Source organism: Panthera tigris, chromosome A1, assembly GCF_018350195.1.
Source record: "Panthera tigris isolate Pti1 chromosome A1, P.tigris_Pti1_mat1.1, whole genome shotgun sequence".
NCBI classification, from domain to species: Eukaryota; Metazoa; Chordata; class Mammalia; order Carnivora; family Felidae; genus Panthera; species Panthera tigris.
In genome coordinates, this window is record NC_056660.1 from 51,487,768 (window position 1) to 51,559,856 (window position 72,089).

Below are 72,089 nucleotides of genomic sequence, written 5' to 3' on the forward strand. Positions count from 1 at the left end.
TTTCATCTCTGTCCTCGTGGGTTTATACCATTTTTTAATATTTTTTTTTGTCATTTTAATGGAGTGTTTGGAAGGATGACGAGAAAAGCATATATGTTTAATACACTATTTTTAACCAAAAGCTTTACCCTTCGCTATTGTTAAGGTAACATGATACATGAGATATATATACAGTATATCTATATCTATATATATATAGATATAGATATACTGTATATATAGTAGACATTACTGAGTGAATAGGAGTTGAGGAAATAGAGATACATCATCATCACACCATCACACATACGTGCAGTAGCTGCTCTGGATGAAGTTTCTGACGCGTCTCGAATTACCAGTTTCAAAGATAGCTTCTCATTCTCCCATTCCTCTTATTCGCATCCCATCCATGTTTTTGCTTGGGCTCCCCTGACTTCCATGGGACGGGTTGCTCTTGCTCCCTGCAGCCTCCTGAATTTCTCTGCCCACTCCTCTTGCCTTGGTGACCCCTGTTGTTTTATTTCTCCATCTCTTCTTTCCTTTTTTTCCCCCTACTTTTTCTGATTCTCCTTGGGCATTTCATTCATCCCCTTTAATTGGCATCTCTAAACCACTCGAAGCACACTTTTGTCTTTAACCCAGATAGACGTAAGTTTCTCCACGGATGCTCCATGGTACCTGAAGCTCATTATATCCCAAACAGAATTCATTCTATCCTCAGAACTCTTTCCTTCTCTGCAGTTCAATTGCTGTCTCTCTTTTCCCTTATTATTTATCTAAGTCAAGGATCAGCACATTTTTTCTATAAAGGCCAGAGAGTAAATATTTTAGCCTTTGTGGGCCGTAGGGTTTCTGCTACAACTACCCAACTGTGCTGTTGTCGTGAAAGGCAACTATAGTCCATATGTAAACAAATGGGTGTGACTGTGTTCCAATAAAACTTTACTTACAAATACAGGCCAGCAGGCTGGATTTGACCCTGAGCCATAGTGTGCTGATCTCTGATCTAAGTTCATGATCATTCCAGCCAGAAACCTCTAAATTGAGCTTTATTTCCACATCAACCTGGTCAGTGTGTCTGGATGACTATCTTTTCGACAGACCAGACCTGTTTCTACCATCCCCACACATTTCCTGTCTCAGACCCTCAGCTTTTTGACCTGTCAGTTGCAGGAGCTGTTTATCCAGTCTCACTACTTTCTGCCTTGTAGTCCTCTGATCCTGCTCCACACTGCTTCCAAAGTAGTCTTACAAACACCGAACTCATTTTGTTATTCCTTGTTTAAAATACTCAGGGCTTTGCAAATATCTACACTCTAGACTTCCCCAAGTTTAGGTCCATAAGAGCTATTTGAAGTCTTTGTTAAATTAAATACTTCTGGGCCTCACCTCAGAGGTTCTGATTGTAGGAATCCAAGTTGGAGGCCAGGAATCTGTATTGTAAACAAGACATCCCAGATGAGCCTGTGGTGTGCAGTCCTCAGACATTTGAGAAACACTGGTCACGGGGGAGGGCAAGCCCCACTACGTAGAACACGGCCGCTCCCCACCGGCTTGCCTATCTCTGCAGCCCTACCTCTCATGGCTCTCCCTCAGCCTGCTAGGACTCAGGCCCTTTCCCTGAACTGGCCATGTTGCTTTACCCCTTTTGGTTCTCCCACTTGACATTTAGCCAGCTGTGCCATGGACTCTTTGACAAACTTCCTTTAAGGTCAAGTAACTGACTCTTCCCGTGAGTTTCCCTATATACCAGTACCTATAACTTGTTAGCTGCCTTGTTTGCTTGTCTCCCTTATTAGACTGTAAATATCTAAAAGGCAGGGATTATGTCTTCTGCATTTGTGTATGCCTATATGTTAGAGGTTACACTGAAATTATATAGTAAGTACACTAGAAATTTGTTGATTTGATAAAAGAATTAGACTGGGGATATTAATATATATTTTTAATAACATTAACCTAAGATAATTAAACTGAGGCTCTGAGATGTTCATTGACTTGAGGTCACATTGTCAAAACAACTAAGGACATATTTTTCCTTCCTTCCTTCCTTCCTTCCTTCCTTCCTTCCTCCCTCCTTTCCTTCCTTTGTCCCTCCCTCCTTTCCTTCCTTCCTTCCTTCCTTCCTTCCTTCCCTTTGGTGATTTTTCCATTACACATGCTGCCTTCTTAACATGATGCATTTATTCCCTGTGCTCACATGAACCTTGAATCCTGGAAGTGTCCAGTGGGATTTACCAATTTGGGTATATTTATTCAGTCTGTTGATTACTTAATGTTGTCATTTCTGAGGATGACAAATGACCAAAAGCAAGTCATTCAGAATCATTGCTCTTATAAAGAGCTTGGCCTCTGCGTTGTTTGGATTTCTAGCCATTTCCATCTTTTGATTTTCTTCCAAGAATCTAAATTATATTTATTCTGCCTACTCTCTATAATAAGTTGTGCATGCATTATTATTATTATTGTAACTTGACAAGTGACTGTTCAAGAGAAGGTAGGATCTTGTTGGTGACGGCTTAAGGAGAGTAACACTTATGTTTGCTCTTCCTGTACTTCTCACATAGCCCCTGGAACTCTGGACACCTATATCTCAAATGCTCAGCTGAGATTAGGCAGCTGAAATCCAGCAAAGGTCAGGGATCACTCAGAAGGGTCTGGAACACTAGGCTGGGTTTAACATCATTGTATGGGAAAAGAGTAAATGCTAATTCTTGGTTATTTTGGTCAGAGAGAGAAAGGGATCATGTGCTAAGAGACACAACACATGAGCCTTGAGGGCAGTGAGTTTGTGGTTACTCAGTACTCATTTCATTTTGCCTTGTATTAAAATTTTTTATTACTTCTGTCTCCTATCAATAGGAAACTTGCATTTTATTAATTTCATCCTACTTCACACATAGCAAACACTGAAAAGAAGCTTGTGAAATGAAGCGAGTAATCCCAAAAGCTCATTTCAACCTTTCCCCTTTGACCTTTGGTCCAATAATTAGTAACCAGTGAAATGCTCCAAAGGCAGGCAACCAGGGATAGGAAGACAGGAGGGGCCATCGCAAACTATCAACCAGATCATCAGCCTTGGAAAATTGAATAACTTGTGTGTATATCTGGTTATTCACAACAATAAAACACAACAATAATGCAGCCTGGAGACCAGAAATTTAACAACTCTTATCCTTCCATGATCATTGTATGCTTAACATAAATAATGTCTACCCATAACATTTGTATAACCTTTAAACACTTAATCAATTGGTATTTAATGAATTATTGCCTGCGCAGTGAAAAATAAGCTGGTCTTTCTTTTTTAAACAATTTAACTTTTTATTGATTTTGTTTACATAATAAGAAATCAGCAACTACAGTAGTTGCCACTTTAAGTGACCACAAGAAGACAAAATACATAATTATTTTACATGTTTATATTACAATTTTATAGAGTTAACTACAGCATACCCATGTTTTGCTACAACCTGAATTCCTTTGGCCATATTGGTTTTAATTATGTCCAGAAATCATATTTGCTTCTTACCAACTTTTATCAGATGTTAACATTTTCAAATCAAACATTTTTAGAAAAGCTACTGAAAGCAATTTCGTTATAAATAGTCCATGTACATACTCTTTGCGTGCGGTTTCAAAATTTGGCAAGATGATTACAGACCACAGTCTGATATGGAAAAGGAAAGGGTATTGGGATGTAAATGAGGAGGAAGAACCAAAACTCAGTACATGGGAATAAAAATGAGCTAAAACTTAAGTGGGAATAAAAAATATATTAGTTATCCAAAGTTAATTTAAAATCCAAAGTTTGAAATGTCTTTTGTGTTGACAAGTGTGTGAGAAAGTGATTGGGAAGAAACTAATAAACAAGACCGTGAGTGATCTGTAAATAGAATCCATGTGGCATGTGAATTAATTATTGTCATTTCTTTTTGGTCACATCTTGGGGTTTTGGTTTGCTGTATTGTCACATTAGATGCTGGCAGAAAACAACATTGCTAGCTCATTTCCAGCACGTGGCCCAGGGTTACTAAAGGAAAAAAAAAAAAAAAGTAGAAACTCTGCTATATTTTAAGACAGAGTTAAAGCTCTTGGGCCCAATTTATTCCTGCAGTCACTCTGAGAACATTGCACTGTGTTTTGCTGGAACAGAATCAGGACCTTTTGCATTGATGTGACGGGGCAATGACGAACGTCAGGCTAAGAATGGGAATCCGTCCCTGTGGGTTTCCTCCCACCCCACCTCATTTCCTCTCTCTTCCGTTCTCTCTTGTACATATTTTCACACACATATCATCCCAAGTTAACCTAAGGCGCTTTGCTGGGGAGATGAAAGAATTAGGCACAAAGAAAGAATGCACAAAGAGGTCCTTACAGTCCCCAAAAGCACTTTTGCCTGTATGTGACAAAAAAGCACCACATCAAAAACGGTTTTTTATTAGTTATTTATAAAAATGATATAAAAATTAGTAATAAGCTTTACAAGTAGTTGTTAAATTGGTTAATTTGTGTGATTTCAAAAAACAGTGTTTTAATTATCACATTACCCCTACGCCAGAGACCATTTTGACTGCAGCAGGTGGGAGAGGACCCTGCTTTCTCCTGCGCCCTGTGGGCCCTGCTCCAGGCAACTCACGTCCTGTCCCTTAGGTGGTTACTGGCATCTCTCCATTGTAAAGGTACTAAACGCTGGGGCTGGCCCTTTGTTGAATCATCTGCATGTCCTATAATTGTAGCTAAGTACTTGCAGATGACAAAATAAACCAATAGTGTTTCAACTATAGTAGTGAAAGGAGAATATTGTAATAATCTTGAAAAAAAATCATAGGTAGCATTTTCTTCGCAGAATACATGAGTAGGAGACTTCAAAGCAGTCTTTTGGGAAAGCATTCCAAACCTTCTCTCTCCTTCCCTTTGTGACATTTGGCCTTATCTGAATGGAGAAAGATGAATGATTTTCAAAAACCTCAATCTCTCTGATGCTACCTCCTGATCCTTTAATTATGTTTCTAATGTGAAAAAAAAAAAAAAAAGATACACCAGCTAAACTTGCTTTCACATTTTATAGTCCAGCCAATGGTTTGACACCATGAATTAAGAAAAGTTTCTTTTAAAGGATTTTTTAAAATTTTAAATTGAGTCATTTAAACTTTATCCAAAGATTCCATTTTACAGTGACACAATTTTCCTTTATATCAGATTCACATGAATTTAAAACATAAACCTCTTGAACAGGAATTCAGAGTGAGTTCAACCTAAACCTAAGCGGTGCAGGAATGTACTGGAAGTTATTAAGAGCTACACTGGAGTGCTGGCTGTGTAAAATTAAGTGCTTTCACGAGGAGGCTTTCTTAATTCTCAAGGCTTTTGTTTTCTCAGGCAATAAATAGCTCATAGAGAGTCATGGGTCACTGTGAGTGTTAAGAAAATAATCACTCTCACACTTTTACATTGTTTTGTGCAAGCACACAGTTGTTTTGTTTTGGCAAACGCCTCCTTGTTTTAGTGACTTCTGTCCACAATAAAGAAAATGAAATTAAGTGACTATTCCTTCTCCTAAGATGAGCTGTATTTATTACTGGAGCGGAAGTTGTCATATCCGTGATCATTAGCTTTGAACTTCAGGCATGACTGCTTTTCCTCCAAGGACTGTTTTTCTTCAAATGACTGGCACCAGCAGCATAGGCATGACTGTACAGAGCAAAGTAACTCGTTAGCCGTTCACATCAGTTACTGTCATGACTCTTCCTACTTTCTAGGGTTCTGACTGTCTGGGCATGATCGGGAGTTCTTGGCCACTTCCTTTCTATGCTGTCTTATTCTTCCCTTTAACAGCATATAATTACACAAGTAGTATATGATAGTTTTTTATACTAGAAAATACAGGGAAAGAAATGTATATCACTAAAACTCACGTTTTCATTAAAATTAAAAGGGAAAAGCACTCATTCTTGATATATACTCTTGCTTACTTGAGAAATTCTCTTAATATTTGATAAATATATAACTCAAGACTTCTTCCTATGCAAGTAGAAATATTACCACACACCATACATATAAACACACGACCGTATATGTGCATGTGTGCATGAGTGTGTTATCTTAATAAAATTGTACTATATGTACTACTCTGTAGCCTGCTTTCTATGTCAGTGAATTTAATGTTGTATTGATGTTTTTGTCAGCCACGTGTTATGCTCGTGGGCCTTTTTAATACCGTCACACAATGAACTTAGAAAGTACATTAATGTCTCGGTTTGATCCATCCAATTTCTTTTCTTGGATTTTTTTTAAATCCCCAAACTTTGTTCATACTGTTTGCTTTCTGAGGATCTGTATGCATAAGGAACTGGGAGGTCCATTGTTTTCTGTTCTCTAAAAAGAGGGAGTCGATCTTGATGAACGTTCTCTTCTAGCTCTACAATTCATGAGCTTATGAGTGGGCAAAGAACTTAAGACTGATTTAGATGTTTTGAGGAAGCTGAGTTCTTTCCAGTAATGAGCTACCAGGGACAAATGGATCATTCCCATGTAAGGGAAGGGAATATGTCATTCATATTAGATTGTCGAAGGAGTGAATGAATGGATGGATGTTACAATGCAAGTGGCCAAACGAAGAATAATACACATATTCCACATCAAGTAGCACAACTCTGCTCTACAAGCAAGGTGGCAAAGAGGAGGTAGAACCTGAATTACATGTCTCCATTAGACTTGCTATTCTCATGTCCCATATGAAAAAGATACTAAGTTAGTTATAATCCAAGCCATGCTGCCTTATTCCAAAACCTACTGAAAATGGGAACAAGGCATTTAACTCATGTTTAGCTCTTATCATATGACACCTGTCAGACATCAATGCATGTCCTTTTTGTTAACTTTCTGAGCATTTCTCCAAGTACAACTGATTGGTTGAGGCAGAAGGGAGTGCTTGATGAGGATTTATAGGCAGAAATCAAGTAGAGTGAGTTTTGAGCAGAAGTCATATTTTAAAAAATTATCTGTGATGTAACGCAAGGGAATACTGTAAAATAATTGACTAAATCTCTTTAGATATAAATCTGAATCGTTTGGAAAGGTTATATTTGATGCCAGGCTAAAAAAGAGCTTTTTTATTTTGAAATACTCTCACCTTAAAGCAGTTTTTGAATCTTTTGCTCACCAAATACAGAGCTATAGGATTAATGCAGGAATTCAGGGAGGCCATGTTGATGCCAATGTAGTCCAACACCAACAAAAAGCTGTAAGAAATATTCCAAAACATGTCTTTGTTGCTTTAAGCCTATATTCCTTGCAAACTCTTGAGTTTTGGGGGAAAAACATTACTCATATACAATAGTTTGACTTTATCACTAGTCTTTGCTCATAATGATCTCTCTCTCTCTCTCTCTGTCTCTCTCTGTCATCATGCCCCTCCCTCCCATGCCCAATTCTCTCTTTGACAATAAAATCTCATTCGGAAGTGATGAGGCTGGCTGAGAAGGCTTTGCAAAGTGCCAAGGAGAATCGGAGCTTATATTTTCAATCGTGCCACCCACTCAACATTTCGATCATTTTACGATCGAATGGAGAGAGCTCTGCTTCTCGATTCTCAGTGTTCTTATTAGTCTGCTTTATTCCTTCCTCTACAACAGGAGTGAAGGGGGAAAAGTGAAAATCGTAACTGCTCCCTAAAGACTAGCAAAATGGTACTCTGTCTCTGCAAGGGACCAGTGGAAAAAACCTTCTGAATGGCGTTTACCTACAAGAATCGGTGTAGTTTACTTTTCTTACCTCAAAAGTTCACATCTATTAGGATCATTCTGATCATAAAGAGTGAGCTTCAAAATCCTGCTGAGGTGAAGGGGAAGCCAGCACAGGGCAAAGACGAGGACCAGGCAAAAGACCGTTTTGGCCACTTCCCGTCTCTGTAATAAAACCATAGTCAGGGACTAAATAGAGGATTCAGATAATCATAGTGTTCCCACTTCCCAAACAGAATATTTAATATTGTTTACAAAAAGCCAGTGGCATTTGTACAAATTCAGAACATCAAGCTTTAAGTCGAATAGTTGATGTGAATTAGAAGTAAAGTGACTAGAGATTCACCTTAAAAAGGTAATGGATCTTTCTAGATCTTTTTAGATTACGTAGAACAGAATTATCTCTCGATAGATAATATAAAAAATATTCTTTGTATTTTCAAAAATACTGGAAGCAAGAGAATGGAAGTATGGTCTAGTGTATAATAATTTTAATTTGTTGTCATTGTAATAATTTTCTTATTCATAATTATAATCGTGAGTCAGCACATATTTCTATTTTCTTACCTGCTTTAAGTGGTCATTTAAAGCAATCTGCATGCCACTCTTCTTTCTCAACATTTCACAGGTCATCAGGGTATAAAAAAATGCAGTGATGGCCAATGGCAAGCAGAAATAGAAACTAAATAGCCACCAATCTTTAGCTGTCTTGTAAAACTATGGAGAAGAGAAAATTCTATGAGTTAACATTCCTCTGTAAAAAACATCTTCTACACCACACGTTAAATTAAAAAAAACAACAACAACATACTCATCTACTTCTAAAGTAGATACATTTCCTAAACACTATATAGAATATTTCAGGCCACATCTACTGAACAAATAACTAAATACTTATACTAAGTATAACAAACATTCCTTAAAGGGCATTTCAATTCTCTAAGGCAGTGTGCTATAATTCTGCTCAAAAATTTAGGCAGTTGGGCAAAATTAAAAATATTTGGTAATTCAAATATTTTTGCCTTCACATAAGCAAATTATCCTTAAGCAAAAACATTCTTAAGGTACTCTTTCTGTGAAATACCATATCTGAATATGTGAAGACATCCTAGTGTTTAAGGGAAGCATTCACTTTTTTTTTTTTTTTTTAATATATGAAATTTACTGTCAAATTGGTTTCCATACAACACCCAGTGCTCATCCCAAAAGGTGCCCTCCTCAATACCCATCACCCACCCTGCCCTCCCTCCCACCCCCCATCAACCCTCAGTTTGTTCTCAGTTTTTAACAGTCTCTTAAAGCATTCACTTTTTAACAAGTGTGTTTCCCAGACAAAAATAGATGTGGAAAGGTCTGCATTAATTATTTAGCTAAGAAATGTATGAATCTCACTTATCAATTAGAAAATCAAAGCTGCTTATGACTTAGGCTTTTTTTTTTTTTTTTTTTTTTTTTACTTTATTTCTGCTCTATCTTTTTTTCCAACTGTGTTGGAGCAGAATTTATGTAATCTATGCAGAAAACTTTTTCCTTTTAACTAATAAGACACAAGAAGATAGCAATCTCATTCTCAATTTCACATTAATGTCCCTCTTTTTTCTTAAAAAAATTTTTTTTTAACATTTATTTATTGTTGAGAGACAGAGACAGACAGAGCATGAGCAGGGGAGGGGCAGAGAGAGAAGGAGACACAGAATCTGAAGCAGGCTCCAGGCTCTGAGCTGTCAGCATGGAGCCTGACCGGGGGGGGGGGGGGGGGGGGCTCGAATCCATGAATCACGAGATCATGACCTGAGCCAAACTCGGACGCTTAACCGACTGAGCCACCCAGGCGCCCCACTTCTTTTTTCTTTTAATTACCGGGATACATATAATCCCTAAAGTTGTATATAGTCTTCTTATATGTGAAATAGAAAATAACCATTGGTGACACCTGCATTAACACCTCTTAATCCATTCTGTTGGGAACAGTCTTTTATACTCAAGATCTGTCTTCAAATACCAGCATTGCCATTTCCCCCCGTTTCCTGATTCAACGTTCTTGAATAAATGGCCAAGACAAAAAATTCTTTGCAATGGCAGCTTTCCCTTTAGACAGAGGGCAGGCTTGCCATTCAGAATCCTTCCATATCCGGGCATCTCCTACTGGATCACTCACTGAACCACCCACTCCCTCTGATGGCTGCTGTGTTGTCTTATGAGGAATATGTAGTAGTTGGCAGTCCTCATGGAGGAGATGAGTAGAAAAGCTATACGTCCAAATCGATCCTCTCATGTGAACTTGCTTTATCTGTATCCCTGAACACCAGGGAATTTTTGTGGAAGTAGTGACCTAGCTTTCCGCAGCATGGGTCATTAGTCACCGTTAGCCCCCCGGTCCAGAGGCTTACACTCTTAATTTATGCCAAGGACAGTCATAAATCAATAGCTTCCCAAGAAGGGAAGATCAGGCAGAAAGTAGCTAAATATTTATAAGGCAAGAACGGAAAGGAAAGGAAAAGGTAAAATTCACCTGCATGAAGGCTGTTTTCTGAGTGGGACGAAGCAAGCAGATTCGCAGGTAACGTCCTTTGTAGTCAATGGTTATCATATCAAAACCCACGGCTTCAGGGACTGCCAGAACCACAGAGACCACCCAAATTAAAACAATTTCGACTGCTGTCCATTTTGGAACCCCGATTCCTTTAATTCGACTCCAAGAAGCAACGGCTCGATATCTGAAGTACAAAATAGAATTATTTGTCAAGCTGCAGAGCCTGCTTTTATTGAATTACATAGTTTAGTTTCTAAGTAACATAGCAATCACTAGTATAGTGTTCAGGATATACCTGGCTTAAATATACGCTCTTACCTGTCAATACTTAGAGCACATAGACTCAACACAGTGATTCCCACGGAGGCCTTCTGGATAAAAGGCACCAGCTTACACATCTCAACTCCAAAGGGCCAGTCCTCAGCAAGCAGCTGCATTGAGAAGACATGAAGCTCTGTGAGCAAGATTTTCACACGGTGCCCTCTGAACTGCATTACTTAGTGGACGGTAATTAACATGCAGAGTTAGATAACCAATTCCAGTTCTTCTTCTTTTCCTCATGGATTACTCCTTTGAAAAGCATCAGTGTTCGATATATGGATCAGGAGAGCGGTTGGGAATAATGAAAATGCGGCCAGTTCAGGAGAATTTGTTATGCATACACAGTAGCTTAGGATCAGAATCTCCACCATGGGGCTAACTGGGGCCGATCCTGTAAGTTCCCCTTGGAAAACTGAATGTGATGCACTGAAAACATCTCTTCTACTGTCATGGAGTCTCACATGCTCAGGTCATGGCCAAACCAAAATATAGATGATAAATGTTAAAAACAGATGGCAAATGTGTATTTGCATATTTCCACTTTACTGTAGTCAACTTGAGTGCCCAGAAACTCAGCGGGAATACGCACACTGCTCCTTGAACACCCTAGACACACTGCTGTGTTAGGGCTTTACTCTAGGTGTTTCCTTATTCTGGAAGGCTCTTTCCCCACAGATCCACTGGGCTAACTCCCTTACCTCCTTCAGATTTTGCTCAAACCTCATCTTTTCAACTACTTTAACCCCATTATTAGTACAGTAACTAGCCGGGTTCCTGTCTCTCTTACCCTACTTGACTTTCCTTTTTATCCATAGCCCCTGTCAACAACTATTGCATGTATTATAACATTTACTTGTTTGTTTTGTTTAGTTTTTGCTCTCTTGAATCCCTAGAGTATAAGGCAGAATATGGCCTCTGCAACTGCCTAATTCAGTTCCTGCCATGTTGTGAATGCCATATTCAAACCCCTAAAACATATAGGCACTGGCTCTACCATGAGTAAAAAGACATAAGTTCTTGCTATTATACATATATTTCTCTCCTTCCGGCTTTCACAATAGATGTACAACCATCTCTTGTGAAAACCAGTTAATTTCTTTCTTAGGACAACTGGGTGTGCCCACACTGGTTAATGAATCACTTTAGGTGAACATCTGGATTGAATGTTCCTGAGGTTTTGAAAATAAAGAAAAGTATTTCAAATCAATGTTTTTTTTTAAACGTTTTAAAAAATAATCTTCCAAAAGTGAAAACTATTTTGAAACACAATTGAGTCTTTCTGTCCTTTCACTTTAGTGGAGTTTTCTTTGTGGAGTCTGTCAAGATGTGTGATTGTTCCAAAATGGCACCAAAGGCTGAAATGTGTGTCTAGTATGAATACAACTTCGAGCTCCAACATGAGACCAATTTCGTTTCCAAGTTAGATACAAAAAGTTACTCTGACATGTAGGACAGATGTTGACAAGCTTACTACAGACATGCTTCATCTAAGGTCCTGAAGATCTACAGGGCCAGGCAGGTAACACAGAGGGGTAGAGAAGCCGGGTGTAAAGAAGTCATTGGTGTCAGGAAGATAATAGAGAGTGGTAGGGTGTGGGGTAAATCCCATCTAAAAGGGGAAGCTGCTTAAAGACCATGATATGATTTTTGCCAAGGAATCCCACATTAAAAACCAACAACAAAACACAACTCTTGATTTTAACTAAAAAAATCGAATTTTTATATAAAACCTCATAATTATAAAAGTTTTTAACTCATTTAAAAAATTTTTTTTAAACGTTTATTTATTTTTGAGACAGAGCATGAACAGGGGAGGGTGAGAGAGAGAGGGAGACACAGAATCTGAAACAGGCTCCAGGCTCTGAGCTGTCAGCACAGAGCCCGACGCGGGGCTCGAACTCACGAACCGCGAGATCATGACCTGAGCCAAAGTCGGCCGCTTAACCAACTGAGCCACCCAGGAGCCCCTAACTCATATTTTTAAAAAAACACTGTCAAATAACATTGTATCAAAAAAATATATTTGTAGATCAGACTACTTGTGACTTCTGGATTAGTCAATTGGGTCAGAATTCTGCTTGTTCATTCATTCATTCATTCATTCAGTAAGCATTTATTGAGCATTCACTATATGCCAGACACCATTCTGAGTACAGGGTGCATATCAGTGAATAAGGCAAACTCCCTGCTCTCCTAGAGATTACAGGCTAGTGAAGGAGTCATATAAAAAAACACACACAAATATTTAATATGGTGTCATACGGTTATTGCCATTATATGAAGAGGGTATAGTGGGATTTGGAGTAATTTCTTGATAAGCTTCCCAAGCAACATCTTTCTGAAGAGGCAACATAGGAGTAAGGGATCTGACTACAGTAAGAAAGTGAGCCATGCAAAGTGCATTCAGGGCAGAGGAAGGAGCAAGTGCAAAGGTCTCGGGGTAAGAAAATAAGCCTAGTGTGCTGACCTTACACAAAGAAGTCTATCAAGACCCAGGCCAAGTGTCTAAGAGATGATGTTGTAGAAGGAGTCGTCTGAATAATTTTCGAGGAAGTACATTGTCCGTTTTTAAACAGGGAAATGGCATGGTCTTATTTATGGATGAAGAAGATCACTGTCAGGGGAGCCTGGGTGGCTCAGTTAAGTGTCTGATTCTTGATTTGGGCTCAGGTCGTGATCTCACAGTTTGTGAGTTTGAGCCCCACATCAAGCTCTGTGCTGACAGTGTGAGCTTGCTTGGGATTCTGTTTCCCTCTTTCTCTCGGCCCCTCCCTGCTTGTGCTCTCCCTCTCAAAAATAAGTAAACATTAAAAAAATAAAAATAAGTAAAAAGATCAGTGTGGATGCTCAATGTAGAATAGAATGTGGGGTCGAGAAAGGAAGCTTTGATGAGAGATTGTGGTCAGCTGGACCCGGTGGTAACCTGGGGCTGAACGAATGGGTTGCAGACCAAATATATTTTTATATTTGAAGGTGGAGCCGGGAGGATTTGTTATGGTTTGGATATAAGACACGAGGAGTCAGGGAACTAAGAGGTTTGTCACATGAATGATGGAGCCATTCAGACTCATTCATCAGACTCAGGATGCCTTAGGTCTGAACCGGCTATGAACTTAAGATACTTTAAAGGAATCGCCAATTGCCCTTGGAAACATAAGAATAAAAAAGTTCCAACCAGTTCCAAGGACTCTACCAGACCAGCTTCTTATGAATTATCCAGACAATATTTCTAATTCTGATTGCTCTTAGAGGTATCAGGAAAAAAAAAAAAAAAGAAAGAAAGAAAACAAAACTAACAGTTAGGTGGCACTTGCAAATGGGTTAGGCATTATTCTAAGCACTTTGCACATACCATATCATTGACATCTCTGAAGAAATCCTAGGACATAGTACTATTGATCCCCATTTTACAGATAAGAAAACTGAGGCACTTAGAAGGTTATTAACATACTGTGTTGGTTTTAAATACGTCCACAAATTCTTTGCTGCTCCTCCCTTCACAAGGTGAAGAAGCCTCGTTTCCCTTTCCTTGAATGAGGGTTGGCTTTAACAATTTGCTTTCTACGAACAGAATGTGGTGAAAGGGATGATGTTTGATGTCAGAGACTAGTTCACAAAAGGCATATGGCTTTCTCCTTGTGGTCTGGTGGATCACTCATTCTCAGGAGACCAGGTGCCATGTCAGGAGGACACCCAAGTGTCTGTGGGCAGGCCAGCATGGCGAGGAACTTAGGCTTCCTGCAAACGACTAGCAAAAATTTGCCAGGGGCACCTGGGTGGCTCAGTCGGTTAAGCATCCGACTTCGGCTCAGGTCATGACCTCACAGTTTGTGAGTTCGAGGCCCGCATCAGGCTCTGTGCTGACAGCTCAGAGCCTGGAGCCTGCTTCAGATTCTGTGTCTCCCCCTCTCTCGGACCCTCCCCCACTCACACTCTGTCTCTGTCTCTCTCTCGAGAATAAGTAAACGTTAAAAAAAAAAAAAAAAGAAAAAAAGGTGAGACTAGCACAAATTTACCAGCTGTATGAATGAGAGATTCCTCCAGCTTTAGGCAAATCTTCAGAAAACTGAAGCCCTTGGCAAATACCTTGACTGCACCCTCATGAGAGACACTGGACCAGAAGCACCCAGCTAAGCGGTTCCTGAATTCTAGAGCCACAGACAAGGTGTGAGATAATAAAAGTTTATTGTTTCAAGCCACTAAGTTTTGGGGTTATTTACTATTCATCATTTGACAAGTAATATATCTGTCCTTGCTTTACTCACTTGGTTACTTGTCCTGGTAACTTGGTTTATTACTCACTGAAGTAACCGATCCACATTTGAACCCACATGGTCTGATTTTAGAGTCTATATAGCGTTTTGGAGAAACTGACCATAGAAAAAAGATTGTTTAGAATTAAATCAATATTCGCATTTTGACCCATACCTATGTGTCAATGGTAAAAATATCTAGATGCAAAATAAAATCTCTCCTAAGCACGTAGCCATTTCATTCACATAATATCCAAAAATTAACATATTTCCAAATATCTTATTTGCCTCAAACTATTTCCAGATATGCAAATATTAGGATCACCTAGGTGCAGGCATCAGATGAATCAAGATGAATGAGCGTCCAGGCCACTGAAGGGAAAGAAGTCTGGCCAATGGAAAGGAGCCCTGTACTGAATCCAGGCCCTGTTTTGAGGTTACTATTGTTTTTGGCTCAGCCCAGAAATTGGAGGATTGTTCTTCATACCACTGGGAGGCCTGCAGCTCAACCTCTGACCCAAGTTATCACAGGGGATAGGGAAACACAAACTGAAAATTGTAACCATTCTCTTCACGTTCGACACAGAGATAGTCAGAAACCGAATCATAACTGAGGGCTTACAATTTTCTAATCTACCCTTCCAAAGGGAAAGGAACTGCAAACCCGGGAGCATTAACCTTCATCAGCTTTTTTGGCTTTGTGGGCTTTTAATTCAGGCCCGAATGCTGCTGGTCCTGGAAGGCCACAAAAGATGAGAGACAAAGTGCCCACTGTCACTTCTGTTATTTTGTAATGAGAAGGGTGACTTTGGCAACCCCTGCCTCTCTCCAACCAGAAGGCTTTGTGGAGACTCTGAGAAGCCAGCTACCCAGTGGCAGAAACCATGCCCACTTCTGATGCTCATCTTGGTCTTCACGGCTTCCAGTAAGTCTTGGGCAATTTAGTGCTGGGAGCTTATTTAAAATGCAAAGACATCAACCCCTTGCTTAACGGTGAACAAAACCCCAAGTGGAAGTGAAGGAAGATTTACTAAAATTTAAAAACAAACATCACTCTCAACCAAGGTGCCATCTTTAAATTTCAGTGAAAGAATGTTCTTATAGATTTTTGTGATAACTGGAAATTAATTATTTCACTCTTTGTTGACAAAAATCCTGACATCCAACACCTAATTTGAAGTACAACAGTATAGCTTTCCTCTTGTAGGGGAAATTGATTCTTTTTATTGCAAGAGGAAGTAATTCTAACTTTAAACCCAGCAATAACACATTCTTATTCCTCATGTTGAGTTTTTTCTTTGGACTTCACTCCATTCAATTAGATAACTTAAGGGCAAGATCTGAATACTGAAAACAAATCAAGCACGCAATCAGACAAGTCTCTCTAATTGCAAAATCAATGTTAGAGTTCTGTATTGTTTCTTGGTCCCTATCACAGGAATTAAATGTCTAGGTTCTGCTTAAAAGTAAGTTTGAATATATATTACCTACCACTAATTAAATGTGAACCAGTTAGAAATTACTCCCATAACTGTTACTGGTTTTCATATTGCGATGACTCAACCAACCAAGAGCTTTTGACACTGTTAGGTCCTACGGCGTGGTGTCCATTCGACAAATGATAGCCCACGCTTGTGCTCATTCCCTTCCCTTATGGTTTACACTGCTTCCCGAGAGCGTTTCTTTTGTATGAATAAAAACAAATAAGTAAATCAACACTAGACTGAAAAAAGACGTGATCGTACTGATTATAAGATTTCTACTCAAGGATGACCATGACTGCATAACTTTATGTTGGAATGGCTGTTTATGAAAGAAAAGAAGGCAATAGCATACAGGGGCACCTGGGTGGCTCAGTCGGTTGAGCATCTGACTTCGGCTCAGGTCACGATCTCATGGTTTGTGGGTTCGAGCCCCGCATCGGGCTGCCTGCTTCGGATTCTGTGTCTCCTTCTCTCTCTGCCCCTCCCCCACTTGTGCTTTGTCTCTCTCTGTCTCTCAAAAATAAATAAGTGTAAAAAAAATTTAGGAAAAAGGCAATAGCATACAAATACATTATTTTTCTATTACATTTAACAATTATTTTTATATTATATATTTTTTCTTAATTTCTAAAAGGATAAATAGCATGAATAGGAAATAAATATCCCCTTTTTATAAGTATTGTTAATGATTCCTACAAAATCTCTCCAACTGGGAGATTTACATTTTTCATTTATCTTTTTAATTAAAAATCACATTCCTGAGAAATTAAATGGAGAAAACCTTATTAATACATACCACTGTTAATGCCCAAAGGAATTAAGCCCCATAAAGTCAGGAAATTTGAAAGTTAACCGTCTTGCACTAATAAATGTCCAATCGCTTCATTAACCTTATATACCATTTTCTTTTCCTATTTTTTAAATCAAGAGTATATACTGAGTTTTAACTATTTACGTGTTTCAGAATACTCTATCACATTTTTAATGTCCAGCATAGTGCCTGGCACACAGTGGTCACTCATTAAATGCCTGTTGATTAACAGTGAATGAGTGTGCAATGGATGAATGCATGAATGCAATCATAAGGCAGAAATCTTATGATAAAACTATTGTCATGAACTTTCAGTTCTCATATTTGGAACAAAGTCTTTAGAGAACTGAGATGGCTACGCATTTATTGTTTGTTTGTTTGTTTGTTTGTTTTTGTATCGTCTATTCCATGCCCTTCCTTCCTCTTTCCAGAGGATCAGATCTTCTTGACACATGGAGCCAGGGCCCTGAGGGATTGCGGGGTGATGGTTGGCTCTTCTCTTTTTGGAGTTCCGCCTTCCGAACAGGCTAGAAAAAGTGAGAAGCAAAAGTTCCTCTCCCATCCTGTCGCTCCTACTCAAAGCTGCCAAGGGAATGACTGACATAAAACAGAACTTACTGTTTCTCAATATCTAACGGGATCCTACCAGGAGCTTTAGTTGTAAATTTGGTGGAGATGGCTGCCTAAGCATGGAGATGCTGTAGGACATGATTGTTTAAAAGGCTGGGTGAGCAATATATTTACAACAACAACCAGGGTTACTTTGCCAGACGGCTGTGATGAAGTGTGAACCTTTCTTTCAAATGACTGGTATTATAGAAATGTTTTTACAGTGAGAGTCAAAAGAGGGAAATAATGGAGTGGTTGTGTTTCACAGCTTTGGGAAAGGGTGTATTCTTCTGTTTTTATCTGTTTCCTGCAGCAGATAAGAATTTTTCTGCATTTGAACTGGCATTTTAAAGATAGAGCACGCTTATTAAGGGATTTTCATTTCTTTTTTAATTGTACGTATGGACAGAATTTAAGGTAAGCTGCTGGTCAGGTACACAGAAAATATTTTCTTGACGTATGTCGTACCTGTGCCCTTGGGGACAGGTATCAATTACAAGTTCCATTCTGCATCCATTAAAATGCACTTAATCACCTAAAAATTAGGTCGTGAGGATTAGAAATATGTGGGTCAGAAATAATGCCAGCATAACCCCAGGGGTGACACTTCAACAGACCACAGTGTGAACAACGCCCCCTGGAGTTGGGGGAGACAGAGGTTCTGTCTCCAAGAATCTGTTGCGTGCACACCCGCAGAACAGAGGGTTTTTCCTGCTCTGGAAACATTCCTATGACTTGCTTAAATACAACATTGACTCCATGAAGGTGAATGGAGTTTCCTGAAACAAAATCTCCAGAAGCAAAAAGAAAAGCTTAAAAAAATATATCTTAGGAGAAATTTAAGTTTACTTTAAATATATTCTCTGCTAGTGTTACAATGAAATCTATTTCCAAGTCTGTAACAGGTCAATAAATAGATTGCTACTCTCCTATTATTCGAATTTAAGAATACATGCACAGTTTGTGCTTAAAAACTCACTGACATGTTACATATTCTGAAGAGTCCAACTAAGAGCATTAAGAAATGCTGTTTACAGACCTAGTAGATTTTTTGATTCATGTAGCTGAACTGTATCTTCTATGATCACTGTGACACGTGAAAAATGTCAGAATTACAAGCCGATGGTCTCGCGGCTCAGAAAGAGACTCTGAAACTTCATGAAGTCAACAAATCTTATTAAATCATCTCATGTCTTACCTAAACCTAATTCTATCCAGAAAATATCTTTGGGACACTGGTAAGCTACTATGAGAAGACATTTGATTACCATGCAATCTCAAAGCCCTTTAAAATAGTTTGAAAACACTGAGCGAGGGGGAAGAAAGATATGTACAACATAAACATCCAGAGGATAGTTTTCCTCCTTTCTGGAAACTACAATTGAGCTAAAGAGGACAGAAGTAGAGAGAGGACACAAATCAGGGGGCATGAAAGTGGCTGTGAGTCTTAGGGACAGAGAATTGCTCGACAAATTCTCTGTCAACTTTGCTAATAAATTTCTGACTCAAGCATGAGCCTCTTTCTTGCTCTTCTACCACCACACTTGGGCTATTTTCTTCGTTTACATTTTCCCCAGAGGGTCTGTAGGGGGAAAGAGAAGTAATCAATCTCTAAAATAAAAGCACTGGCAAGAGGAAAGGACAGAAGTCTAAAATTAGAGAAGTTGTTGGGTAAGATGTACCCAATACACCACACTCAGCTGCCTCCCAAACGTAACCAACCTCATCAAAGTCTTGAAAGAGATTGTTTCACATCATAAATTACATCTTGAATCTTATTTAAGCTCAGGCTTTATCTGTCAACACCCTTTGAAGCACTTAATCATTTATTAGCATTTGTCATGTTTCTCTAAAAATAATCAACTATAGCATATTAGCCACACATAGATCACCTTATATGGTTTTTCTTCGCAAAATGAAGCACGTGGCTCCCTGGCCTTGAGACAACAGGGTCTTGGCTATGTCATCCTCTTGTATACCTATGGAAATATCTTCATCCTGAACAACTCATTTAAAGTGAGCAAAGAAAAAATGTAGAGCCTTTGATAGATAAGCCTGGGCATATTGAAAGTAACATTGCCATGACATTTTAAGAGGCTTGGATTTATGGAGTGGCCAGTGGCAGATCAAAAGCAAACGCAAGGACTATAGAGTTAACCTAGCGAATCTTTCATTGCCCAAGGCCAAGAGTTTGCCAACCATTTTGTCACAGGAATCCACGTGTGGAACAATAAATTGGGAATGTGAACTCTTGAGTTTCTGGATTATTTGAATTATGCTATTGACCTATTATGTAACTATGGCCAATGTTCTCATACAGGAAGAGGAACAACTTCACCCTTCTTTTTCATCTGAACAGTTATAAAAATTATGATTATCAAAGCCCCACTGTCCTTATGTTTTATGTGTAACATCTTTTGTCCACAAGCATCTGTCTGGTACTGACTGTTGCAGGCACGACACTAGGTGGGTGTTGGGGTATTAGTTTTATCTGTTAGTTGATTCTAGGTCATTCAGAGCTAATAGCCTATTAATACTTTTTAAAAGCTAACACCTTACATGTGCTTAATTGGTGCTCCTTAATTTTTTTTCTTTTTTTTTTTTTTTTTTTGCTTTAAATAAATGAATCTCAACATATCTAGGTTCCATTTTGGGTTCAAAGAGCTTCTGCCACTAGAATATCTCTAAATATTATAAAATGTTAGTAAAATATCTCAGTTACCTAACTGGAGATGAGGAGTATTATTATCTGGGAAGAAATCAGACTCCCCTATCCAATGATATTTTTACTTCTTATGTTGCTCTATGTGCATAAACCTCCACTTACCGATCAGACAATTATAACTTCAAAAGTTAAATCTGATGGAGTTCCAGTAACTTTTACTTATAACTATGAAACTAGTCAATTGCACATAAACTTGTTAATTACTAGAAGTAGTCTAAGTTTGGAAGTGAGGAAGGTTAAGTTTGTTCAGAAAGATAGGGTGTCATAAGCAGAAAATGTCTGATTACCTGACAAGGTCACTTCACTCAAAACTCATTTGTGGGTTCAGTGAAGCAACTCCACATTTTTACATGCCAGCATTTAAATGTCAGGTATACCCTACCTTAACTAGTTAAACATTAAAGATCAGCGATTTTGCCTTTCAGAACTATGAAGGCAGGCTCTTTGCCTCTAATAGTAGCTTACGAAATCTTAACAGCAAAGCCATTCAAAGGCACTCCACCACCGCTGGACATCTGATTACATGTGGATCCTTATCAAACCAATGTCCATACCGATAACCTGTCTTCCAGTTCACAAGCAGATTTGTTTGCAAATGCAGTTTGCTTACACATAAAGGAAGTTACATTTGAGAATTAACTGTATTAGCTCAGTTACCCATGCCCATATAGCACTGAAAGTGAAATTGTTAAATGAAATCCAGAGATAATTTAAAAACTCATTATTTGCTCAAGAATTTTTAATTGCTTGAGAAGTTAAAAGAAGTTAAGTAAATTTTAACTTGAACTTGCCACCAACCTTTGTTAAATATCACTGCTAAACCAAACGAAGCCAAACGAACTAACTAACCAACCAATCGGCCACCAACAACATAAAACCTTCACGGCATCCAGAAGTATACCCCTGCTTTGCTGTTTGTACACAGCTGGGACAGCTTTGACATCAGTGCTACCGCAACTTACTAGTCAGATAGGTTCTCGTAGGCAACAGACATATTGGTTACCCCATTCACCGCAGTCTATACAAGGAAGGACACAACTAGCCTGTGAATAAGAAGAGGTTCATCCTCACATCATATACTTATAAATACTGGCTTTTGGTTCAGGTACATGTATATAGACCATGTAAATATTGGCATGGTGATCCATGTATATACTAGAGATAGACATTAATACATGCATATATGTATGGAGATGTTATATAAAATAGTGACCCAAGCTAAGAGTACAACCATAACTTTGGGGCATAAAATAGAGACATCTATCAAAATCACAAATGCACATACCCTTTGATTTAGTAATTGTAGTTCTAGAAATTTTCAGATATAGTCACACATGTGTGCAAAGCCATTTGTATGAATCTATTACTTGTAGTCACATTTATAATGGCAAAGCTGAAAAAAAAAAGCCCAAATTTTCATTCTTACACATACACACACACACACACACATTTATTTTTTTCTTACTAGGTGCCAGGCACTGTGCCAAATGCTATTTACCGGTCTATTTATATGTGTTTATATGTGTATACACCTGTGCACAGAGATATAAAGATACATATAAAAGTTATAATTTTCTGATCGGTAAGTGGAGGTTTATGCACATAGAGCAACATAAGAAGTAAAAATATCCACTTTGGATGACTGCCTTTTCCATTTTCATCTGGATGGACTTACATAATGTAACATGTTAGAGCCTTAGCAGACACTGCTGGGAAGGATAAGCCAGATTCTTCTTTTCAGCATATTTACATGAATATGCATATGTGAAGTACTTCAACAGTTTCCTTTGTCTGGGTTTCCTATGATACCTCTGTGGCCTTCATCATAGGATTTCCTCTCAGCCATAGGATACCTGGTGAGAGGACTGATTTTACCTGAAAGTTTCCAGAGACCTTGTCTCTTGAGGTAGAACAGATCTATATCCTAAGGGTTGTCGGCACCTCCCTGTGAAGTCCTGTCCCATTCTACAGCAGTATCAGAGACTATGACATTTTGGGTTTGTCAACTTTTTTGAATGCTAGATTTACTGACCTCCAGATTAATGTAATAGATTCACATTGATGTCCCTTGGGTGTGCCAACAGATGGGTTAGGTGGGCTCTATGAAATTGCAAATGTTGTGTGTGTGTATGCATGAATGACTTTTTTTGCATTTTAATATATTATAATTATTATATCATATTAATTGTATGTCAATTGTATATAATATATACAATTAAATGGATCCTGAAAGATAATTGTAATATCCCACAAAAACAAAATTAGAGATCATTAGTTTAGGGGTGCCTGGGTGGCTCAGTTGGTTAAGCATCCGACTTCAGCTCAGGTCATGATCTCAGGGTTCGTGAGTTCGAGCCCCATGTCGGGTTCTGTGTCTACAGCTCAGAGCCTGGAGCCTGCTTTGGATTCTGTGTCTTCCTCTCTCTCTTCCCCTCCCCTGCTTGCGCTCTCTCTCTGTCTCTCTCTCTCTTAAAAATAAATAAACATAAAAAAAAATTAGAAATCATTGGTTTAGAGATTAAAGTCTCCCAGTTTAGGATAAGTTTAAATGGCATTCATAATTCACTTAAATTACTTTGTGTTAAGTATAATACCTGATTATGCTGAGCTTCTAAATGCATTTTTAAAAACATGGGGCGCCTGGGTGGCGCAGTCGGTTAAGCGTCCGACTTCAGCCAGGTCACGATCTCGCGGTCCGTGAGTTCGAGCCCCGCGTCAGGCTCTGGGCTGATGGCTCGGAGCCTGGAGCCTGTTTCCGATTCTGTGTCTCCCTGTCTCTCTGCCCCTCCCCTGTTCATGCTCTGTCTCTCTCTGTCCCCCAAAAAATAAATAAATAAATAAATAAAATTTAAAAAAAAAAAACAAAAAAAAAAAACTTACTTATATGGTTGGGTACCTGGGTGGCTCAGTTGGTTAAGCATTTGATGTTGGCTCGGGTCATGATCTCACAGTTTGTGAGTTTGACTCCCACCTCAGGGGAGCACAAACCTCACTTCGGGTGAGCTTGAGCCCTGCTTCTGGTGAGCCCCGCTTCTCTCTCTCTCTCTCTGTCTGCCCCTCGCTCACTTGTGCCCTATGTTTCTCTCTTTAAAAAAAAAAAATAACTTACTTATATGGCATCACAATTATTTAGGAGAATAAATGGCTTTTAACTAGTCTGAATTGGGTGTTTTTTGTAAAATAAAGTCTTTAAAATAACAGTGATATTATCCATATTATGTACTACAGATCATCTGAAGGGGAATTTCAGGAGATAGAAATCTTCACATGACTCAGATTAAAGCTGGAAATGTTTACCAAGCACCCTGCCGTGTGGCAGCGTGTCCTGTAATCCCACCAGGGCACGCAAATGAGGTTCTAAGAATACTGCATGTGAGAGAAGGGAATGCTGGGTCTGAGCTCACTCAGTGCAGAGGGACAGGGAAGGCCCCAGGTCTAGGAAGACTTAGAACCTTCCGGGTTCTAGGGCCCAGATAGCCTGGGTCCAAGCCCTAGTTTCACCACTGTCCAGTGGTGCAACATTGGGCAAGTTACTTCCTCACCTGTCCAACACGGAGTTTTCCTGTAAAACAGGGATGACAACAGTACCTCCTCCCTGGGGTTTGCTGCAGTGATTTAGTGATACCGACCAAGAACCTAGTGCATAATAAATGGCAGCCATTATTATTATATTATGCTTCAAGCGACACATGTTTACATGCAAGATAAAAATAAACTAAAAGCTACTATGTAGCATTCCACTTTGGCAAACTTGGCAATGGGACCTTATTCTTTGTGATGGATGTGTTTATGACCAATATAGATGACTGGGGGGCCAGATTTGTAATGACTGTTTACTTCAGAAGTAAAAGCACAGTTTTAACAGATTGAATGGCTTCAGGCAAAATGATGTAATTTCCTAGGGAAATCGTAAAGAAAATTGAAATGAAAGTAAAAACTGTGTGCCCTCCACGCTCCCCACCCCGGGAGTCAGATATTCTCTGGTTTATCAAATGTAATCATGTGATCAGAGAAAGTAAGAAAGTAAGAAAGTCCTCCCCAAGGAGACCTTTCACACAATTCTATGCAAGCCTAGCAAAACTGGATTGTAATCTCCCTTTTCAGAAGGCTTTTTATTTCACTCATTTAAATATTTTGCAACATCCACTCTACAGTTTCTCAAGTTAGTTTTGATGAATTGAATTGAAATTCTTTTGTCAAATTGGAACAGTAAGAGTTGGTCGTTGGGGCTGCTTAAGAAGTAAGCGCATCACTTCTGGCTCTAACAGAACTGTGACTGCATCTAAGGGACCATTTTCGATTGCACCTCTCCCAGGAAACACTCAGACTTCATGAGAACAAGTTGCCATGCAGCATTTTAGGATTTCTTCTATTTTATCCCGCATTTGTGGGAGTGTTTCCTTCCAGAGCCTGGATCTTAATCCGAATCCTATATCTAAACTTCAGAAATTGCTAGAATTCCCTTAAAGTATGGTTATTTGGATTAGGATTAAAGGCATGTCTCATGGTGCTTCCTGCCACAAAGATCAAAACATCCCCTATCACCCCTTCTCAGCCTCCATGCCACATTTTCCCCCTTGTACTGAGCCCTGGATTAGCTTCAGGCAAATTCCCAAAGCACATTCCCTTTTCCTTACACTTTGGTTCTGTTCTTATGTGTGACTTTCTACTGCTGATCATGATGGGTAAGCAGAGTTTTAGATCCTTGCATGGGCTTTAAAAATTTTCTGGCTCTTTCACCCAGGCTCTTTTTCTTAACACCACAATACCCCAGTAGCTGGGCACTAACAGCCTCATTGTAGAGTTGAGGAAACTAAGGCCCAGAGATGTCGGGATGTGTCTAGAGTTCCAAAACAACCTGGAGTCAAATAGTGCGGGGGTTTATGTCCTGCCCTAGCTCTCTGTGCCCGGTTCCCTGTGGTAATCACAATTAACGTTAGCAGCTGAAACAATTTAGAGACTTCACGCTGAGTGCTCTTTGGTTTGTTCTCAAGGTAATCGATGGGGGTACAGCTTGTACTTTGGACCTGACAGATTTGGGCTTGAATCCCACCTCCATCTCTTACTAACTGTGAGGCCTCGAACATCTTGTCGATCATCTGTAAAATGGAGAAATACCTACTTGCGGGCTGTCAAAAGTAGTAAAGGGAAGTAACCCATCCTTTCCAGGGCTTGGCCCGCTGTAGACATGCACTAAAGAGCAGGTGCAGTTCAGTCATTCACAGCAGGTGAAGCGTGTTGGTGTACTCTAATCTGGTCTCTTTCTTCTAGCCCATTTGTTTCCTAAAAAACCCAATTCCAGCTCCTCTACTTTTAGGGCCCTCCACAAAAATGCTTCCCAAGGTTGGTGTGCATGTGAATCGCCTAGGTATCTAAAGATGCAGATTCTGCTTTTGTAAGTCTCAGCTGGAGTTGCAGTTCTAACCGGGTCTCTGGTGACATCGGTCCTGCCAATCTGTGGACCACATTTTTTTTTTTTTTTTTAGAGACAGTGGGCCCAATGACCTAGGCTTAGGGACTAAATACTTCAGGACCAGTGGTTCTCAGAGTTTACAGTTCATCCTCATCACATGGAGGGCGTGTTAAAAATACATACTACTGGGCTCTATCTCAGAGTTTCTGAAATCAGTAGGTCTGAGGTGGGGCCATAAAATGTCTTTTCTAACATGTTCCCTCCCAAGTGATGCTGATCCTGCTGGTGTGGGGATTATACTTGCTCGAGGCTTAGCCTAAGGTTACTGAAGACCAGTAGGGAATTTGTTTCCAATGCTAGCTGACTTTTAGGAGGCTATGGATCTTCTAGAGTAAGCATCCCCCAAAGGCTCTTCTGTCTTCCTCCTCCTACCTAGGCACCCTCCCGTCAAAATTGGCCCTTTACCTTGTAGACAGTGATGGGGATGTCAATGATGATGTGTAGCAGGTCTCCCAGAGCCAGGCTGGCTATCAAGATATTAGGGCCGTTTCGCATGCACTTGTTCTTGTAAATGATTCTCAGCAGTGTGGAATTTCCGATGATGCCCAGCACGAACACTAGACAGGACACCACCGTGTTGATATACTTGAAAGTCTCCTTGATCTCAATGGATCTCTCGCACGGAGGAGGCGAGCGTGGCCGGGCTCCGGTTGTTCTCCCTGCTTTAGGCATCTGCGGGGGTGCAGAAGTCGACGGCAAGCTGGCGTTGGGATCCTTCGGCCAGGAAACCTCGGCGGGGGGCGTCATTATCTCTCCGGGTCCCGGAAGTGGCAGAGTGGCCCTGGTCGATGGGAATCCCCTCTCTTCTCCCTGGACCCCCGCCACGCCGCAGGCGATGACCAGCGCCAGCAGGGCGCGTCCGCGCAAGCTTGGCGGCGGCCGCATGCTGCTGCCTGCTCCAGTGGGCGTCGGGTGGCCGCTGTGCAGCTCTGAGTCTGGAGAACCGCAGGGAAGAAAGACTGGAAGCTTGGGGCAGCTGCCCCAGCCACGCCCCTGCAAACCGCTAGCGCAGAGCGCAGCCGCGCGGCGAGCGTCCGCGCGCAAATGTAACTCAAGTTTGCGCGCCAGTGCTAAACCGGCGCGCGTGACACTCCTGAGTCGCTCGACTGTCCTTCCCGAACCAGCTTTCCCTGTGCTTTTTTTCTCCCTTGCGTTCCCCCGGGGGATTAGTGACTCGCAGTGGGGCGGGGCATTCTGGAAGGGGTGTGCCAGAGAGAGAAGGATGGGTGTCTAGGGCTTAGCTTTGAGCTCTTTGGTGCGTCCCGGGGAAGCACAGAAGTTCTGGCTAAGGGTGCGTGGGGACTGGGGGGACCAAGGCACCCAGAGGCCAAGGGCATATGCCAACCTCTGCATTTTGCTCCGCAGGGAACGCGGACACCCGGTGTCTGAACGTCGTCAAGACTCCTTCCGGCGGTGGAAGCCACAACTCCCCAGCCGCCTGCGCTCGGATCGCCCCGGCGCCCGCCGGAGTGCGCCGGCTGACCCACACAACTCGTCCGACTTGGGGGAGTGTCAGCATGAACTTCGAAGCGTCTGTCCCCTCTAAGTGGTTTCAAACTTTTATTTGCTCTCCTTTACTCCAACCTCATTTTAATTCATTGTATCTATGCGTCTTTTTTTTTTCTTTAATTAGATTTAAAAGTAGATATCCCCAAACTCCCAACCCAAGCTGAAGCCCCAGGAGAAGGTTCAATCACTAATTTTAACTCAACACCAAGCCAGAATGTTTACCTCGCGAATGGGAAGCACCGGGAGCAAAGCGATGAGCGGGGACCTCCTTCCCGGGACGCTCGGCTCGCAGGTCGGTTCCAGCCCGCTCTAGGGGGCGAGCACGCCTCCCTTCAGGGCCGGGCGGTCCGGCTCTGAGGAAACGCCTAGGGAATGCCAGACCAAGTAACCTCCACAGTTGCTCGAGGTCTCTGCCGTCCGGAGACAAGTACTTTTATTCATTCGTCCTTTCCCCATCAATCACCGCCAGACTCCTCCCGCGCCTTCCGACCGCTCTGCAACCTTTCCCCCTGGGCGACGCCTGGACAGCATCAGCAGGAGCTGCCCGCTGGCCAGGGCAGTCCCCGTCCGGGGACGCGTCCGAGAGCCTGCTGCTTGTCAGCGTTCTGGGTTCTCCAAACCACCAGCCTAAACCAAGGACAAGTTCCCACGCACCAGACTAGAACAGGGTTCTGTATTGAACGAGTCAACCAGGACTTTCAGTGCGGAAGGCGACTTCTCTGGCCTTTAAGTACCTATCCCGCGGTGATGTAGAGGACCTGGGGGCTGTGCTCTTTGCTGGGTTTGGTTTGCCCTCAGATTTCAAGTCCACATCGCTCCCAACACAGAAAAGCTCTCTATTCGTTCTTCTCAAGCCCTGGTGCTGCCCTGGGAGAGGACTGGCATTCCTCTTCATTTTTTCTAGCAGTGGCTACTCTTTCTTCCTGCTATGCCCTCAAGTGTTTTGTTAGGCCACCTCGGGGTGGGGTGTCTTACCCCACTGTTATACTGTCGGGGGATTTGATACCTATAGGGTACATATAAATAATCAGAAAGCTGCCATTCAAATTCAAGGTGATTTCTTTTATCAGGTAGAGCGATAAAATCCTTTCCGCCCATCTATTCTTGAACTCCCTTTTTATGGGGGTAGAGAGAAATAATGGTGACTGGCAGTTTTAGCTGAAGATTGTATGAAACAGGTCAGATATAGGCTGTGCAATGCACACTGGCTCTTCCTCTGCTGGACTCCACCCAACTAAATCCCTGTTCAGTCTGTAACGTTTATGCCCAGGAGGAACCATTCCGTGTAGAGATTCACGCAGAGACTAGGTGGTTCATTCATGGCTTCACAGCTAATTGATAGCATAGCTGGGGCAGGAACCTTAGATTTTTGTTGTCTATGCAATGCTTCCTGGGGAACTGGAAATAGGATGTCAATTTCTATTTAAAAGGGTGAATTTTTTGGGGGCGCCTGGATGGCTTATCTTTGGCTCAGGTCATGTTCTTGCGGTCTGTGAGTTCGAGCCTGGCATCAGGCTCTGTGCTGACAGCTCAGAGCCTGCTTTGGATTCTGTGTCTCCCTCTCCACCCCTCCCCTGCTCGCGCTCTGTCTCTCTCTCTCTCAAAAACAAATAAACATTAAAAACATTTTTTAAAAAGGGTGAATCTTAAGTGTGAAATATGGTCTAAAGAACATAAGAAAAGCAAGCGTCAGGCTAAAGGAATGAGAAATGCGGTCTAGGGTTGTGCGTGCTAATTCCAAACCTGGCTATTTTGGGCGTAGTACTTATCCTCCCTGTCTGGGTAAAAACAATGTCAGCATTTAATTGCTTCATAGCTGAGCTGAGTAAAAATAAAGAGTGTTATGCGAATGAAGAATTATATGGGTGCATTTGGGAGTGTGAATATTCGCTACTTTGGGTTTGCCCTTCTTACCCGAGACTTATACTTCCTTGTCCCTGCAGGGGAAGCCCCTTTCCTTCCATATTCACCATCACCTTCATTCACATTTACTCCACCTGGTCCGCGCTAGAGTGAATACCCCCAACAAAGTGAGTCAAATGGATTTTTTAGTTTCCCATTGTATACGAAAGTTATGTTTACACTATACTGTAGTCTATTAAGTGTGCGATAGACTATATCTATTCTATATCTAAAAAAAAGTACAGACCTTAATTGAAAAATACCTTATTGCTAAAAATGCTAGTCATCCTGGGCTTTCAGTGAGTAGTAATCTTTTTGCTGCTGCAGATGTCGATGGTTGCTGACTGATCAGGGTGGCGGTTCCTGAAGGCTGCGGTGGCTGTAGCAAGTTTTTAAAAATAAGACAGCAATAAAGTTTGCCACATCAATGGACTCTTCAAGAACAATTTCTCAGTAGCATGTGACATTGTTTGTTAGCGTTTTATCCACAGTAGAACTTCTTTCAAAATTGGAGTCAGTCCTCTCACACCCTGCTTTACCAACTAAGTTCATGGAATATTCTAAATGCCCTGTTGTCATTTCAACAATGTTCACAGCATCTTCACCAGGAGTGGATTCCACTTCAGGAAACCTCTTATTTTGCTCGTCCATAAGAAGCAACTCTTCACCTGAAAAAATTTTATCCTGAGAATGCAGCAATTCAAATGTCGTGATAATGAAAAAGTTTGAATTGTCAAAATGTGATAGGGAGACAGGAAGCGAGCAAATGCCATTGGAGAAATGGTGCCAATGGATTTCTTGACGCAGGATTGGCACAAACCTTCAATTTGTAAAAAAAGTAGCATCTGCAAAGTGCAATAAAGTGCGGTGCAATAAGTCAAGGTATGCTGGTAATCTAAGCCTCACTGAGATCTATCCCTTCTCTTTCAAGACTGTTAAACACAACTGAGCACTTGATCGAATTGAGACTTCCATGGGTCACTTCTGAGTTCATGTTAATCGATATGCTTTCCGGGACAGGATAGAATGACAGGTTCTTTCTGTACCATCACAATACCTGCCACCATTGAGAGCAAGAAATAATTTTATGGACCTGATAATTACATTTTAAGCTATTTAATTATATTTTACTACTCTAGTCATAGGTTTCAGGAAGAAAACCAAATAATTTAAAGGTAAACATACATATTCCACATCTGGGATTTAAAATACGATATTGGTTACCCACCACCTATACGGGGCACCTCATTTCATAGGATCTCACTTATTTCCTCAGGAAAGTCTTTGAAATAGATATTGTTTTTTATGATAATATGGGAAGTGAAATAGTCTCAGAAATTCATTCAATCCACATAGCTGGTTAGTTGTGGAACTAGGATTTGAACAAGATAATCTGGTTACACACACTATGCTTTTGATTAATTTAATTACATAGAGTCTAAAGATTTTTTTTTTATTTTTTAAATATTTATTTATTTTGAGAGAAAGAGAAAGAGAGAGAGAGAGCATGAGCAGGGAAGGGATGGAAAAGAAAGAATCCCAAGCAGGCTCAGTGCTGCCAGCACAGAGCCTGATACGGGGCTTGAACTCATGAACTGTGAAATCAGGAACAGAGCTGAAATCGAATCCGACACTTAACCGACTGAGTCACCCAGGGTCCCCCAAAATTTTTTTCTTATTTTGAGAAAGCAGTGTTTTCGACCTCAGTAATATCCAACTGAAGCTTAACCTGAAGTTGAGTGAAAATGTAAAGATAGCCATGTAAAAGATTTATTATTTGATCCTCATGAAGCACTTTAAGTCACAAGAAATGGAGTCTCAGTTTCCCCTTTTGTAACATGGAGGGAAAGGATTAGATGATGTCTAAAGTTACTTCTTCAAAAATGTCAGTCTGATGGGCAAACTGACTCTGGAAAGGGACCCGAAGTGCAGCAAGGTGAAATCTTGTGCTAGACTTTTTTTCCCCCTTCTTTTTATTTTCTCTACTTGTGCCTTGGGCAATACTATCACAGATACAGGGTTTTTTCACCTTATGACTTAAAATCCCATACTGCTAAACTTTACTTATAACTTTACCAGTAAAGCACTGTGTAAATTTAATTTGTAAATATATGCAAAAAAAATTGTACCACATTTTAAGAATCCTGTCCTGAAAATTTTTGGGTGTGAACTGATTTTGAATTTAGCATTTATAAGAGATTTCTGTTGTTTTTGTCCTCGTTGTTGTGTACTTAGTAAATGTGGAATCTTTTACAAAGTTGCTTTTATAAAGGTACTTTTTCAAGTGTCCTAGGAAGTATATCAAAATCTCATATTGGCTAAGATCAGCCATCAAAGACAGAAAAAGGCGGTGAAGGACCACGTCCCACTATCCCTTTTACATTACTTTAACTAGAAGGTCATGAAGACATGGTTGAATGCACTTCAGAATTCATTCCTCAAAGAGGTTTGCCATGGGGAGCTTGCCCAAAGCAAACCTTTTCCCCTGGTAAAAGAACAAAGAAAAGCCCTTTTAGCCACAAAAAAGTGAATACTTTCATGTAATCCCCTTGATATGAATGTACCCTTGGAAATCTACCTTGCATTCCTTAAATCATGAATGCTGAGGGACAAGGTGTGTGAAAAACACAGAAAGAGTTGGTTCAGTTGCTTCTCCACACATTTCCCCTAGGAACAGATCCAATGATCAAATAATGGTTGAAGTAAGGGAATAAAGATTAAAATGGCTGCACAAATCAATAGCAAACAGTCGGAACCTTTCTTTTCTCAGATTTTTCTCTTATGATTATGTGACTATAGCTCTTGGGCCTTAGGGGTAAGGATACTTTAAAAGTTCTTTTCCGATTAAGGTATACTTTATATACAGTTAACTGGATGGGACCTAAGTGCCCAGTCCAAAGAGTGTTGACAAGTTCACCCCTCTGGGACCCATACTTCATGGGCCTTTTTCAAAATTCATTTATTCTTCGAAAGCAGTGAAATTTGAATCGTTGGGATTTGGACACTATTTGTATTAAGATTTTTATCAAGACATTCTCTTGCTGAGTCAATTTGTTTTATACAGATTATCAGCTGCCGTAACTGAAACAAAATTTATAAAGTACAGGCGTACTTATAAATGAAAGAAACTAAGATTTGAAACTTTATTCATGGTTACTCGATCGTGCCTAGCTCTAGTCCATGCCCGCATAGTCATGAGAATTTGATAGACTTGTAGTAATTAGAAATAAGACATAGTTCTTTTCTGCTTATAAGAAATATGAGAAACAGGAAGGTCACACTTCCTTTGTTCTATCTGAGGAAAGAAGCATAGTTTGCTACTTCACACTGTGGTCGACTTTAATTAAAGGTTTTATGAAGGAGTTTGCTCTCCTGCTTATGGCTTAAGTAATTTTTGTATTTCTTTCTTTGATGTAGTTTTAAATACCAGCATGGGCAAAAGAAAAAATGAGGGTAACGTGGTCTATGAACTCTTTAAGCCCGTTCACAAGAGCTCTTTGGCACAACTTTTAAAATGTATTAGAAATTCCAATCTGAGCAAGCACGCAGCCCAACCCGTGCTCTCTCTGTCTGTCGGTGCACGCTTGGCGATTAGGTAAATTACTTTCAGCCCATTCAATCATGGACCAAACACTATCATTACTTTTTATTAGAACAAGTCCAGCAGGTGTAAAGCACTCCTCTAGATGGTTGCTATTTCGGATGGGAAATGGTTTATGATAAGTTTATGGGTCATTTCTACCTCTCATTTTTACCTTTCTTTATTTTCTTTCATTTTTACCTTTGATTTTTCCTTCCTTTAATTTTTATCTTTCTTATTGCTGCTCTTTCTTTAAAAAAATTTTTTTTAACGTTTATTTATTTTTGAGATGGAGAGAGACAGAGCATGAACAGGGGAGGGGCAGAGAGAGAGGGAGACACAGAATCTGAAACAGGCTCCAGGCTCTGAGCTGTCAGCACAGAGCCTGACGCGGGGCTCGAACTCAGAGTGTGAGATCATGACCTGAGCTGAAGTCGGACGCTTAACCGACCAAGCCACCCAGGTGCCCCTTATTGCTGCTCTTTCAATACCCTGATGGAGTGTCCCAAAGAATGCGAAATCGTCAAAGGCGGTTAGAAATAGAAGAGAAAGAGAAATTTGGAGATTAACAATCTGCTGTTGAATCAAGGAGAGTTGCTACTTCTTCAAAGAAAGGAAAAGTTCTCAGCAGTACTGTATAGAATATGCTAGAAGGCACAGAAAAGAATTTCCATGTCAGGTCTCTTTTACTTTTTAAACAATTGTATTTTATCAGTGAGATATTTTTATTTCATTTCTGCTAATAGTTAAACTTTGGATTTGATGAAATCTTTTTAGTCAAAATCTGCTGACATCTTTGAAAAGTTTCCTAATTTGAAAAACCTAGTTGTAGGAAGATAGAACTACTTGAACCAAAATGTCAAGGGAAACAGTGGTATTCTTGAAAGCTTCTCTACTGTACAGTAGACGAATACTTTGATTTCCAGCCTCACCTAAAATAAGTAGCTCAGCTGTGGCATCTCTTTCCCAAGGTGGGGGATCATCAGGGGCTTTCAGAGCTGTGCCCAATGTTTATGGGGCTGTTTCTGGGGACGTCTCTTAGAGACACATATACAGGAAAGTGCCTCTTCTCTTTTAGGCCTTCTAGGAAGAACACTTATTGCTACTGCTTTTAATTCTGTTGGACGTACACTCAGAGGTGGGATTGCTGGATTCTGACATGGCTTTATCAACCACGGATTATCCAAATGAAATCGTTCACGTAATCTTGCAGGAGATGCACAGGAGCCACACTTCCCTCAAGGGCAGCCAGGTGGTGCGAGGCTGGCATTTGAGGGACCACTGCGGAGGTTGGGGTGTACCAGTAGTAGGCAGGGAAGCGGGCAGGATACAGCAATAGGGAATCCAGAGAGCGGCTAATCCTTTGAACATCGACGTTGTTTTTGTTTTTTTTGTGGTGGAAACACACATAACATAAAATGTACCACCTTGTGTACAGTTCAATGGTGTTAAGTATATCCATATTGCTGTGTAATCCAAACTGCTGACCTCCATATCTTTTTCATCTTGCAAAGCTCAAACTCTGTCTCCTTAGAAAACAACTCCCGTTTTGTGCTCCCTGTAGGCCCTGGTAGTTACCATTCTACTTTGTTTCTATGAATTTGACCACGCTAGATAGTTCCTACAGGTGGAACCGTTCAATATTTGTCTTTTTGTGACCGGCTGATTTCACTTAGCATAATGTCCTCGAGCTTCATCCATATGGCAGAATGTGACAGGACTTCTTCTCTTTTAAAGGCTGGATAATATTCTGTAATATTCCATTGTACGTGTGTGCACTACCTTTTGTGGGTCCGTTCATCCGTCTGTGGCCATTTGGGTTGCTTCCACCTCTTGGCTATTGTGAATAGTGTTGGACTGAATGTGTGCTATAGACTGGGTGATTGTGAGCTTCTAAAAGGTGTATGTTGAAGTAGAGTCCCCAGGGTGATGATGTTTGGAGTTGGGGCCTTTGGGAGCTAGAACCCTCATGAATGAGATTAGTGTCCTTATAAAAGAGACTCTAGAGGGTTCCCATGCCCCTTCCATCATGGGAGGAAACAGCAAGAAGACGGTGGTCTATGAAGCAGGGGGCGGGCTCTTACCAGACATTGAATCTGCAAGCTTTGATCTTAGATGTTGCAGCCTCCAGGACTGTGAGAAATGAATGTCTATTGTTTATAAGCTACCCAGTCCATGGTGTTCTTGTAGCAGGTCCAACGTGAGTGTGCAAATATCTTTCTGAGAACCTGCTTTCTATTCTCTTGGACGTACGCCCAGAAATGGGATTGCTGGATAGTACGGTAGTTTTAATTTTTTGAGGAACTGCTCTACTGTTTTCCATAGCAGTGTACCATTTTACAATGACAATATCTATATTGTCATAAAGATGACAATGACATATACAATGACATATCTATATTGAAGTAAACCACCTTTCAGGAAACAGTTCATAACATCATTGCACAGAAAAATATGAATGGTTAAAATATAAAATGACATAATAAATCTATGTCGAAATGTGTCAGGATTGAAATTGCTGTTTTCTTTGCCCCCTCTCATTTTTGACTCTTATACAATGGAGAGGATTGATGCCAAGCAAATGAACAAATAAATAAGTTAATTTCTGATGTAAATTGCAACATCAAACCTTGATCTTCTAGAGCTTACATGAGAAAAGAAAATCTTTTGATTGTGGCAACAGGAAAGGATTTACCCTTGGGCAGTGTGGCCTGTGATTGACTTGACAACATGGTATGACATCAGGACTTCTGGGAAGATTTACCCCTTGTCCTCACTGCCCCTCAAATGCATACCTTTCCCTGTGGCTTCCTGAGGTCTGGAATTCCACATTCAGGAACTAATGTGCTCATGATCGTTTCTTGAGAGCAAGTTTTTTCCTAATAGGAAAATTGCTGGGAGGGAGGTGGGGTGGACAGGGCCAGAAAACGAATTCCATTCTGTAGTCAGACAGTGGCCGGGTGATGTGACAATGGAGTTTGAGAAGAATCCTTGAGATGCTGTGTGCCATATACCAGGCAAGCTGGGAGGATATAGCAGAGGGGAGCTGGGGATGGTCCATACTGGCTCCAAGCCCCCCACTAGGCCACAATGAAGTATCACCTGGGACTGTAGCCGTCTCAAGGTTTGACTGATGGAGGATGTACTTCCAGCTCACTCAGTGGCAGGCCCCACCTGACCCACTTCCAAGCCCACTCATGTGGCTCTTGGCAGACCACAGGTCCTCACTGGTCAGAGACATCAGTTTCTTGCCTTGTGGGCTGCTCCAGAGCATAGCTCACGGCCTGGCACCTGGCTTCCCTCAGAGCGAGCAAACGAGAGAGTGAGAGTGTCCAATATGAAATTCACTGTCTTTTGTAAGCTAATATTGGAAGTGACATCTCATCACTTATTCTGTATTCTATTTATTAATGCAAGACACTAGAGCTAGCTCACACTCCAGGGGAGGAGATTGCACAAAGGTATGGATACCAGGTTGAGGTATCCATTGAGGCATGGTTGAGGATTAGATGCTTGAACTATATCCTGCCTTGTTCTGGATTGGTGTGGGGACTGGACAGACCTGAAATTACACAAGAAGGGTGTTAGCTGACCCATTGTGGGGGAAGGGTGAGGATTGGGAAAGTCTGTGTCTAGGAACTAGGTCAAGGGCCACCAAGGGTGGGGGTGCTCGAGGCAAATTTAAGAGAAATTCCTCCTTCTTGAGAATTTGGTAAGAGACTAGTCTTGGAATTTAGTAAATTTGGCAATCAAGAACTTCATGGAAATGTTTTCATGGTATTTTTTTCAATTTCAAGTCAGTTGAAAAACTACGTGATGGTTATCACGGGAGCACTGGATAGAATTTATCTTAAGTAAAAGCTATAATTTCTTAAGACTGTCACAATTTCTTTTCTTCTAGCACCTTTATCCATCCATCCATCTAAATATTCATGGTGAATAATCCCGATCTTGTGAGGAAGTCAAGTATTTATTAAAAAAAAGCAACACTGTTACTTAGGTATATCTAATCTTTTATTTGCAAGCAAATAAAAAAGCAATTGAATTAATCTTTTATAAAAATCTAGAGGGTAAGTAAGATATCACTTTAGTATATGTATGTATATATATATATATATACACGTGTGTGTGGATTTAATATTCTATATTGCTGAAACGTATCATATTTTCAAAGCTGTAATGTTAACCACCATTTTATGTCAAGAACCAAGTGACCTGATCTTTGGTGGTCTTCATTTACCAACAAGAGATATTCTGAGGAAATGTTTCATCTCTTTTGTTTACCACAGGGTGGTTTCAGTATTGTTACCAAATATTTTATATATTTTTTTCATGACAGTTTTTTTTTTTTTTTGGTATAAAATTAGCTAGAGCACATGATATTTTAAGGAGCTTTGTTTTCAAGGGGAATGTCTTTTCCTGAAAATGTTTACCAGTGGAGGCATCAAGAACGTGTTTGGCTTAAAATTAGCTCAAAAAACACACATTTAAGTTATTTACTCTAAAATATATAAATGCAAATGGATCTGCCTGAAAAACAAAAATGCCCTTTCTCCTTTGGAATTCCAGACATAACACAGCTTCTGCGAAGTCAAGAAAAAATCAAGTCTGAGAATAGTGCTGTCTTTACCTTTACTCCAGGGAAAAGCTGAATTTGCTCTAGGGATAAAAAGCAAAGGCAAAAATGTCATTGTCTTAGTAACATTTTCACCAAATTATTTAAGTATAATTTCCTAAAGATTTCTTAAAATATTTCTAATGCTTAATTTAACAATAACAACCATTTTCCAAACTCCAACTTTTAAATTAATTTCTATAAGTATCAAATTTACTTAGACCCTACTCCATTAGTAAAAGATGAACTAGGATCCAAAGTCATAATGGTTGATTCAACAATAAGCATTTTCAGTTGAAAAACCCAGTTATATTCCAACATGTATCAGCTTTAAATTTTAGGTGCAGACACTGATGAAGGTCAAAAGTTAGTGATTCATTTCCTGCACTTGTCACTATGCTGCTTGTTACAACAGATTTCTGGAAGTGACTGACAAGGGAAATAATCATGCAAAGGTCTTGTTTGTATGGCATGAGTAAATATAATGTGGGCCCAATACCATGAAATGTTTTGATTATTAGAAATTCTCATAGAAGTCACTCATAGCATATGAGTGAGAGAACCAAAATATATAGGACTCTATCTTCCCAGACAGTCACAAATATGATGCAAGGGGAGGAGAATAAGATAAACATATAAAGATTGGTCATGGTAGGATGCACCTTTCCATCCACACATACATGTGAATATTCTTTTGATATTTAGCATTATATTGGCTTCAGCTTGGTCTTATAATATAGCTTCCATTTTTTTAAGTGACCTTTATTTTTTTTAAAGCATATTACAACAGACTTTCCCTTCTGTGGCTAGTATTTGCTATTAATTTTTTAAACTAAGACCTATCTATGTTGGAGCAATGAGGCATCAATTGTCTTAGTTCTGATGTGGGCTAAATATTTGTTAAGGCCCTGAAGACTGAGTTGTACATGGCAGGTCAATTCTCTAAAAGATTTCTGATAACAACTTTCCTTTTAAACCTCTGAACTAAAAACAGAAGAGGAGGATGTCTTTTTCAAAAGAGGTGGCCTGGAAAAGAGAAGAGAACGAACCTTGGTTATTTATTTTGCTGAGAGGCCTCATGTGACTCATTTTACCTCCATGTATCTCTTGGGTAAAAGGGAGAATAAGATAGTGCCTCCATTGAAAAGTTTAAATTCTACGATGGTTGTAAACATTCAGTACAGTGCCTGGAATAAAATGACTGTCTAGGAAATATCAGAGATCATTTTTATTAATATATTTTCTGGTTCCTCAAAAGTAGATATTAAGGTGGGTACACTTGTTAGACTGCATGATAGAGTCTCTTTAGCAAAGGCTTGTTTCTAATAGACATGATGTATTTTGAACTGATGGGTAGGTAAGTCTGTGCCATCGTTTTTGGCCGTTGTGCCGGGTTACCGTCTTTTGATGAGCAACTATGCAATGATCATGAAATGAGCAAGACTGACCACCTCAGTGAATGTTCTACTGGTCTTCAAAGATGTGGTCAAGGTCTTTATGACCAACTCAACAATAACCAAGGAAGCCAAGGAAATGGAAAGCAGTGAAAGCCAGTTATGTAAGTAGCATATTTTGCATCAGTTACAGAGCTACATAGACTCAGATGCCTTGTTAATTTCAGCAACTTCTTAAAATGTACTATCATGCATGAAGTGTAATCCCAATAAGCTACTTTTGGAGAGGACTATATGGATAACTGGAACACAACAGTATCAGTTCCAATTTATACGTCAGAATATTTTTAATTTTATATTTAATATTATTAAATATCTGTAGTGTGGCACCACAAATTAGTGTAAATGATTTCTTCATTCTTTGGATGTTTGTTCTCAGGAAGACAATAGTGCTGTGATGGAGAAATGGTTTCAGATAGAAACTTCCACAATGGCGGACACAGACCATCCACATTAGGGCATATCAGAGATGAAAATCATGTCAGAAATTTTGATAGTTTGTAACTCACTAACTTCTGAAAAATACATACAAAAGACTATTTTTAAAAATCCAGGATTTATTGATTCATCTGTTATGTGCCAAAACGGAGCTTTTAGCAATTCCGAGCTGTTCTCAGAAACAATGAGACTTTGCTAAATACATGCAGTGCCTAAAGTTTGGTCTTTGCAGAGTTTAACATGCACAGCTGGGTCTTATTATTGGCACCAGTGGAATTTGTAGCACTCTCTATTTTATAACGCTTCCACACCTACTTTTACCTTATAAGGTAAGATCCAAACTCTAAATGTGTATTATACACAGGCCTATATTTAGCAGCAAAATAATGATTTTTGCAAGCCAAAGAGAAACAGAAATTCTGCCCCCAGATGCTGTTTTTGACAAGCAGCATCTAAATAGTTGCTGCCCAATGTCATGGTAGTTGATGACTGAGATGATTCCAGCCTGTTTTTCTACAGCCACTATGTAAAGCCAGATTTCTGTTTTGTAATACAACATCTAAAATACTTACATGCATAACTGAGACTAAAATAAGATGAAATTTTAAGTACCATAAGCACATTGATGAAGTGGCTAGTTTTATTAGACTTTATGTTTAAAGTCATGACCCCAAATGCGACTCTCTTCACAGTGTTGAGGAATTTCTCAAATTTTTTATAGCAAGTCCTGTTCTTAAAAAGCCCAAAACCTTTTAATCAACCTGATTATAATTGACATTCTTGGAGAAGCTTTCTGAGCCATCCGAGTTTCTTCCTCTCTGGGAACTTTCTTGGACATACAGGGTGAGATCCCCCAAGTGTCCATTGTGTACCATATGGCCCAGCCTTGGTGGCCATCGGTGACTGATGGGGAGGAGCAAGACCTAAGCTGTCCTAACAATGCCTCTCACAGTGACATGGTTGTTGTTGTTGTTGTTGTTGTTGTTGTTGTTGTTTTGGTTTGTTGTTGTTGTCTCGAATAGATGAGGGAGATAATTTTCTCATAGGAGACCTTGGTAGCTTCCATCAAATGATACCAGTCAGTGCACAATTAGGATAATCTAGCCAACTAGTCAAGAGCAGTGGGGAAGAACTTTTTTACCTTTGAGTTTTTCCATCTGGCTTTTTTGAAGCCTAGCAATAGCCCTCCCTTTCCTTAGATTGGGCGTAGTGAAGTCTTCTTTCAAAATCAGTTTTGTACAGAATCACAAAACTACAAAATTAGTTTCAGCGTGGCTGAATTATTATTCAACAAATATAATAATCCAAATAGTTATGACTGATGCAAAAATCATGAGTAAGAGCTGTAATAGCTCCCTATCTAAAATAAATCCTATTCTAATACTTGTCTCCTCTTACTCTAATTATACTTCTATTTGATTGTCTATCCCACTCACTAGAATACGAGCTTACACAGGTAAGAGCTTTTTCTTTCTTGTTCGTCACCGAATTCATGATGCCTAGAATAGTGACAGGTGCATGGTAGACTTTCAGTAAATATTGGTAAGTGAATAAATTGCCTAAATTTAAAGGTAGTATCCATTAGCATATCTTTTTTTCTGGGGTTGGGAGGAGGTATTTATCTCTGAGAAATATTAGTGGATTAAAACCGAATGTGTGTGTTTGTTGTGATGCTGGGTTGCCCTAGTCGGGAGTCGGGAGTGCCAACAGGCAGCACAGCAGGGGTGGCATATGAATGATAGCTTGATTACCAGTTTTTCAATTACATTTCGTACCTGGGAGAGAAATGGTTTGTTACACTTTTTCTTTGTAACTTGTCCTTTATCTAATAATTATTTTCTTTGATGCTTAAGTTCCTAAGAAAATTCTTATTCAATTGGGTCTAATTCATGCATTCATTTCACTCATGCACTTATTTATCATTCTGAGTGTCTGCTGAGACAATTTTGAGTGTCTCTTGGGCCCATAATTATTCATGTAGCTGTTCCTGATTAGATGCTACTTCTTTATCTGCTTCCTTTCACATCTTTCTCTCTGTATCTACTCTACTACTCTACGTTACAGTACATGCCCTGCCATTTGGGGCGATCATTTCTTTTTTGTTTGTTTTTAAGAAATTATCTTTCATCTTTTTTTTAAAGTTTATTTTATTTATTTTGAGAGAGTCAGAGAGAGAGAGAGAGAGAGACCGCAGGAGTGGCAGAAAGAGGAAGTGCGAGAGAATCCCAAGCAGGCTCTGCACTGTCAGTGAGGAGCCTGATGTGGGGCTCAAACTCAAGAATGAACCATGAGATCACGACCTGAGCCAAAATCAGGAGTCTGATGCTTAATGGACTGAGACATCCAGGAGCCCCTGGGGCGATCATTTCTTATCTGGGAAAACCCGGCTTGAGAAGAGATTCTACCTGGTCCTAAGTGCTTTACACAGTCAAAAAACCAATAAAACAAACGTAACTAGTTATAAAGATCTCCAATTATTATAGCTAATAAACCACACACAGATAGTTTTTGTTTTTGTTTATTTTTAATATCACTCTGTTTTCTGAACTTGGGCAATGGTTGACTAGCCAATCAATGGATGCAGTTCTTGTAGACCCTTCCTCCCCATCTCTTTGTTTTAATTATGTATTCAGTAGATGAGTGTTAACTATCCACATGCCCCATAGGAATAAGATGATGAGGCGGGCATGGTCCAGGCTGCTCAGGAGCTCAATCGTACTAATGTGTCCTTGGTTGTATCTTCATATCTCTGCTGACGTTTTATGTTGGAACACTTCTCTCTTGGTTAGAAGCTTCCAGACTCCCACAGCCATTAGATCTTGTTTATTTCATAGGTTTGACAAGGATTTTTCTGTCTCTTATTGTTAGCTGTGGGATTTTGACACATGTTGAGTTAGATGATGCTTCTTTCCAGGACTTAATTATGTGTATTCTTTGATCACTTACTAGAAAGTCAATCTATCTCCAAGACGATCAATTTACATAGTGCTAATTATGTTCATATTTGGGAGTGTCTTTGTTATACCTTATATTTTAAAATTTCTTTTGGGATTTTTAGGGGCTCCTGGGTGGCTCAGTAGATTAAAGGTCCAACTCTTGATCTTGGCTCAGGTCACAATCACACGGTTTGTGAGATCGAGCTCCATGTCGAGCTCTGCACACTTGCTCTTGCTCTCTCTTAAAATAAATAAATAAATTTAAAAAATAAATAAATAAAATTTGGGGGGGGGGATTTTTAGATTTTGAAGCTTTTATCTGTTTCTTCTTTACCTGTGGTGGAAAATATGTCCAATCACAAATGCGGTGCCTTTGATCAAGGTCCACTGTGAAAAGTAGGTGACTATGTTTAGGGTGTTAGGAGGGAACAGAGACCTGATGTGCCACAACATTTTAGGACATAAATGATATTTGAAGATTCTGGCCTTCAACAGAGATGCCAAGAATTCTACTGTCATGGAACTCTTGTGAAAATTCCTACGAAGACTTACATTAAGTAATTTTCAGATGGGAATTTACCTCATTATTTTATTTTATTTTTAAAATTTTTAAATGTTTATTTACTTTGAGAGAGAGTGAGCCTGAGTGGGGGAGGGCCATAGAGAGAATTCCAAGCAGTCTCCACACTGTCAGAACAGACCCCAAGACAGGGCTTGATGTCACAAACCCATGAGATCATGACCTGAGCCGAAATCAAGAGTCAGACACTAAACTGATTGAGCCACCCAGGTGCCCCATCCCTTGTCATTTAGGATTTATTTTGAATTCTCAGATCACACACTACATAGGTATGACCCACAATACAACTAGATTCTTTCCCAGACACAAAATACAACAGTAAATTGTCCTCGACTTACAAACATTGAAAATAAGATTATTGAAACATCTGAACAGAACAAACACAAAATGGCATGGAATATCCTCTTATAAAACAAATATTTAAAGAAATATGCATGTAGGAAATATTTGGAATCTGGTCAGTAATCCCTATCTGATTAAGAAGACTTCACCATGATCTTATCACTACTATCCATCAGCATGTTTGTTTATTAACTCACCCTGAAACATGTCTTTGTGCCAAATCTTTGACACGATTAGGATTTACCTCCCAAGTCTTCAGAGCAATTTAGCATCAAACTCCCTTCAGACTGCTTCTTGGATTGTCTGGGTTACTTAAATAGATGACATTTGTTTGCACTTCTGAGTATCTGATCTTTAGTACTTTCCCAGCATCATCTCTGTTCTTTCTTCTAAGAGCTGCTTTCTCAGTATCTAAGAGACAAAGGAAGAAAATGAGAGGAAGGAACCATATGGGTTTTCTCTACCCTGAAAATATAGGATTATTTGTTATGTCTCCTTGAAATGAAGTAATTTCCATGTTATTAAATAAGAGTTAAATATCCTGTCATCATCTAAAAATAGTTATCTCTTTAAATATAATGGTTAGGGTAGTAGCTCGGACCATTCAATAAGAGCTCGCTTTAATTAAGAGACATTAGATCACAAACTAATTTTTATTCAACTGTGTCCTGAAAGATTCGATTGTTTCCTTTATGAAATATAAGACAAAATAATATCCGTGTCCAATTTTAAAATACAGACATAACTATCTTGGTGAATTAGATTATCAGAAAAATGTGAAGAGAGAGCCAGTTGAGAATAGGGTAGGAATAGATCCAAAGGTAGGGACTAAAGTATTGAAGTTTAGACACTGTCTCAGAAAAGGAAGGCTGAAGAGGGTACAAACATGAGGGGATGAAGCCAGGACTGGGGTGACTAAAGATGCTCAAATATGCAGATGATTCTGCAGTAAAGTGGTATCAGAGACAGCTTGACCTCCTTTGCAATCTTTTCAGTGTCTCTCCCTGGATCCAGTTTATCAGAATATACCTACATACTGACATATGAAAAAGACATGAGAATCACCAATCAACCAGTTTCTGTTGCTTATTTAACAAAGTTTATTTTTAAAAATAACAGTAGAAATATTTCCATTTATTGAGTGGGATCTCAATGATGTATCAGTCACTTAATTTCCGTATGTGTATTGCTTTATTAAAATCTTATTTAAAAAACACAATGAAGTAGGTATTTCCCCAGCATTAAAGATGTAGAGACTGACGCTCAGAGAGAGTAAGTCTGTGCCTATGGCCATAGGGCAAGTAAGTGACAGATTGGGAACCTGAGAACAAACCCGTCTGACTCCAATCCCATGCTCTTAACCAAATGTTTTGATCATACTCACACTGACACTACATGTCAACGTCTGTTCACGGCTTCCTTGTCTGTCTTCCACTGACATACTTATTGGAAAAGACAATGAATAAAATCAACACCAAAATTATTAAGTGAATCTTTCCAATGATTGATGTTGGTCAAAGCGGTTTTTTTTCAATCATTTTTTAGACAGATCTTAACTTTAATGTTATAATTACACAAATTTAGAATTCAGTTCAAATTTTTCCAAGATTAAAACAAATGAATAAATCAGAAAGCATAATGACTTTTGGAAAACATCCAGTTGTCATAAATCTGTCATGACCAACTAAAGGATACAGCACATTAAAGAAGCAAACTTTCATGTTTTGCCAAGCATTAAAACATGCAAATTTCTCTCGTGCTGCATTATGTACATTTAAGAAATGTTGATGACAGGGCTATTTTAAAGGCTCTGCAATATCCTTTTTTGGAAATATTTGTTTCTGTAGCAACTTCAAAATGCTAACAACTCGTATGCCGATTTTAAAACACTTGTGATATCATGCAAAGGTTGAACTTCAAAATTTAACTTGTGGAACATTTGTTCTGGTGGACAGAGAACTGGGCACATTTCATTTGTGTGACTTTTAGCAAATTTTCTAATCTCTCCGAGCTTTAGTGTTATCACTTGTATATTTGTCGAAACAATACCTTCTTCAGAAATTTGTTGGGAGGATTGAATGAGGCCATGAATAAAAAAATGCCTTGTACATTGTCGATGCTCCACGATGCCTTTTGTAAAAAGCTGTTGAGCAAATTAAATGAATAATGATGCTAACGGATTTGCACACAGCGAGGACTCAACAAAGGTATGTGTTTTTCTTCCCTAGATATTTTAAATTATGATAGCACACTGGACTTAAAATTCTCATTCACAGACCTATGTTCTTCCAGAATGCACAACATGCTGGCACTGACCATTCGTACAGCTATTTATTCATTAATTGATTCATGCATTCATGACATGTTTATTGATTAACCACTAGATTTCAGGTATGTCTAACATTCAGACAAAAACTGACATATTGGTAAGTTTTTTCCTATTTATTGAAGCTATCTAGATAGTCGGGAAGATGCTGACTCAAACCAATTGAAAAAGGAAATTGAGAATGGAGGCAATTTCAGAAATATTATGATTAAGCCACATTATTTGTTTTCTAAGTCATATAAACATTTTCTTAACAGACTCTTAAATTACCCTTAAATTATTTTGCACAGCTTAAATTAACGGATAATATTTAGTTGAGCAAGTATTATGCGATTGCAAAGATCTGCCTGATAGGAGTTGTCATTGCTCTCATAGAAGTTCTTTCTTTGATGGAAATGGTTAGCCTACCATTTAAGGCAACATCAGTCTAAAATACAAATTGATTCCTGACTTGAGCAACTGCTACATATTGTAGTTATTACATTCTATTTAAACACTCTTTCTCGGGGCGCCTGGGTGGCTCAGTCGGTTAAGCGGCCGACTTCAGCTCAGGTCACGATCTCGCGGTCCGTGAGTTCGAGCCCCGCGTCGGGCTCTGTGCTGGCAGCTCAGAGCCTGGAGCCTGTTTCAGATTCTGTGTCTCCCTCTCTCTCTGTCCCTCCCCTGTTCATGCTCTGTCTCTCTCTGTCTCAAAAATAAATAAACGTTAAAAAAAAAAATTAAACACTCCTTCTCTTACAAAAGCTATTCTTTGATTTAACTTGCCTGAAAATGTATAACACTCTGTCCTGTACAGCAATATTTTGCCATGTGGATACAGTAATTGAGAACAGTGATTTACCTAAATTATCTCTAGTATACAGTCAGACTTGAACCTATTAGATTATCCATCTCTCATCAGATTAAATGTCTACGTAGGGCCTTGAATGTTGTTAAAATCCATGGCGTTAAAGAAATCTGTTTGGAGTCATCTCCATAATGGAGGCTTCTTACACACTCATGATTTCATCTCTTTCTTTATAATCCTTGGAACTCATCTATTGCTTTACTGAAACTCTTGCTTAGCCTAATTAATTTTTCATGTGAGTTTACTGAGGTAATTTTTGCCTGTTTAAATGTTTCCCAAATAGTACTGCTTTTGATTTCAGTGAAACTTCAAAAGATATTTCTTAGTTTTACTGTTCTAAAATTTAGTCACTCAGCCATGTTTGCTCTATTTAATAACTTAGTGGTCTTAAGCATTTTTATCTCATCCTCTCATCCTCTTCTCAGACTTTATCATTCCGGATTTATGATATCTAATTATTTTTGGCCTTTCCTCACAGAAGCCTCAATTTCCCCTTCATTATCTTATCTTTTCTTCCATGGAATTTTCCAGCTTCATTGTTTGTTTGTTGACCCCAGCCATCAGAGATATATCCAATATTCTGGGTTATGATACAATATGTTTTTGTTTTTGAATAATCAGATAGGTTTTTTTCTAGAAAACTTCTAGAAATATTCCTTCCATTTTTTTCTAGAAAGTTACCAGCACTCTGCTAAATTTCTGTAATGTAATTCTTTTCTTTCACATTGAAACAAATTTGGTGGAGACACGGGACATTTCAGAAAACCTGAGAAAATGAAATCCTGATACTCACTGGAGATGGTCAATCTCAGGCTGCATGACCACTTAACAGAATCTAAACAGTGCTCATGAAGCAACCAGTCTTATTTACTAATCATTAATTAAACAGACTACAAAATGAAATCTCTAATATTTCAAATTCCCTGATCTTTGGATGCTGAAAGGCCAATCTTATGAGAGTAAACTTTGAGAAGATTTACCAGGTTATGTGACTGAATAGGAAGACAGCAATGAGCCTCAGCGTGAGTAATAATAACTCCAAGAGTAATATCACTCAAAGAATGTTAGAAAATTCTTGGCTCTGGATGTTGAACCCATCTACAATAGAGACCTGATTATCAGTAGAATCCATTCCCTGTCTGTATTCATCTAACATGTTGCTTTCGACATGTTGGAATTCCCAACTTTGAAATGATATAACTCAGTGAGCCTTAGTAACTCACTGTTCCCAGCACAAACATGATATCTTTCCTTTATGCATTAGACTGATGATTTTTTTCCTACTATCTATAAGGCACCATGTATAAACTACTTCTTAGAAGAAATTAGGGGGGGTCTGGGTGGCTCAGTTGGTTAGGTGTCCAACTTCAGTTCAGGTCATGATCTCACATTTCATGGGTTTGAGCCCCACGTCGGGCTCTGTGCTGATAGCTCAGAGCCTGGAGCCTGCCTTGGATTCTGCCTCTCTCTCTCTCTCTGCCTCTCCTCTGCTCATGCTCTGTCTCTCTCTTTTAAAAATAAAATAAACATTAAAAAATATTAAAAAAAGAAGAAATTAGAACTCACTTTCTAGAGGAGATGAAGTTGGTGGACCTGAATTTAAATAAAAGGCAGAGTATGTTAAGGGCATAATAGAGGTGTAAATAAAGGGCTATGTAGCTTAAAGACAAAGTCACTGAATTGAGTAGATTCATAAAGTTGTTTTAATTAAAAGGCAGAATCGAATTTCAAAAGGCAGAGTGGAAGAGATTTCCAGGCAGCAGAGGCTGCATGAATAGAAGTGCGAAGGCATATTTTAGCGAATAGCCAGTCATCCACTGAAACTAGGTATCTAGAATGAATTTAGCCTAACTAGTAGGCCATGGAGTCGATTTAAGAAGCCAGTAATAAAATACTTTTGCTATAGCTGCCTCAGGTACAGAGGTGGAAGTGTTGGCGGGCTAAGGGTTCTGTGTTTTGATCGGGAAATTTCCAAGTGTGAGATCTTAGAAAGGATACAGCTGTGGCGTGACTGAGCGTATACTTTGGGGTTACTGTGAACTCCATGCTCTTTATCTTAGAAGGGTGTTGAATTACAACCAGGGGCTGTGGTAGTGCTGTTGTCCTGTCTTGATACCTTTGCTCTCAGGGACTTATGGATTTATTGACTTGGTTGTACGTATGATTTTATATAGTTAATTTTCAGTTTTAGCTCTGAAAACATATAACTCCTTCTCGCTGAGGCTAAAAGCAAAAAAAAAAAAAAAAAAAAAAAAAAGACAAAAAACTCTAGGAAGATCTTGGGACGATCACTTGGGTCTTTCACATTAAACAAACAAATGGACCTGTTTGTGGATTTCTAAGACTAGACCATGCACTCATTGTTTCAGCTCCAATATTTTGAAAAGAGTTTGGAAGTCATCACTCCCATCCTTAGAGAGGGAAAAAAAAAAAAAAAAGGCCCCAAACATTGCAATTCAACAACTTTTCTAGAACCCATCAGAGAACTAATCTCACAGGACAAACACACCAAAATGTGGAGAGGTAGGCAAATCTGCTTTCCTAGAGACATAGCCAATATCTGCTTTCCTAGAACAGGAGTCACATAAACTGGGGTCCTCATAACAACAGTGAATTATAACTGAGAGCTGCAAGAGTCAGACTCCCTTTCAGGAAGAATACTTAGGGAAGCCCACGTCAGTAGAGGACACAAAAATCAAGGATGCTGGAGGAGTTGGAAGCCTCTGGTACCTACAGTAATAGCAAGAGTTAAATAGAGCCCAACTTCTAAATTGATTAATAGACTATCTCACACGAAAGGCCTATTTCTCTCAGTGCCTATTATCTCCGACATTATTTCCAGTTTACAACAAAATACTACAAGGCCTGGGAAACCCAAGAAAAAAATGCAGTCTGAAGAGACAAAGCAAGCATCAGAACCAGATTCAGATATGACACAGTTGTTGGAAATATCAGACTAAGACAGTCGGTCATGCTTTGTCACTATTTGGCATTATTACTCATTCCTTGAGGTTTACATACCACAAATCCTGAATCATGTTTGAAGCACTAATAATTACAAAATAAGACTCTTAAAAGCCACAAGTATATGAATGAATGTACACATGTAGAAACATCACAGGAACCAAATTCAGACGTTCTGCAGAGAAATCACATACCTGCTTCCCTGCAGAACACTTGTTATCTGAAGAAAAAGCCAACATCTCCCCGGAGAAGCCAGACTAAAGCTCTAGAGTATAATCCTGTAGAGTTTGCTGTCCTAAGCTATTTTCTCAAACGTTGGGGTGGGGGAGGGTGTGGTGTAGAGGGGAAAGGGAAGGAAATGATGCATTTGGCATGCTGTAAAGCTAGATTTGTCATCACTTTCAATGGTTCAGAAACTTGAAGCCAATATAGTTATCAGCACATAGGAAAGGGTTTATATTTAATATTGTTTCCCCTGGAAACTTCCAGCCTTTCCAGCTAAGATTTGTCCTATTGCTCAGTTGTTTTGGTTCACTCTGATTTATTGCTGAGCTCATGAATCATTTGTCTCACCCATATAAGAAAAAAAAAATTCTTTGTATTGATTTCCCTTCTATATCAGTGGCTGTGTGTGGCTCATTAGATGATAACTTCAGCTGTAGGCTGTAAGCCTGAGACTCAAGAGACTGATGTGCAGAGTACAATGACAGGAATTCAGGTTAGCATGCAACAGAGTTTCTATTTCCCCAGAGATACTTGTGTGGAAGACAAGGGAAATGCACTGACGTTATTAGCGATGTATTTAGAACAGCCAGTACTCCCACCCTCGGTTCCATTGTTGAACTGCCATTGTTATTTCCATAAAAATCACACTAGGCTGTTTCAAGTTTATATAAATGATTTACTTCCACACTTGCAAGAGTGAGAAATAGTTCTTTAAAACAAGCATTTATTTGAAAAAATTTTCAAACAGGTCCTATGGGGATACAGGATGGAGAAGGCAATCTAAGACCATTTTTAAAAGCCTCAACATAATTATGGAAGCTTTTCTAAATGAAAAGACATCCTACTAAAGTCAACATCGTTCACAACTCCAAGTATGACGAATTAAAGAATATTTATTTATTTAAAGTTTTTATTTATTTATTTTGAGAGAGAGAGAGCGTGAACAAGGGAGAAGCAGAGAGAGAAGGAGAGAGACTCAGAAGCAGGCTCTGTATTGCCAGCACAGACCCAACACGGGGCTCAAACCCATGAACTGTAAGATCATGACCTGAGACAAAACCAAGAGTTGGACACGTAACCTACTGAGCCACCCAGGTGCCCCCAAGAATATGTGTTTAATTTGGGGATTTATTTTAGCCCTTTATTATCATGACCACATGCATAGTAATAACACTAACGATAATTTAATTGATTTAATACTGTCTTTGCCTTCATCTGACAATGAAGAGGTTGGTTTTTATTGGATTTCCTATTAGATAACCATCTGAAAAAATTTAAGATAAACCAAATTTATTTTTAGTTTTATAAAACTTTCTAAACATATCTCTGTCAAACATGTGTGGTGAACTTCTTAATAGCAATTAGAAAGGAGTGGTTACTGTTGCCAGAGAATACTTAACTAATTTTGTCCTAAAGTTATCTCAGTCTTAACTACTTAAAGGTGCCTTGCAAGTCATATTCAACAGTGCCTTCAGTGATCAACTAGTCTAATTCCCCTAAGTTTCTCATGTACTGGATAAAAATCTAGAAAGATGCAAGTAAGATTTGCTTTTGATTAAACTACATTTCTTTTGGGTTCAAAAAAAATTTTAAACTAGAGTCAATGGTGTGGTAATAACATACGTGGGTTTGGGAGTCTGAGAAATTTGGCTTAAATCTCTGCTCTAAAAATATATTTTAACTTGGGGGCACCTGAGTGGCTCAGTTGGTTAAGCGTCCAACTTCGGCTCAGGTCTTGATCTCACAGTTTGTGAGTTTGAGCCCGGAGTCGGGCTCTGTGCTGGCAGTTCAGCGCCTGGAGCCTGCTGTGGATTCTGTGCCTCCCTCTCTCTCTGCCCCTCCCCTGCTCATACTCTATCTCTCTCTCAAGAATAAATAAACATTAAAATGTTTTTTAAAAACTTAAGAAAAATAAAATTTACCTTGGGTCTGGACACGCACATAGCCTCCCTGAGGTCCATGTTTTATTTAAAAAAAAAAATTTTTTTTTAACGTTTATTTATTTTCGAGACAGAGAGAGACAGAGCATGAACAGGGGAGGGTCAGAGAGAGGGAGACACAGAATCTGAAGCAGGCTCCAGGCTCCGAGCTGTCAGCACAGAGCCCGACGCGGGGCTAGAACTCACGGACTGCAAGATCATGACCTGAGCCGAAGTCGGCTGCCCAACCGACTGAGCCACCTTGAGGTCCATGTTTTAATGAAACTTGGGGGCAGTTGCATAGTGCTGTGCTTGGTACATGATAAGGTGCTGCAATTCTCCTTGCCTTAATATGATAGTGCTCTTTTTGCTTGTTTGTTTTTTCATAAGCTATGATTTTAAGGAGCTTTTCAAATGTGTGATCGATAATGAGGGAATTTGAAGGAGTTCACATCTGATAGATAGCTTCTATTTTCTCAGTGAAGTGGGAGCTTATCAAGACTGTATAGTGTAATGAAGATTGAAATGAAGGTTTAGAATAGCTATCGTGCCCCTGTCTACATGAGCTCGGTATCTTTACTATATGGCTATTGATGCTCTGGTTTCTCAGGATTTGTGGCACTCATGACTGTACAGTTTACCTAAGAAAACCACAGCCAAATAGTTGGTGAGATGAAATCAATGCAAGTGGAAATCAGAGTAGAAATTATGCTTTCTTTATCGTTTACAATGTTTTCACAAAGCTGACAAAGCATACTTTTGGAGGTAAGACATAGTGCTTACCACACTGTTATTCATTGTATTCATTTGTTCCCTCATTTATTTAGCAAACACAACCTGGTAGTTCATTTTTTTTCATCAATGAATAATATCCATTGTGCCAGTGTGTTTACTCATTCACCTATCGAAGGACATCTTGGTTGCTTCTAGGTTTTGGCAATCATGAATAAACACGCATGTGTAGGCTTTGGCGTGGACGCAACTTTTCTATTTATCTGAGTAATTACCAAACAGTATGATTGCTGGGGCACACGGTAAGAGTATGCTCAGTTTTGTAAGAATCGCCGAGTGTCTTCCAAAGTGGCTGTACCATTTTGCATTCCCACCAACAGTAAATGAGAATTCCTGTTGTTCCACATCCTCACCAGGAAGAAACGGTATTGAGAGTGAGAATGGGAGCATATCTCAGAGGTGTGCGAGCACAATGAGACCAGGAGAGAAAGTAGGGGGCTTAGTAGCTGCATCAGGTAGAAAGGTAGTTAAAAGTGAACAGCATGGGAGAGCTTGTCGGGCACGTGGCTAGGACTATAGTCTGTAGCAATCCATATGGATGGATGAATGGAGAAAGCATTTTGAAGTCAAAGAGGTAGGAGAACGTGAAGGGTAAAGTCAGGGATGCTAAAGGAAGAGTTTACAAAAAAAGGGGCAGCTATGGGGGCTTATTCAATTACGTGTAGAAGTTGCTCGCAGACCACATAAAGGTTTTCAAGGTAGCCCACCAACACATAGATTCCAAGGTTGTTTACAAATTTTCCTAGTTCTCTATTTGAGCAACCAAGTCTTCAAGAAAAGCAAAAAGAATGGTAAAGCCCATATGCAAAAAGCCAATTTAACTTGATATAAATTCAAGTTCTATAATATTTAGTGTTTGTAGGTTAGAAATACTCTGCTTGAAGCGAAACTTGTAATGAGGACAGCGATCCGCTATTAGCTAATATGATTGCACTTTAAAGTAGAAATCCAATTTTACCCTTAATCTCATGATGCCTTGGACTGAAGATGTTTTTTTTATCGTATCAAGGGGCCCTTGTATTGCTCTGTAGATTGATATTGTACAGCCTGCTACATTGCTGATTTTCATGGATGTGCTGTAGAGGTCTTGGCCCCAGGCAAACTGCATTCCTTTGAGGTTAACCCAAGTAGGGCTTTATGGAAAGCACTGTAAAAGGGACAATGGCCCCAGAGTAAATGCTTAGATATTTATAGAATTTATTTATTTAGAATGCATATAAAGTTCTCAGAGAACTTTAAGCACATAGTAATTGTTCAATAAATATTAACTATTATTTTTATTGGCAAGTGAGAGATCCTGAATTAACTGTCCTGTAGGTATTCTTTCATATGGCTTTATGGTTGTTCATTCATATTCTGTTTTATGGAAGAAGCCATATATTTTGGCAGAATCCATGAATTTGGGTAACTTTGAAGGCTTCCAAACAGGGCATATTGATCAGTAATATCTATTTGCAACCAGTGAAGTGTTGGCCTTTCAAAAGAAATCACCTGGGAGGGTTACAAATGGATTCACGCTAAGGCTACTTTTTTGTTTTTGCTATATTGTTAGGGTCTGTGGCAAATTTAAAAAAAAAATCTGAAAGGTAGGGACTCCTGGGTAGCTCAGTGGGTTAAGTGTGCGACTTAACATGATCTCATGGCTTGTGAGTTCGAGCTCCACATCTGGCTCTTGGCTGTCAGTACAGAGCCTGCTTCAGATCCTCTGTCCTCCTCCCTCTCTGGCCCTCCCCTGCTTGCTCGCGTGTGCGCTCTCTCTCTGTCTCTGAAAAGTAAATGGACATTAAAAAAAAAAAAAGAGCAAGAAAAAAAACGTTTAAGAAAATTTCTGAGAGGTAGATTCAGATTTTGGAAAAAGCCAGGATTCACGTGGAGGTCATTTCTTTGAATGGAGCAAGCTATTAATATTTTGGACCAGTGATGAAGTGTGTATGCAGAGTAGCGAATCTCAACCCCATATTGCATATTAGAATCACCTGAGAAGTTTTGGAAATTGTGTATAGATCTTATTCCCAGAGATTTATATTCAGACTTCTGGAATTAGGAAACAGGTATGTGTATCTTTAAAATTACCCACAGGTAATTCTGATGCATGACCTAGAGTAAGAATCAATGCTTTAGCCCAGTGAAATCAGAATCTTCATGTTGGAATACTGATGTCAGCAATTTTTAAGTTTCCCTAGGTTATTCCAAAGTGTGACCAATGTTGAGAACTTTTGCTTTGTACTAATAAGTTTAAATGAGATCTGAAGATGTTCTACAAAGCTTTTGAGCAACGAGGCGTGCCTGGGTGGCTCAGTTGGTTAAGCGTGAGACTCTTGATCTTGGCTCTGGTCATGATCTCATGGTTCGTGAGTTTGAGCCCCATAACAGACTGCGCTGACAGCATGGGACCTACTTGGGGTTCTGCTTCTCCCTCTCTCTACCCTTCCCCTGTTTGAGCACAGTCTCTCTCTCTCTCAAAATAAATAAATAAACTTAAAAAAAAAAGTCATAAAAAAGCACTTTTGAGCAATGAGCCATCCTGAGATGAGCGCTGTGAAAGAAGAGCTTCGTGTAAATGTGAAGGTTTATGTTCAAGTGTGTTTTCCAGAAGTTCACCATCTTTACTTTATGCCTCTGTGATCTGAGTGCTTTGCATGGGATGCAGCATAGGATATGCATTTACAAGACGGCTGTGCATTGCCTGCAGCCAAAGGGCACTTTCTGTGGAGGCAAAACATTGTTCAGACAAGGAGGAGGAAGTACATGATCCTGTGCAGGTACCTTGCCATATTGACGAAGGGACAGAAGAAGAGCACGGATACTACAGGTCCTCCTGTAGTCAAGTCTCTTTTCCTTCATCCTCCATTACGTAAGAGTCACACAGATTTGCTAGGACCTATGTGCCTGATGATCTTCTGACTGTTTGGCTCCTGGGATGCTCTCATGAATAGCAGGAGACAAAAATGAACACCAGAAAGAGAAAATAAGTATTGAAAGAGAAAGGAAGATTCGATGACAGATGGATCCCCATAATCACCATGTGGATGATTAAGTGCCCTTAATTATATGAACGTCATGACTTCCCATCAGCTGGCTCTTAACCATTTTTCCATGTCCTGGACCTCTCTGAGGATCTGATGAGAGCTCTGGATTTTTCCTCCAAAAATTGCATGTGCCCTCAGGCACAAAAACGTTTCTTTAGAGTCCTCCTGGAGTCATCACTAGACTGCCCGATTTTCACAACTCCAAATCACTGGCTACTTTTTCTCAGCCTCATCTCACTATAAGCTGTTGCTGTGCCAAATGTCCAGAGTCAAGAATATTTTGGTGGTTTAGTCGGTTGAGCATCTGACTCTTGATTTTGGCGCAGGTCACGATCTCATGATTTGGTCTGGGAGCTAGAGCCCCATGTGGGGTTCTGTGCTCACAGTGTGGAGCCTGCTTGGGATTCTCTCTCTCTCTCTCTCTCTCTCTCTCTGCCCCTCCCCTGCTGACTCACATGCTCTCTCTCAAAAATAAATAAACATTAAAAAAATACTTTGATCTTAGTTTTTGCGAAAGGTAAGTGTTACAAGTATGAACATTAGTTAAAAAGACTGTTTTCATGTTTCATTTAAATAAATTACTTCTTGGGGCGCCTGGGTGGCTCAGTTGGTTAAGCATCCAAGTTCCGTTCAGGTCATGATCTCACGGTTCATGAGTTCCAGCCTGGGTCTGGGCTCTGTGCTGATGGCTCAGAGCCTGGAGCTGCTTTGGATTCTAAATCTCCCTCGCTCTCTGCTCCTTCCCCCCTCATGCTGTCTGTTTATCTCCCTCTCAAAAATAAACATTACAAATTTTTTTTAAATTAACTGTTTCTTGAGGAGGGTGAGAATGCCTGAGAATTCTGCACTTGTATGCAGGTAGAGTGATCAAAGCTTAGAACAGGAGAACACAGTCAAGTGCAGAAAGAAGGCAGAGATGAGAATAACCAGAGAACTGGGTGGAGGCTTAGTAAATATAATTCTGTTATTTTCCAGAACTCTAGGATCCTTTAAATATGTCCTGGAGATTCCAGCAACCCAAGTAACAATCAGAAGAGCACGGGCAAACCAAACATCTGTTCTTTCAACAACTTTTGTGAAAAGTAGTAGTGAGGACATGGATTGTTAGTTTGCAGGTGTTGGAAATATTGTGCCTGAAATCATTACGAGGCAAAGAAAACGTGAGAAGGGGAAACGTAAAGATGTAAATATTGAAAATGGGTTTTTAAAGGGTAATCAAGAAAGGCTTTGGTAGGGAAAGTAATGGGATGGCTTGATTATAGAACTACATAGGACTCAGTAAGACTCAGCCCTCTAGGATTCAGGCGTGGTGCACTTGTCCCAGGAAGTATTTCTTGATCTGCTCAGTTTGAGGGCATTGAAGTGGTGGTCCACCCACCCACCCCCACCCCGGCCCCCCCCAGCACCTCCCAGAAGCATTCTATCCTTCGAATGTTGCACAAACTATGCAACTATGCAACTATGCAAACTATGTTGTCCCGACATCAAGTGCATGTCTTTCTCCCCACTACGGTGCAAGCTTCTTTGTGCTACCCCCAGCCTGTGGCTACAGCAGTGCTTAGCACATAGTAAGTGCTCAACACATGTTTCTGTCGAATGCAGTGGAACTGATCCAAACTAGATTTTCATGACAAAATACAACTAATGTTAACAAGGTTTCTGAAAATGGTATTGTGCAGAATGCACAGAATAACTAAACTCTTAAGCAATGAAATGCCCATTTTAAATGAAAACGTGGGAGAAATGTCCCACGGATGTCCCTCTGAATACTTTTCTGATAGCCTCCTAAAAATAAAATTTGGAACTTCTTTACACAACTGGTCTTTCAACATAGATAAGCATAGATCTGGCCGGGGTTGTTGTGGCAATAAAATTATTTTTCTATCTCTGATATTTATGTTTTCTTCTGAGAATGTCTAGCTGAAATGGTGACATCTGTGCAGTTTATTAGCAGTCAGCTACATATGTAGTGAAGTAGTATTATGTAACCCTAAATAGCTTGAAGTCCCAAAGGGACAGCAAAGATTTTGTTGGATGACATGCCTTATTATTCAAGACTCTTAGGATATCTTTAAATAGTCTACCCACTAACAAATGTGGCTTAAAAATATCGGTCTGTATTTAAAATGTCTTTCCTTTCCAAAGAGATACTGAATTAAAATTTGATATCTGATTTCGAACTAAAAAGGCATCCAAATGCATTTTCATATTAACGTGAGACAAAAAGATGGTGGGCCATAACAGTTCAAGTTCATTCCCTCATTCATCAAGAATTGCATCTGAACTCAGATGAAAGATTGCTTTCTAAGTGCTACTACATTTATTAAATCAAATACTATATCAATGAAAGTCATTAAATACAAAATAGATATTTTTCTCCCATCCATTTGCCTACTGTAATAAAATTAACTTTTTTTTTTTTAATTTGAAAGTTAGCTTACCAGAAACCTATGTTTGACAACTTTCTGTCAGAGTAGGCAACATTAAGAAAATTTATTTATTGGGGAACATTTGGGTGACTCCGTCAGTTAAGTGCCAATTTCGGTTCAGGTCATGATCTCATGGTTCATGAGTTCGAGCCCCGCATCGGGCTCTGTGCTGACAGCTCAGAGCCTGGAGCCTGCTTTGGATTCTGTGTCTCCCTCTCTCTCTTCCCCTCCTCTGCTCGCACACTGTCTCTCTCTTTCAAAAATAAGAAATAAACATTTTAAAAAAGAATATTTGTTTATTGGTTATAGAGAAAGGAATGCTATTCTCTCCAGAATTAGAGCTCATTTTAGTTAGACCGTTACTTCACAATATGCTTTAAGTGTATGATTTCACTTGAGTTTTTAAAAATCCTATGAAGTAGATAGTATTCCCCCTTCCCCCAATTCACAAGTGAGAAAAATGAGTTCAAAAACTCATTCACTCATCCATTCAACAGATATTTACTAAATTTTCATTTTGTAGCCAGATAAGTGCTAGGGCCTGGGAAACAGAAAGTTGAACAAGACAGACATGCTTTCTGTCTTTATGTAATTTATATATTGGAGGTTGAGACTGTAAATAAAAAAGGAAATAAAAATAATTATAAGTTGTATTAAGTGTTATGAAAGAAAGAAAGAGAATGCATTTTGGGAGATAAGGGGGAGTGGAGAATGATCTGAAATAGGACAAGTAGCCAAGGCTTTTGGTCACATAGTCAGCTGGTCCTTGGTGAGTCAGGGCCATTCTCACGTCCTCTGCCTCCTGAGCTGGTGCTGTGTGAACTGCCTGATATCGCTATGTGGGCAAAACTGTGAACTACTCTTGAAAACAAGTTGGGCACTTTGGGAAATGACATTAATTTCGTTCAGGTCCCACATTGCCCTTGAAGTTGAACAGGCAGGAGTAACAGAGGCACACTTCCCTTACCTGTCCATAACTTGGGACATCTTTAGAGTTATGATATCTCACTGGTCCCCAAAGGAGGAGCATTTGACACCAGTCTCAGTAGAAGCACTGAGTTCCATTTCTGCCCTGAGAATAAAAGATAAAGTATTTATTTCAAAAGTTAAGCAACCAGGTCTACGGCTGAACTAAGATGAGAAGCTAAATTTGCATGCTCAGGATTGCTGTTTGCAAAGACCATTTATTCCTTCCCAACAGAGTCAGGAAAGCAGCTGAGCAAAATGAAATTCGTTTTTCTAGAGGGTTGTTATAACGACAGGAGTCTGGCACAATAATGTCTATTTACTCCTCTCAACACTTGGTTACCTCCCTCATGACCCTGTGGAGCCTGAGGTAATGCATTCTGCATGGTAGCTTGGGTCTGAGAAGGTTCTAAGAACATGCTGACAATTATGCATTGTGTTTCATTATTTATCACACTGGGGTAACGTGAATCTCTCTGATGTCCACTGCAGGCTGATCTGAGGCCCCTGTTCACAAGGGCAGTCATGAGGAACCTTATTCCACTTTGAAAGCCTCCCCCCGCCTCTGCCATTTTCATTTTATTCAGTAAGGATAATAGTAGTAGTTTTTGCAACGGAAAACTACCATCTTGGTTCCAAGAGCGTGACTCTGTTTTAACCTAGTGTATTTGCTGTGCGTTGCGTACCTCATGTTATCTGAAATTTTGGATATTTGCTCTGGAAAATCTTAACAACTTCAAAGTCTAACTGAGCAGCCAGAAATGTTTCTCCGGGGTCAGCTGCATTCCACCAACACCAGAAGCCTGCACATATCTGGTGTTGTAAATAAATAAGGGACATGATGTTTGAAGATGTTTGAAAAAACGTGGTTTTCCCGGACCTATGCAACATCGATTGGAATGTTTCTGTAACATTCCTGCTTGCCTTTTCAAGCTATGGATCAAGGCAAAATTCCAAGACTTTTCAGGAACTGATGTCTCCATTTTCTAGTGAGTTTGTGCGACTTGTTAAGATCCTTTGATGTGAACGTTTAGGAAAGGACATTTGCTTTATTCAAAGCTTTTTAAAATTGGTACTGAAACAAAATTATGTTTCTATGCATGCTCATTGAGCTTGGGTGTTTGAAACTGCAGAGTTCAAAATTCTGAAAAATCCCACTGAAAAACAAGGAATGTCAACTATAAGAAATAAACAGCTTCTAGAATATTCCGGCATCCTGGTGGTATTTTCTGGGTATTTTTGGGGGCTATAGAGTGTATCCCCATAAGCATAAATTGGCTCTGGGGGTGTGGATTGCTCCCCAGTAGTAGGGACCAGCTGAGGAGTGCCCTGTTGAAGCTGACAAAGGATGACAGAGGCTGAGTCTGAGTCAGGCAAGTGAGGTGGGGCAGGACGGTATCATTTAAGGGGCCAGAGAGTGAGCTGTTGAGACGGAGTGTTGGAGCCACAACTGAAAACATGCAAGACCGTGTGAGAGGAGACAGGGATGCTTTGAGGGGTCTTCCTGCACTCTTGCTGCCCCTACAATCAATTCTCCATACCCCAGCCAGAGACCAAATAGTTACCTAAGTCAGTTCAAGGCATTCCCCTGCTTAAGACTTTTTAATGCCTTCCAGTAACTGATAAAGTTTAAATACATTTCCCAAAATTAGTTGCAGATAAATTTCTAGCTCCTTGCCACTGCCTAAATGGGCCTAAGTGGTATGTCCTGGTGAGTTTTGCAACTTTCTTTCCAACTCTTCCCCCACCCACTCCAACCACAATGACTTCCTTGCTGATCCCTGAACATGTCAAACTTAATCCTTCCATGGGGGCTTCGGGCCTCTACAGCCCCTCCACCCCCAGAGGAAAATGCACTATTTTTGCATTTTTGCATTATAAAGATTTTTTACTTTCTTAATCCCCAACTTCATCAAGGTCTTCCTTCTCATGTCTTCTCCTTAGAGAGGGCTTCCCTATGACAGTCTCTAAAATAACACTTTCATACCTTGGCACTCTATCCCTTTATACCAATTAATTTGTTTTCAGTTTTATTACTTTCTATTATGCTACATATTTATTACCATGACTATTTCCCAGTTGTCTTGTTCAAATCTGCAGACCTAACACTTAAAACAGTGCCTGGTATGTGGTAAATTCTTGATAAATATTTGATGATTCACAGAGGGAATGGATATCTGCTGATATAAAAGATAAGGGGAAGCAATGTGGTACTTTGGGTCATGACATTTGTAGTAAAGAGTCACGAGAAATGGGGTAGGGAATGGGGTTCAGAGCAGGAAGAATGGTTCAAGAAACTAAATTTTGAAATAGTAAGTAGATTAGAATGTGTTTTCAAACAGGCTAGGAATATGAGATCCACAGATTACAGTCCCTAATTGTCAAAAGTAAGGAATCCCATTTAAGACATGCATAATGCCTAGTATAGCTACATTTTGATTTTTTTTTTCCCTTAAACCATTGCAATGCATTTATTTTTCCCACATGAAAACCCATTTGTTCCATGTATCCCAAGGCAAACATTGAAAGGCGTCTTTTATAATTTTGGTTAAATTTGGAAAATATCATGTTTGCGTCTTTCTAATTTCCTATGCAATTGTTTTTCCAAGTTAGCTAGGAGAAAAGGAGGAGGAGGAGAGGGGAGGAGGAGGGAGGGAAAGGGAAGAGGAGAGAGATGGATTTCACTTTCCTTCTTTGATCCACAGTCACAAGATGGCTCCCAGCAGCAGTGTCTGGATAGAACAGCAGGAAGCCGGAAGCTGAGGAAAGATGGGTGGAGATGAGCGTTTTCTCTGAGAAAGTGGGAGAGGCAGGTGTGACTATTGATAACAAAACACCAGTAGGAAAGTGGTGGAGAAGCAGAAAAACTGACCCAGCAAATTCTCAATGTTGAAATTTTTCTTTCAAACACAGAACTGGTAAAATGGTGGTAATATAATAGAAGATAAGGTGGGGGGGGGACACAAATATATGATTTTATTTATAAGAGCTTTTGTTATATTTATTTCTATTAGTTGTATTTCCTTAAAAATAAGATATTTAGTATTTTTAATCTTAAGGGGATGTACATTTAGAAATTAGAACAGTTGATGATCAATGAAAATATATGAAAGACTTTGATTTTGATACTTTCAGAGTTAAATTAATTTTACATGAATACATAGACAATCTGTGGGCATGGGGGCTTTCTGTGGTTTGTGCCACATTTGCGAAACATGCCTCAGATGACTTCATCATGGGGAAAAAATTGGTTACAACAAAAGGAAAATTGTCAGGTGAAAGAGTACATACCTGAGAGATTAAACGGGCAGTTAAATAGGAGAAAATCCATATATGTCTTGCTATATATTAGAAATTGTGTGCGTTTGATGAACCGGAGGTTAGACAGTTTCTGAGAACTTTTAAAGCCATGAGCTTTGCAACATTCCCAGGATGACTCAGCATGGGAAACTTCAAGCCAGTGTAAGCACGCAGGGTGTTCTTTGGGGACAAAACCTCTCCTGCTTCTGAGCTTCAAGGGAGAAAGCAATGAATATGGCAGATACTTGCTTTCTGAATTGGGGAGAACAAAAATGTTCTCTTTTTCTAATATCATTATATATTATTAACTATTAATAATTATATAATTATTAATCTATTAATGCTAAATGGTATTATTCATATTTCTTTTTTTGATCAGATTATTGTCTCATCGTTGATAATTTATTTACAACTTGAGTGTAAAAGGGAAGTAGTCATAGAATATATTATTTTCCTCTCAACTGCACCCAATCAATGTAACATATACGTGGATATGTAGGAGGTAATGATTCAGGATGGGGATCTCTCCTAGGCCATCTTAGTTTTCTTATGCTGTGCATTTTCCTGAAACAATCTGACCTCCTCCTGTGCCTTCAATTTTCTTTCTGCTATTAACTCCCAAACCATAAATACATCCCAGATCTTTATTTTTTTTTGAACTCTGGATATGCATATTCAACAAGTTGTCTCTCCCCCTCCTATCCCCCTCCCCCTCTTCCTCCTCCTCCTTCTCTTCTTCTCCTTCCCCTTCTCCTCCTCCTCTTTCTCCTTTTTCTTTTCCTCCTCCTCCTCCTCCCTTCCCCCTCCTCCTCCCCCTTCCCCCCTCTTTCTCCTTCCTCTTCTTCCCCTTCTTCTAATTTTTCTTCTTCTTCTTCTTCTTCTTCTTCTTCTTCTTCTCCTTCTCCTTCTCCTCCTCCTCCTTCTTCTCCTTCTCCTCTTCCTCCTCCTCCTCCTTCTTCTTCTTCTCCTCCTCCTCCTCCTCCTTCTTTTTCTTGTTACTAGACATTTTCAATATTCCACACCTAAAACTAGACCTACCTATTCTGAACTCCCTCTGAACTTGCTTCTCTTCTGTGCCCCCACTTTAGTTAATAGTATCCAGTGACCATCCCAGTAGCCCAACATAGAGTTGATCACCATTTCCTCAAGGGGCTATCTCTTAAATACTTATGGGAAGCATCTATTTCTCTTTATTCATACTTCCACAATCCTAGTTAAGGCAACCATCAAAGTGACCCCCCCCCCCCAAACATATGTGTCTGATTTTGGAATATTTCTTTAGTTTGATTGCATTATTGCAGATAAAGTGTTGTGTTTGTCTGTTTGGACTGCTATAACAAATTACCATAGAATGGGTGGCTTATATAAACAATAGAAATTTCCTTATCATGGTTCTGGAGGTGGGGAAGTCCAAGATCAAGGCACAGCAGATCTAATATCTGGTGAGAACCCAACTCCTGGTTCAGAGACAGTCCTAATTGCTATGTCCTTGCATGGCAGAAGGGGGAGGAAACTTTCTGAGATCTCTTTTATAAGGACACTAATCCCTTTCACAAGGGCTCTACACATTGGGGGGTAGGTTTCAACATATGAAATTTGGGGGGACACATTCAATCTATAGAATGATCTTTCTAAAATAGAACTCCAATCCTATTACTGCCTAAAACTGTTCAATGATTCCACACTGCCCTGAGGATAAAGTCTAAACTCTCTGTGATGGTTAACATCTCCATGATCTGGTTCCTGCTTTCCTTTCTGGCTTTCCCCCCCCCCCCCCCCCCCCCCCCCCCAGTAATTCTACTTCAAACTCTACCTCCTGCCAGACTGGGCAGCTTTCCTTTCCACGCTGTATGCTCTACTCTTTGACACTGAACATGGTGTTCCCTGGTCAAAGACCTTCTCCTTCCACCCAGCAGTCACCTCCAGCTTCCACATCTTAACCCCTTCATGGGACAATATCCTAGTCATTGATAAACGTCAACTTAGAAATAATCTCTTCAAAGAAGAATTTTCTAATTGCTTCCTCCCCTTAGGCCCTCCCTATGGCTGCTGCCACTCCCTGTCCTTATTCTATTACAGTGCATTTCTCACTGTGTTGTGTTGCCCATTAATTGTCTGTAACCCCCTCCCTGCCCTATATCAAAAAACTTTGTGAGTACAGGAATGTTTATCTGTCTAGTTCACATTCATTGTATGTCTAATTGCCTGGCTCAGAGTAGATCCTTAATAAATATTTTAAAAATAAAATTATACAAGATTATAATAGAACTTTAAATAAAATGTCATAGAGGTTAGGACAATGAAGAGTTTAAATTTAAATGTGGGGGAATGGAGAAAACAGGAGCCTGGGGACACTTCAAAGAGGTACATTTTTGTACACCATCATAATAAAAAAAGATGGACTTTTCCTATGGGATTTTGGGAAAGAACCAGAGTGCAGCCTTCTCAAAGATGCTGCTGTGGTACATGCCCTAGAGACAGTGATGACGGCAGTGACATGGAAAAGGGGACTTTCTGTGAAAGGTCTTGAAGTCTGGGGTGTTACACAAGAGGATATGATGCATTTTGCCTGGTTAATAAAACTCTATAATAGAAAACTTTTAAAAGGAGTCTGCATCGGCTTTGGCAGTTGAAGAAACAACTTTCCAATATCAGTGTGCACGTTGTATAAGTGCTGCTTTCTCCAACTACAACATTTTCAAAACAACGTTTTCTAATTCACTGTATTTTTCCAAGTATGCAAGACCCTGAGCTCTAAATTGGAGGAGATAAACAAACACGTTAAGAATTATAATATAAATCGGAATCAGCAAGTCCCACGGCTAAGAGTATCTCTCTTGAGTACAATATTTACCAGGTATGGGCAAATTACTTGACCTCACTGGGCCTCCATTTCTTACCTGTAAAATGACTACCCTAAGAAAGTGTACCTCATCACGTTACTGATGGATCAACCCAGAACTCTTACAATGGGCCTGGCACATAATAAATTCTGGGTAGTGCTTACTGTTGTTATTGTGGTTCTTGATTTAGCACTAAGATAAGGGCTAACAAAGTGAGAAGTGATACTGGGGTGGGCCTGCAGAAGTCACCTGTGTTCTCAGAGGGCATGAACCCCAGGACTGAGCGCCCGCCGTCCGGCCTCGGGAGAGGTGGCTGCCTGCGTTCTCCTTCGGCCCTCGGTACAGCCTCTGACTCTGCATCAGTCAAGGATCCACTTAGGGGACTGAGCAATTTAAATGTAACCTGCGGAGTGGGGAACAAATGTGACGTGGGGTCGGGAGGGAAATCGTTTGGAGGAGAGGCACCGAGCTCCCCCTCCCCGGAGGGCCGTGACTGGGGGCTGGACTCCGCGATCTCACCCTGGTTCTGCAGGGGGAGCTTTGTTGCGCAGCTTCGTTAGCCTTCCGTCTGCACGCAGCTGTGAGCCAGGGGCACCCATTGCCGCTCCCAGTGCACACAGGGAAGGCTGGTGCGCTGACACAGTCTGGGGTTCACCGGGCTCCTTGGGACGCCGCACGGCACAAACTGTTGGCCTCGGAGGCAAGTTCAGATGCGAGCCGCGCAAACCCGGGTCACGCAGACAACCAGGCTCCTGACACCCGCTGTTGGGCAGACACCGCCTCAGGCCGCTTCCAGAAGGGCTTTCAGAGCACTGTGGGGGCCCTCCAGGCGGGTGGGAAGTGGTGGCGGTGGCGGAGGGAGCCTGCGACCTGCGCCGGTCCCTGCCCTGCAGGAGCTGAGTGTCCCCGAGAGGTGGCCCGTGGCTGGGCTGGCCCAGGGCCCAGTGTGCGAGGCCCCGGCCCAGAGCAGCATTGCCCTCCTCACTTCCCCCCCCTCCCTGCTCCTGCCCCTGCTTACTGTGGGAAAAGGAGAGGAATTTTTCCGAGATGCTGACCAACTTCGGAAACTGGGGGTTATGGTACTTTATGAAAGTGTGCCCGATTTTAACCCTGAGTGCATAAGCTTGCCTATTTTAAAATGTGTTTATCTGTCAAAAAAAAAAAAAAAAAATCAAAACAAACAAAAAAAAAACCCGATGAAAGTAATTTCATTTTATCCAACATCAGAAACTACAGATTCATAAAGAATGTTTTTTAAATTTTTTAATATTTATTTTATTTTGAGAGAGAGAGTGTGTGAGCAGGGAAGGGGCAGGGATAGAGGGAGAGAGAGAATCCCCAGCAAGGTCCACACTATCAGTGAAGAGCCTCAGCCAAGGCTTGAACTCAGGAACTTGTGAAATCTTGAACTGTGAGATCATGATCTGAGACGAAATCAAGAGTCAGATGCTTAACCGATTGAGCCTCCCAGGTGCCCCAAGAATTTTTTTTTTTTTTTAATTGAAAGACAACATTTTCCAGAGTTGTCTGACAATTGAGTGTCATACTAACTGGGAATGGTCTGTGACCTCTCCCTTATGGACACAGGTACTAACACAGTCTTCATGATTGCTGGGGGGGTGGGGGGGGGGGTGGCGGGGTTGGGGATTGCATTCATGCTTAGTACTAACTTCCAATGCACGTATATAATAAGGAGTAGGCTAATGTTTAATAGTAGCAGGAAGCTTTAACCCGGAAGTATTATCTGATTAGAAAATGAACATTAGTGGCTCTTTAGTTAGACTTTGGCTTCTTTTCCATAGTGCTTTGATGATGTTTTCTATTGCTGGCTGTGTTTGAAAAACTACCGAAAATTATATCACTTATTAATTATTAATTTCATCTGTTTGCTATTGTCACTGTTGCTAAATAAGAAGCTTAGTTTGCTCTCCTTAATTCAGTTCAAGTTTTTGACGTGTCACAAGACTACACTTTCCCGGACAATAGCTGTCTTTCCATTTTTCTCACTTCCTTCAGTGCCTGTCACATAGGAGGGCTTAGTACATGTTTTCTGAAGAAATGTCCCTAAATCCTGCTTCTCGGTGCCAATTTTGAAACTTGGGAAGAAGGATAGACTTGGAAAAATAGATTTAATGGTTAAAACTTATTAAAATGCGCGTGAAACATTCCAAAGTAAGGTTCCTCTGTGCTCCTACTAAAGGGGTTATCCTTTTCCATCATTATGGTTCATCTGTAGATGCCCCATAGAAGCCACCATGACTGTGCTCTCCTATCGCTTGGCCTTTCATCCTGCTCCTGCTAAGCTGGAGACGTTTCCTTCTCTTAGAAACAGAAACAACTGCGGCACATGTTGGAATTTCCAAAAGCCAGCAAACTCCCGTGATATGCCAAAGACAGGTGTCCACAAGAGTGGAATTAGGACCACCCCCAGCATGGTGCCTGGTCGTTACCAATGGATAGCCATCACTACTGAGGCAGGACAGGGGGACCTATGACAGTCCATTGCCTCGGGCACGAATGAGAAGGCTCTACTATCAGGAACAGAGCTGGTCTGTTCAAGGCCACCGTGGACAGTGGGCTCTCCTGTCATTTTGTCACGTGCTCTAAACTCTCAGCATCATAGGGATACTCAGAGTGACATAAACAGAACATCACAGTAATGGGTGCACATGACTCCAGTAAAACAGGTACATTGAAGGGCCTCTTCGTGTATCCTTCCCAAAGGCTCCTTCATGTGGCCTAATTACAAAATTGGTATCAACAGTCTGGGACAGGCAGGGTGAAAAGGGGAATGTGGTGTTTTCAAATTTATGAAATGAAGCGAATGCAGGAAAATTTGTTTTTCAGTTGCTGAAAATTCGCTTCAGAAAGAAATAAACCTCTACTAGTTACTTCTATTATGCTCTAAAGGCCGTTGTCTATTTATATACTTCTTAAAGCTATTGTCCTCTGAAATCAAATAGTAAAGCACCAAAAAATAATATTTAATCTATTGCAAATGGGAACGACCTACAACGCTTGCTTACATTCGTGACATTATAGCTCAAACAGTTTTATTTCCTCCCTCTGTCTCCACTTTTCATCAGAAAGGAATACGTATAATTTTTCCTGGATTATGCTCTAACTTAGGTGACTGAAATGTGTTCCATCTAATGGTTAGAAAGTACTCACAATGCTACTAATGCCAGGTCTCTATATTTAAGTTGTTACTCCATGTGTGTCTTCCCTGGTGGTCCAGCTAGATACTAGCCCACTGCAGTTGTTGACAGAAGGTTCTTCCATTTTTGGAGAAGCCACAGTTACTAGTTTTAGCCGTAAAACCATCTTTTCTCCTCAGCAGCAAGCCTACACAAGGTTCCACAGACGGTATTTTTCCCGTTTGTCCCCACCCAGAAGTCCTTAAGCTATTCAGGGAATAGGGAACATGCAGGGGTCCCCTTGGTGAATCACTTGGAGTCAATCAAGAATCTTTTTCAAACTCTGGTCAGCACAGGAGTGAGTGCCGTGAAGACAAAGAAGCCATCTTGTGGGAATTAGAAGTGGAATGAACGGAGTTTTTCTACTTGTTCAAGACAAAATTTAGAGCTTACAACCGGTAAGATCCCATCAGAACGGTAAGATAATCACATTACCAGAACATTGGAAATAATGCCCGTATTAACATGTGATCCTAACAGGTCACTTCATAACTTTTTTTCCTTTAGATAAAAAGGTGGTAATTTTTTATCACGTCCCATTTCAAAAAAACACACAGGGTCATAAAAGAGAGGAAAACAGGATACACACATCCCACTGAAACATTTTGAAAAAGAAAATAGACAGCTATCGCTTTACAGCAAATGCATGATCTCCTCATCAAGGTAGAGTGAAGAGGAATCAATTATCTTTTAAAAGGTCTTAAGCAAACCAGCACAGCGGTTGAGAGCATGGATGTTAGAGTCAAACTGTCTCTGGTTTCAAAGCCTGACTGCCACTGAACTCTTTCTGTAATCTTGGGCAGGCTGCCTCAGTTTCCTTATCTGTAAAATGTCAATCAATACTCATTGTACCTACTTTCTCATTTTTTTTTTAATGATGGTAGTATTTAAATGATTATAGTAGGTACTTAAAAAAAAAAAAAAAACAGCCTAGGGGCGCCTGGGTGGCTCAGTGGGTTAAGTGTCCAACTTCAGCTCAGGTCGTGGTCTCACAGTTCACGAGTTTGAGCCCCGCATCAGGCTCTGTGCTGACAGTTCAGAGCCTGGAGCCTGCTTCAGATTTTGTGTTTCCTTCTCTCTCTGCCCCTCCCCTGCTTGTGCTATCTCTCTCCCTCTCTCAAAAAAAAAAAAAAAAAAAAAAAAGAGAAAAAAACATAAAGAAGCCTGAAAAATAATATTTGATAAAATTGTGATTATTACTATTATTCAGTCTCTAGTACTTTTAAATTACTGACCCACAATGAAGAATAATTATATCTAGCTTCTGAGAGTCACATTAATTAATAATTAATAATAAATTCTGCTTTTGATTTGGAAAACAAATTTAGTAAATCTCTTAGAATATTACTACAAGCTAGGTTTTGGAATTAAAAACCCTTCCCCACAAATGAAGGTATACTTTCTGTGTTGGGCTGTCTTTTGAAAGAGGATGCTATTGCATCATGACTTGAAAACTCAGCACAGGAAGTTCATTCATGTTGATTGTAAATATTACCAGTGGGAGCAAGATTCTAGTGTATCTCATTTCCTCACTGATAAATCTGTGAGTTACGACAGATCTGTCTTGGGACTAGGTCTAAAAAGTTCTCTTCTCACGTGCAAAATGTTTTGCTTAATTCATGCTCTGCAGTTTGAAGACTTTTTTTTTTTATATATATAATTTAGAATTGATAAGGGAACTAGTTTCCTGCCTTAGAGGTTTTATCAGATAAAATCAGGTTTTATCAGAGTTTATTTTATCTTTTTTAATCAGGTAAAACTCAGGTTTCCTTTCAAAGTGATTCATGATTACGATCTTCTCGGTGCAAGAAAAAGAGAGTATGCTTACTAGATCATCTGGGGTAAGATTTGTGACCAGTTTCTCCTGTAAAATATTTAAGTTTTGATATTATTTCCTTTTTCCTCCAGAAGAATATAAATAAACTCTTCCTGTGTGGCTCTTTGGTTTTCTTCAAGATATATTAGACCATGTTTATCACAGTCATAGTCTCTATTCAAGGAGAGAAGATGCCACATTATCTCTTAATTTAGCAGCATTTCTTGTTCAGATTTCCAGATAAGGCACACTACAGGCTTTAAATATAAAAAGGGTAGGCTGTTTTCCCACAGAGCACATCGGTGTTCGTAGGATAAGAAACTGGCTCCCGTGTTGTCTGATAAAACAGGAATTCCTAGCACAGAGATATTTTTAGCACATCTGATAGAACATCAGTTCCATCCACATTTCCTTAGCATGTTGTGCTATATTCTCCCTCCAACATTCCAGGATTGGTTCATTACCCGAAGTAACAGGGAGAAGTCACTTCAGATATTTCTCTCACAAGGAGAAAATGAGAAGCTGCTGTTATTATGACATGAACATATTTTTCTATTTTGTCCTCAAATACACATCCAACGTTTGTACCTCTACTAAAAATTATCACACACGCTGGAAGATGGACCAAGCCTTCTGGAAATTTTTTTATTTATTTTGTTACCATAATAACATCAGTATGTTTAAATTACATGTTTATTCCTGTCTACATGTTGGAGATGGTTCCTACTGATTAAAAATTAGAATTTTGTGTTTACTTTGCTGCATGTATTTCTTTTCCTAAGCAATTGACTAACAATTAGCTGTTGACTTCTTTATACACAAAGATCTTAGATAAAAAGGATATTCTCTATTTTTTTTTAAATTTTTAACATTTTTATTTATTTTTGAGAGAGAAGGACAGAGTGCGACTGGGGGAGGGGCAGCGAGAAGGAGACAGAATCTGAAGCAGGATCCAGGCTCTGAGCTGTCAGCACAGAGCCAGATGTGGGCTCACACCCACAAACTGTGAGATCGTGACCTGAGCCAAAGTCGGATGCTCAACCAACTGAGCTACCCAGGTGCCCCTCTATCTTTTTTAAAATAGACACAAAAATAAGGAAAAAGAATGTTTTAAAAAATCTGTTAAGCAAAACCTTGGTCAAAATATAAGCTGATTGCCCATATATAGAAAGCTCCTAATATAGGAGGGATGCCTGGGTGGCTCAGTCAGTTAAGCACCTGGCTCTTGATTTTGGCTCAGATTATAATCTCATGGTTGGTGGGATCGAGCCCCATGTCGGGCTCTGCACTGACAGCATGGAGATTCTGCTTGAGATTCTGCTTATTCCTCTTTGTCTGCCCTTCCCCACTCATGCTCCCTCTCTTTCTCTCTCTCAAAATAAATACATAAACATTTAAAAAAAAACTCATATTATAATCGCAATTGCTGTTGAACGTGATTTGTAACATCTGTCCCCAATTCCCAAATATGCAATTTTGATTTAATGTCAGATTGATAATCACCTGACCAAAATTAGATGTTTTGTTCACATATGGACAGATGCCAAATTTACATGTCAATAATGCAAATTGAAAGAAATAATTTGGGGTAATTTCCTTTTGCCTAAAACTACTTTTATCGCAGTTGAATATATTTCTTATCACATATAGTTTCTATGACTTTGTTAAAGAGATTTCTGTGAAGGAAAATCTGGATCATAGGTAAGAGTAGTTGGAGTTATCAGCATCTATCTATCTATCTAGAAGTTAGAGGTGTATATTCCAGTGTGTGTGGAATATTACATGGAACCACATAATAAAGCATTTCTCTAAAGTTAGGAGTTTGAAGAGGGAATATGACAGAAGGACACAGCCTTTGAGTTTCATAAAAGTCACCGAATTTTATAGATTTGGGGCTTAAAGCTTAAAATTTTCAGTGGCATATTTTTCCTTCCAAAAGAGTTGACCACCTGGTCTTAAAAAGAAAGGTTTCAAAATATTGCAGAAGTGAAATAACTTGTCAAATAAAATCTAGGCAAAGTAGAAGTAAATAAGTCAGAATTCAAATTTATTTTAAAAGCACATATGGTTTGCATGAAGGGAAAGGCGGAGGCCTAGCAACTCTGTCCCTCTCAGACGTTCTGAGTACATCTGTAGGACCTTGTGCC

The 72,089-nt window shown here is 39.8% G+C and overlaps 1 protein-coding gene across 1 annotated transcript; it reads right to left on the reverse strand.

Annotated features, from left to right (window-relative positions):
• Positions 1-3,291: 3,291 nt before the first annotated feature.
• EDNRB (endothelin receptor type B) lies at positions 3,292-27,849 on the reverse strand. Its single transcript, XM_042978748.1, has 8 exons — positions 27,665-27,849; positions 26,339-26,868; positions 10,576-10,688; positions 10,237-10,441; positions 8,292-8,441; positions 7,756-7,889; positions 7,115-7,223; positions 3,292-5,673 (listed from the first exon to the last, which is right to left on the reverse strand). The coding sequence occupies exons 2-8, from the start codon at positions 26,816-26,818 to the stop codon at positions 5,539-5,541; spliced, it is 1,326 nt and encodes a 441-aa protein (XP_042834682.1). The 5' UTR covers positions 26,819-26,868; positions 27,665-27,849; the 3' UTR covers positions 3,292-5,538.
• Positions 27,850-72,089: the final 44,240 nt, after the last annotated feature.

Bases quoted from the DNA above. Each gene is read 5' to 3' on its own strand.
- EDNRB (XM_042978748.1), bottom strand. From the start codon at position 26,818: ATGCGGCCGCCGCCAAGCTTGCGCGGACGCGCCCTGCTGGCGCTGGTC. The intron at 7,224-7,755 runs GTAAGAAAAGTA...TATTTCTTACAG, and splicing joins AATAGATGTGAACTTTTGAG to CTTTTTGTTGGTGTTGGACT. The intron at 5,674-7,114 runs GTGAGAGTATTT...TGCTCTGTACAG, and splicing joins GATTCAAAAACTGCTTTAAG to TCATGCCTATGCTGCTGGTG.